Source organism: Cyprinodon tularosa, unplaced genomic scaffold, assembly GCF_016077235.1.
Source record: "Cyprinodon tularosa strain WSP-4 unplaced genomic scaffold, ASM1607723v1 ctg561, whole genome shotgun sequence".
Taxonomy (NCBI): Eukaryota; Metazoa; Chordata; class Actinopteri; order Cyprinodontiformes; family Cyprinodontidae; genus Cyprinodon; species Cyprinodon tularosa.
This window is the reverse complement of record NW_024039298.1, coordinates 442,464-514,552: the sequence shown is the minus strand read 5'-3', so window position 1 is coordinate 514,552 and position 72,089 is coordinate 442,464. Positions and strand designations below refer to the sequence as shown.

The following is a 72,089-nucleotide window of genomic DNA, read 5'->3' as shown; positions in this document are numbered from 1 at the left end:
ATTGGTACACTGTGGTCATAAGGACATAGGTCAGCATGCTAAATTGGTTTTAAGTGGCCCAAAGTGTGGCAATAAATATCCCCCAAATAGATGGTAGAAATAGATCAGGCTCAGTATAGCCTAATTATAGACTCTTACATTTTAGCTTGAATTGATTTATTTAATTAAAGTACGCTAGATTACTGTGTATGCAAATGTTATGTAAAAAAAATACACAAAATAATTTACTTCAAAAATTAGTTTTAATCAGAATCAGTTGGCTGTAATGGTTAATTTTTTTTTTTAGATTTCCACTTTTTTTTTTTTTTGTTATTGAATATATAAGAAAACAATAAAAATCTCAAATAACAAGTCAATAACAAATATTTCAATACAATAAGAAATATCACAACTCCTGCTTTTGAAAAATAAAATTAAATGCACAGGCTGGAACAAAGTATAAAATAAAATAAAATAAATAAAAATAAATAAAATAATAATAGTAGTTAAAGTAAATTAATCAGTGGGGACTACCAACTGAAATTCTTCAATTAACTCAAACAATTTAATTGCATTTAAATTCTGCATCTTTCTCAGACATCTTTTGAAAAGGGAAAGTTCATTTTTGAGAGCAGAGATTGAGAGGGAGCATTTTGCATAGCGACATTTATGGATATAATACTTTGTTACAATTATTAGAATATTGATTAAAAATTCCAAATTTTTTTTTCTTTAATGGATAAACCGAATTGAATGTTTTGCCAGGAAATAAAATCTAAATTTATTGTTTTAGTTTTTGGGAATATATACAAACTATGCTCTAATTTCTAGATACCGATCTGTTTTTACTATAATTTAATTTGACAAACCGGGTCTTCTCTACATTCTTTTTTCTGTTTGGTGCGATTGCAATAGCGGGTCTTGATCTGGACGGACCGGAGGGGAGCAAAAAATAGCTCAGCTCCGTATTTTGACGGTGAAGGACGGAGAAGACGTACGTGGGCGGTGACGAGCGGAGGATGTGGAACAGCTCTCATTGATTTACATGACAGACAAGTAATACAGATAGTAGGATGGACATTTTATTAGAAATAAATCATACACTGTTCAGAATACGAAACATGGGGCTGATAGTTACATTTGTGTGGGTTCCAGCACATATTGGGGTGGAAGGAAACGAGAGGGCAGATAAAATGGCAAAAAGGGCAATTAAACATTCTATTAGTTTTATAGTTAAAATAAGTAAATCAGAAGGAAAGAGTATTATTAAAGAGAAACTTATGGAAATTTGGCAAAAAAGGTGGGATGAAGATAAAACAGGAAGATGGTTTTATAAAATTCAGAAGATGGTAGGAGAAAGAAGAAATGGAAGAAGAAATAGAAAGGATGAAAGAGTGATAACAAGGTTAAGATTTGGTCATACAGGACTTAATCATACACTTTTTAAAATACTGTTAGGTTTTATTATTTATACATCATGTGCACTGTTAGTTTGTTAGTCAGATTAGACAGAGCAGAAGGCCTTCCTTCACATTGTGGATGTCGTGGTGTGTACGGAGGTCATCTAATCAAGACAGCCTTCGTGTCTCTAAGAGTACACAGAATATGGGCACATCTTGGAGCCGGTCTGATAGGAGAGCTGCTGTATCTGTAACCCTGAGACAGAGAGGCAACCTGCATGGAGTTCAAGACATGGATGGCGTGTCAGTTTCTGATACGGACAGCTAAGCATCCACATGATGCAACACATAGACTCACAAGGTATAAGAAGAAGGGGATGACCTTCATCGGGGCTCAAACTTTGCCGGACGCTTGCGGACGTGATTTTTGAGACCACAGCTGTGTATAGCTCTAAGCATTTTTCTCTGTCCTGTAACGACCTGATCTAGAATAAACTCTGTTACTTTTTTACTCCTGTTTTTATAGTCCTTTTTTATATGGTTTTAACGAGTTTGAGTTAAGAGTAGTAAATAACTTGCTCCCAGGAAAAGAACCGTGTGAGGAGGCCCCGGGGCGTTACAGCCTTTACTTTGAAGGGGACAAATCCTTCCCACTTTAACAAATTGGTGTTTCCGCCCGTGACCTGGAAGCAGGACAACAGAGCCACCGACGGAAAAAGCTCCACAGCCTGCGGCCGAAACAACTGATAAGGTGAGGAGATTCCTTATTACAAAATATCTCCAGTGTTTTTACTGTTAAAACACTTTGGCTGTGTTGGATTTTCTGAAGTGAGCTGAAGCTTTTTATGCAAAAGAGGACAGAGAAATTGCTCAGAGTGATTTTAGTTTTTGTTTTTGCGGTTTTTGTTTTGTTGTATTTGTTGGTTTTTATTTTTCTTTACATTGCGAACGTGTACACATAAAAAAAAAAAAAAAAAAAGAAAAAAAGGAGAGAGAGAGAGAAAGAAAGTCGTGCGTTCTGCTGTGGGTAGCGGTTGAAAGTCCGACTGAAGGCGACTGCGCAAACGTCTTCAAGAACTATACTATTCACTAGGATAAGTTGGTTGGAAAGCCCAACGGTTTCTGCATGCAGAAAGGGACGGTGATTTTATTCCCGGTCTGCCTGCAGACACGAAAGATGCACTTCTGAAAACAGACGCACAGACAGAAACCAGTCACATAGCCGGCTAGAGTTTGCCAGTATACCTCCCATAAGGACATTTACGAAAAACCGAGACTGGAAATAAGCGAGCGGGTCAGGTTGAAACGGACCTTTGAGGTGTTTTTCTCTCTCCTTCTCTTCTCTTATAAAAGGAAAAGAGAGAGACGATAAAATGCTATTCCTCATAAAACTAGAAGAGACTGATGCCCGGATTAGGTAACTTGTTTGTCTTATCCTCAAAGTTGGTGGAGTGAACTAGGCGGAACTATATCTAAATCTTTTCTTTTCTCTAAATTTCCTTTCTTTTTCCTTTTCACTGACGGACGCATTTTTTGACGGACACACTTCCTTGATGGACACAGTTGTTGACGGACGCGCTTCCTTAGCAGAAGAGCGGCTCACTGAAGGTTGTAGGGAAAAGGTTTAAAGCCCAGAGGGATCTCACGTAAGACGTCGAGGTCTGATTTTATACACTGTGTGAACGGAAGGTGTGAAAGATGGATGCATGTGGACTAGAAATTGAATCCAGAAACACCTTGTTAAAAGTGAGTCTGGATAAAGGGAGAAATATGATCATGGCGAGTTATCCATTGAAGGATGCAGAACACCACATTAGAAAATTTGATGAATGGGTTGAAAAAATGAGAGAAGATGGAGTGTTTGGGGAATTAGAGGGGCCCCCTCCAAACACTTCTCAACGTGGTTTTTATTTGGATACACTAAAAAATAGATTGTCACAAGCTCGTGAACAAATGGCTGGTGCTGGTGTGTTCGGACGAGACAAACACCAGAAGGAAGAAACAAAACTTTTGGATTTGATTAGACAAACCCAGTTCAATTTTAGTAACTATTTTTCTGACAAGGACCCTGAACAGGAACAGGTGGAGCAAAACGGGGCTCAGGAAGGTGAGCAGGCACTCGACACTTCAGAGGATGCCTGTTATGGAGTTGCGTGAAGGTCAGATAAATTGTGAAATAAGGCCTACAGAGGAGGCGGTAAATAAAGCATTTCAGCGAATGTCAACAATTGATAGCATGGGCACAGAACATGAAGGGCACAGTCTAGGGGCAGCTGACAGTCTAAGAGGGAGAGATGAGCAGAGGAAGCCACATACGGATAGCAATGAGGAAGATATGATACAAATGGAAAGGAAAGCTTAATATATAAGAGGTTGATATATTTACAATTTACGATGTCTTGAAATGAACATTTTAAAGGTAAGAAGATCAATTAGTACATTTTCAGTGCTGTAAACCCCCGCCCAACATTGAGCTCCAGAAGGTGGATCACACAGAGCAGCCCTTCACTTAGAGGCAGGAGAGAAAAGGAAAAGAAGACACAGAGAGACTGAGTGCACACAGGGCCGATCACAGCAGAGGCAGGGCCCAGGAGTCTAGAAGCAGTGTTTACCTTAAAGACATCTACCAATTACTACACTAGAATGGTATTGGAATCTGCATTTAGAGTGACTGATTCAGGAGCTTATATTTGAAAATGTTAGACCACACAAGCTGAGTTTGTCAAACTGTAGCAAAGTGAATATAAATTAGACACTGATCACTGAGGATACTCTAAGGTGGATTAAATGGATCTTTAATCAGTCAACTGTTCAGAATAGAGTGGGTTACATCAAATAGATAAATTAGGACGGTTGAGTTCAGTGGATAAAAGAGAAGCAGACAGCAGTAGATGAAATGGAGGGTGAGTTGGATAGAGAAGGGGAGAAATAGGCAAAGAAGATCGAAGTGCGGGTTCAGTAAGAATTAGAGAAAGGAAGTAAATGCAGCAATACTAGGGAGGCCGGGATCCCACTATTTGTTTAGTTATGGAGGTAGTTTTTGAGAAATTTCCAGCAGCAGTGATAGATATTTTGATTGAGGGCAGCAACTGTCCTTTTATGGTTAATACGGGGGCCAGATACAGCCCCATGAATCTTTATGTGCCCACCTGCCAAAAAACTACACAGGTAATGGGATTTTCAGGAGAAAAACAAAACATACCACTTTTTCAGAACCCCTTAGAGGTGTTCTCATATTTGAAAATTCACACATGTCATTTTTGGGGGACGCTTAGAATTAAAAATCATTGGGTGTGAAAACTTATTTTGGTGTCTAACGTGAGCAAACAAATCTTAGGTTTCCATAAATGTGCACATATAGTTTAACAAGGATCCTAAAATGAGGCTGAAAAGCACTGGTGCAGAGGTCTTAAGACCGGACTGGTGAAAAGATTATGATTTTTGTTTAAATTGGGAAAAAATCCTCTAAGAAGATAAATCTAAATTGATACTGATGGATTAAACAAACTTTATGTGGCCAATGTCTGTCTGTCTGTCCTAAATGTGGAATGCATGTGAGGTAGAATGTGTGTGGTGAAGTTGGGAATGATTAAGAATATTTTTTGATGTGACATTAACATGATTTGCATTTTTACAGGATTGAGAAGGTACGGAGCCCCCTAGGGGACATGGGGAATTTTTTTTCTTTTGCGTTCCCTCGCAATACTTTTGCGTTCCCTCGCAATACTTTTGCGTTCCCTCGCAATACTTTTGCGTTACCTCGCAATACTTTTGCGTTCCCTCGCAAAAACTTTTGCGTTCCCTCGCAAAACCTTTTGCGTTACCTCGCAATAGGGCTTGGTCGTCGTGACCATGTTGACGGCGCACTTTACGGCTTCCTTAGACTATTGCCTGTGTTCTCCCTCTCAGCCGTGTTTTATTTCGTTTAATTTCACCGTAACTTGATTTCAACCATGGTAAACCGTTGCTGTATTGTGGGCTGTAACAGCGCATCACATGATCGCCGAGGGAAAAACCTACAAAATGGGATAACTTTCCACCGCTGTTCTGCCTGGAGGCGCAAACACGGAGACCAAGTTTCACAGATAACAAAGAGTCGTCGGCTAGCTTGGATCGCGGCTATAAGACGACAGAACAGAACTTTCCACAGTATCCTGATGTCAATGCGAGTGTGTTCCCTGCATTTTCATTCTGGTAAGTTAAAGATGCACGGTTTTATTTTATAGCCTACAGTGTTTCCTTCCTTCATCCGTGGCACCACATACAAGCATGAACGCGCGCCCAGAGACTGTTGATATAGCATTTTCATCCTCGTTGGTTGATATAGCATTTTATCCTCTTTGGTAGAACACACTGCCAGTTCCTACAAGGACAGGGACATCCCTCTCCATTTTCAAAAAAAACCCTGAGGTTGACAGCTGTCATAGCACCACTTATAAATTTTGCTGATCCTAGCGCTTACCAGCCGTCTTGTAATGTAATGTAATCATATAATACAATTTAATAATGTGTATATTGAGGATCATTGATAACATTATGGTTCTATATGTGTTCAACACTGCTGCTGTGGATAATAATTTTAAATTGTGTCACCAGGAAAACCAGCAAATGAAATGTACACCTCGCATCCGGATTGGGCACCATCACTACACTTGGGCCACACTGAGATAAAGGCCACACAGACTGCACGCTATGAGAGACAGGAAAAGAGAAAACAGCAAAGGACTGACAGTACACCTGCGAGGATGAGACAGCTATTGATGACCTTGTTCCACCCGGTAAGCCTTACAGAGCCAGAAGATTCAACACCGTATGTTGCTTTTGTGGCTTTTTCAGCTGCATGATGCACATTTAGCTAAAAGATGTCCTTATTTTATCCATAGTGGAGACACCAGCACCAGCTGAGGATGGAGCTGAGCAGACACCGCTGACAGAATGTGACTTCTGTCAGCGCCGGCGTGCTGAAATCAACCGGCTGCTGGAGGAGAACAGGACCCTGAAACGTGAGCTTGGCCAGAGACTTCAAGCTTAACACTAGCTTTGTGACCATTCATTCAGTGAAAGGAATCTCAAATCTTCATCAAAACATTATTCAAAATATTAAAAAAAAATTTAAGAATAATTTGCTGAAATAGAAATCAGCATTTGTTTGATACTTAGTGTTAGAAAAAAAATGTGTCCTAACAGGTTTTCTGAACCATCTTCTAATCTAGTCTCCCCCAGCTGCTGGTAGAAACAAGATTTTTTTACCATCATTCAGAAACTGGATAGGTGTTACATCTGTATTTTGTTGAAAATCATTTATTGAACATTGTTATTAATAAAATTTTAAGGAATAGATTAAATAGTCAAAGATCCGCAAAATATAAAAAAATAAACAATAGTGCAGTGCTGTGGCCATTCAAGTTAACTCCTAGTTTGAATCAGAGTCTTTCAAAGTGAACTATTTAGAAAAATGAGTGCAGTATTGACTGCGGGTTATTAAATCTGACCTCATAAAACACTGTAACGGGTAACTTTGAGCTTAAATCATTCAGTCAGAGGTATTATGCAGGTTTAAATGTCCTGTGCTCATTTCATTTCTTTTTCTTTTAAGTGATATAACAATATAACAGCGTGGTTGTTATACTTTACTGTTGTATAACTGTGATTTATATGATATGTATACACATGCATGAGGGGTTGAGGTTAACGTTTGCTTTCCAGCATAGAATGAAATATAATGGTGTCCTTACCTGCATAATTTATGTCTATTTTTTTTCTCCTCAGGTCTTGCACTCTCAGCGCATTAATGAGACTCCCCTGAAGCCATGGGTCATCATTGCTGACGATGGGCAGGTTTGCTGTGCACACTGTACATGCATGGCTGGAATTGCAGAGGCATGTACACATGTTGGGGCTCTGCTGTTTAAGATTGAGGCAGCAGTCCGCATCCGTGGGAAAAAGACTGTGACAGATGTGCCAGCTTATTGGAAAATACCAGCAGGTATCAACAAAGTCAGCGGTGAAGTCGCCCACAAGATGGACTTCACTTCATCCAAAGTGCAGAGGATTGCTCTGGACAGAGTCATCGATGACAACATTCCCATGCCTGGCCTACGGACACGGGCCAGCAGACGCACTGCCCAAGCCACATTGGACGACTTATCGTCAATGTTCCCTGTTCTTCAGAACCATAGGTCAGTTTGTATGTCCACAGTGAAGCCCTACTTTCACAACTATGCTGCTCCTGTCCAGCCAGCTGTGATCCCAAAACCCCTGCAAGACCGTCTGCGCGACCCAAAGTTTGAAAATGCTCCACCAGCTGTCCTTCTCCAGCACTGTGAGACAGTGAAAGACATTGCAGCTGCATATTATTGCACGTCGTTATATTACAATACAATTATAGATTATATTATTGTATATCATGACATATTGCATCGCAGCCTTTATTTATACAATTTAAGAAATGCATGTTGTTAAAAGTAATTATATAAGACATTGCACTAACATTGTTTTTTAATGTGTACTATAGTACCGGTAATAATTTGCACTACTTCAAATGTTATTGATATCTGTTATTACTTAATTTGATCTACCTCCAATTTTTATGTTTGTAATTGATGTTTCATAAATACGTATTTTTTATTACTTTGGAATTTTTGTTATACATAGACATTTTTTATAAAAAGCATAGTATTTTGTATTATTACATTGTATTGTTATATTTGCATATTATTGCACGTTGTTATATTATACAATTATAGATTATATTATTGTATATCATGACATATTGCATCGCAGCCTTTATTTATACAATTTAAGTAATGCATATTATTATAAATACTTATATAAGAATTTGCACTAACAGTGTTTAACTGTTAATGTTTACTATAACTACAATTTGTATAATAATAATTTGCAATATCTCCACTTTCCATTTCTCCATTGATGTTTCATTAAGACCGACTTATTAATAGGATTGAACATTTTGTATAAATACATACTATGTTATTGTAAGTAATTGCACTGCATTTTCATCGCGTCCATTTTTTATTTGTAACCATTTACCTACAAGCATTCAAACTGCACTGCTCTGTTCTGCGCTGCACTGTGTTCTCAAGTTTCACTACTTGCAAATAAACACTGAAAAGGATCTGATCGTTTGAGACCTCTTGCTTTTGGGTATGGATGCAAAACACACCTATGGCTAAAAAACAACCCACTTGTTAAATGTTTGCTTAGAGTGTATTGTTGATACAAAGAAATTGTCAATTCCATATTGAGCATCAATCTTTTCTTTAATACAGTAATTCATAAACACCAGAATAAAGTGGTTGACTTTAAGGTGTGGAAGTCCAGTGTAGTATTTCACTTTGACGGTGTCTTCCTTCAGGAAATCTTCATCCATTTTTCTCTGGCCAAGCTCACGTTTCAGGGTCCTGTTCTCCTCCAGCAGCCGGTTGATTTCAGCACGCCGGCGGTGTCTGCTCAGCTCCATCCTCAGCTGGTGCTGGTGTCTCCACTATGGATAAAATAAGGACATCTTTTAGCTAAATGTGCATCATGCAGCTGAAAAAGCCACAAAAGCAACATACGGTGTTGAATCTTCTGGCTCTGTAAGGCTTACCGGGTGGAACAAGGTCATCAATAGCTGTCTCATCCTCGCAGGTGTACTGTCAGTCCTTTGCCGTTTTCTCTTTTCCTGTCTCTCATAGCGTGCAGTCTGTGTGGCCTTTATCTCAGTGTGGCCCAAGTGTAGTGATGGTGCCCAATCCGGATGCGAGGTGTACATTTCATTTGCTGGTTTTCCTGGTGACACAATTTAAAATTATTATCCACAGCAGCAGTGTTGAACACATATAGAACCATAATGTTATCAATGATCCTCAATATACACATTATTAAATTGTATTATATGATTACATTACATTACAAGACAGCTGGTAAGCGCTAGGATCAGCAAAATTTATAAGTGGTGCTATGACAGCTGTCAACCTCAGGGTTTTTTTTGAAAATGGAGAGGGATGTCCCTGTCCTTGTAGGAACTGGCAGTGTGTTCTACCAAAGAGGATAAAATGCTATATCAACCAACGAGGATGAAAATGCTATATCAACAGTCTCTGGGCGCGCGTTCATGCATGTATGTGGTGCCACGGATGAAGGAAGGAAACACTGTAGGCTATAAAATAAAACCGTGCATCTTTAACTTACCAGAATGAAAATGCAGGGAACACACTCGCATTGACATCAGGATACTGTGGAAAGTTCTGTTCTGTCGTCTTACAGCCGCGATCCAAGCTAGCCGACGACTCTTTGTTATCTGTGAAACTTGGTCTCCGTGTTTGCGCCTCCAGGCAGAACAGCGGTGGAAAGTTATCCCATTTTGTAGGTTTTTCCCTCGGCGATCATGTGATGCGCTGTTACAGCCCACAATACAGCAACGGTTTACCATGGTTGAAATCAAGTTACGGTGAAATTAAACGAAATAAAACACGGCTGAGAGGGAGAACACAGGCAATAGTCTAAGGAAGCCGTAAAGTGCGCCGTCAACATGGTCACGACGACCAAGCCCTATTGCGAGGTAACGCAAAACGTTTTGCGAGGGAACGCAAAAGTTTTTGCGAGGGAACGCAAAAGTATTGCGAGGTAACGCAAAAGTATTGCGAGGGAACGCAAAAGTATTGCGAGGGAACGCAAAAGAAAAAAAATTCCCCATGTCCCCTAGGGGGCTCCGTAAGAAGGAGCACTGGGGGCATAACAGAAGGGTAATCGTATCAAACATGTTGCTCAGGGGCTCCACCTATGAGAGGCCGTGACAAGACCAGAGCAGGTTGCTGTTGTAAGGTGTGAGGTAATTTTTGGGTGTGGAGTGCAGCTGATATACTGTAGATTAATAGATTATACAGTAGATTAGAAAAATAATTAAATATATAAGTAAATATCCAGACAGAAGCAGAATGGGTGTTTTTACTTTTTGGGAAACTAAAATCTCAGACAGGGGCATTACATGATTTTAATTTAAAGGTAGTTTCATTTTCAATCATTAGAATTGCATTAGAGATTGATTAGTTTCATTTTTCTCTCATTCGGATTTCATTAGAGATTGATTAGGGACAGGATAAATCACACTTCGAGCTGGAAGTGGACACAGCATATGGCCAAGATACCCGCAGGAGCTCAGCAGATTAGCGGGGTCAACTTTTATAAACAAGGCTGAAGAGTTAAGAACAATTTCGGTGTGACCTGACCCTGGGTTTTTTCAGCCTTCAGTTTTTATCTATAATTATTTTTATCTGTGTGTAATGCCGTTTGGAAACTGCCTAGGCACGAACTGATTAATTTGCATCTCTAATCATTACTAACACTAACACTTTTCACTGTTCATCTGGGCCTTACCTTCTTTGCATGACTTGTTAAATTCTGCTAACTTTACAAATTTCTGTGAATGAAGTGATTAACTATTGACTAATTGATGTACTTTTTGATTGCTTTTTCCTGGTAACAAACCAGAGGGGTCATTTACTTTTTCCCTGCTTGTAGAGAGTGACAGTGCGGCTGTCAGTAAGCAGGCATGATTATTCAGAGGCACATTTAAGGAGGATCAGGAGATCGTTTTGCTTAAACATGTTCCTTTTTTCTTTTTCAGGCTGTGTTTGTAACAATCCTTAAATGTTAACATTTTTTCTTCCAGGACAGGCTGACAAAAGTCTCATCCTTCATTGTGTTTTGTTTAAGATGTGCATTAACCCTTATTTTCCCAACAGCTGCAGAAGTTCTGGCATGTGAAATGGACAACTTGGCTGAGAGTGACTACAGCAAGAGAGAGAGAGGGGTTCAGATAGTTATAAATTTTTTGATAGAAGGATTTGAATAGGTTCGAACTGACTGGACTGACTTGGTTAGTAACTGGACTGGATCGGAACCATGGATCAGGACATGAGAGAGATGGTGTAAGTACGCAGCATGCCAGAGAGAGGGTGCAGAGATTTTGAGCTGCATGTTTTGTTCCTGGCTGAAGGCCATTCTGGTGAGCTCTGGGTTTGTTTTAATTCCTCTCTGGTTCTGATATGACCTATGAGGTATAGATTGATGTGGTGGTTTGAAGCTCACAGACTTTTGTTGGGGTGGAACATTAAGAGCAGTCATGCTGAAAGAGGCATTTAACGAATGACAAGATGAACCAACAACTATTTGGAGAAGTCAGAGGCACCACTGGGGTTTTTGTTGTCTTACATGTTTGTCGTTGTTTGGGTCTGTATGTTTGTTTGTTTTCTGTTTTCTGTTTGTTTACTAACATCTTAGCCTTTATGAAAAAAAAAAAAAAAAAGACGTGGCACGCATGTTAATTTTGTTTGAATAGTTTTGACTACACTACAGATGGAAATGTTTCAAAATGAACAATGAATCTTTTTTTTTGGAGAGACATTGGACACTTTCTTTCTTGAGTCACAGGATGGATTAACCTAAAAGGGGCACAGAGACTAACTTTGCTCCTAAACTTCAGAAGGAGGGATGGTTTGCAGCTGCTGAGATGCGAACATTAAGGAAATGACTGGATGCCCACTGCTTTGGACGAGAAAAGAACACTGGCAGTGATGGGTTGATGGAAGGTCATGGGATCATCGGACAAGATGGATGAAAAAAGATAAGTGAACTGACACACCAGATTTCTTATTCACAATGAAAAATTATGGGCAACTTATTTTAAACCGGTTTATTAATACAGATCTATGAATAATATTTTTGCTTTACGGGGATCAACAGGTAGATGTAATATCTTTCTGAACAACGCGGCAGTAGTTTGGGGATTATTAGTATTATTGCTTTATTTATTTATTTTCTTAAAGAGAAATATCAGAAGCAATGGCAACAACATAGAGTATAAATTATAGGAGTAACTTTACCGACAGATTTTAAATGGTCTGCTAAATTTTCTCTATATCATCAGGGGGTGGGGTATTCTTACATAGAGGAATAAAAAAGAGGATTTAGAGATGTTTTACTATGTGATAAATTAGACTGGGTTTTTTTTGATAAATGGTTTGGTCAGTTGTTAATTAGCATAATATTATTAAAGGGACAACAAGTTGAAACTTTAACTTTTGGGAATGGTAAAGTAGCATCAACAAAATGCAATTTGGGAGAAATTAGAACATTTTTAGGAGCAAATGTTTAAAGTAAATGATGGTTTCTTTTCAATATAAGCAATAACGATGAAGACTTATAGTGTTAATGAGCTTATGGCGATTCAATATCAGGCCCAGGGACTAAAACTTCACCATTTATTTTATCTTTTTATTTTATTTTATTTGTTTTGATTAATTTTATTTGTTTTTTTTGTTTTTTTACTGCGAGCAGAGTTATAAATAGCATTTGAGGGGCTATATACAATTTGGGGGATGGGTAACCATACTTTTAATGCATGAAGCAATAAGAACACCTGACTTTACTTCACTAGAGCTGCAATTAATACTTTAGAGGGGATGCACACTTTAGTGTTTAGTTTATTTGAGATAACACATATGAGAAGAGATTATGTTTCCTGCACATTTTTTGGATCTGGTCAAGGGTCCAGATATGACAACTATTGACTGGTTCTGGGGATGTTGGAACAGATTTTTTTTGTTTGTTTTTATTTTGTTCTTTGTTTTTGTTTTGTTTGTTTTTTTCCTCATCGGAGCACTGTTTTTTGGAGAATATTTTAAATGGACTATAGCTGGACACTTTGCATAGAGGGGGTGCAGTCGAATTCAACACCTTCAGGAACTGTGTACTGCTGAGTTTTGGGAACGCAGCAGCGAGTCAGAGTACAATCCTGTGCTCTGAGCAGATGAACAATTTAATATGACATTTCCTCTTGAAGGGAGGAACACCTTTGACGCACTGTTTCCTTCTACCTCTATGTGATACTGCTGATGACACAGGTAAAGGCTTATCCTTCAGGGGGTGTGGGGACACATGGCCCCAAGACTCTTATGGTTCAAAGCTGCTGTGGTAACAGAGGGAAACCTGATGGACTTGTCCGAACATCGAACATAAAACGGGCAAATGTGATTTCTGTGATAAATATGAAACCATAGAACATGTTATATTAGAATGTCATAAATTTGAAAAAGAGAGAAGATATATGAGAAGAGAGTTTGAAGACATTAAGGAGAAGGTTAATTTATTAGATATACTGAGGAAAAATTTAGGGAGTAAACACATACAAATAATTATTCGATTTCTAAAGAAAACGAAATTATTCCATAGAATTTAATTATAGTAAGTGTGTTTGTGAGTGAAGGAATGATATACAAAGCTGTGCACAAATATGTTTATATTTTTAAGTGTGAATGTGTGAATGTATGTTTAGAAGAAGTTAGGGTAGAATGTATCAGGATCAATATTTAAACCATCACGAACCACACTCCATACCAGTAAGTGGCGGTAATGCTACTAACAGTTTGTTGCCAACCGCCATGAAACTCGACAAGAAGAAGAAGAAGACAGACAAGTACTCCGTACGTGAGCGGGGCGGAGCGCTGACGGAGTATGTGGAATCTGGGGGTAAAGGAGGACAAATACACGTCCGGCTGGGTGCAGCGCCGGACGCCGGACAGTGCAATGAAAATCCGGACTGTCCGCCCTAAAGCCGGACATCTGGCCACCCTATCTGCAGTCGAGCAACTTTGCGGGATATACGAACTCGAGGAAGAGAAGACGGGTGCACAACGCCACGCTAGCGGTAAATATATGTTCGATTACTGGTAGCTATGCTAAAAGCAGCCTAGCTTAGCTAGGCAAGCTAAAGACAACCTAGCCTAGCTAGGTAAGCTAAAAGCAGCCTAGCCTAAAGCTTTACTAAAGTGTATTTTTTGTGATTAACAGGAAGCATTATGCCGTCTTAACAACTCGGAGACTAATTGCAGGCGCTATGAACCGGCAGGGGTAAGGTTTAAAGAATATGCTTTCATTCTGCGGTAAAAGGACATGGATACGGATGGATACCGACCATAGCTGTACTTTTTTTTTTTTCTCACAGACTACAGTCGCCTCACAATGAGGCGGTGACCTCCTATTTGCTCGGATTTGCACGATGTTGATAAAGACGACATTGTGTGTAAGTGACTTGTTTTAATGTTTTCTCCTTCCTTGTTACTGTGACTTGCGTTTGATTTTTTTTTTTTTTATTATTCATACTACTCTCATTTAATTGTTTTCCAGCTGCCTGTAAGACGTATTATGAGACGGTATGCAGGAGCTTCAGATACACGCTGCTAGCCAGCACGCTGCGTGCGGAGGCTGCCAGGCTATCTGCTCGGAGTCGGGCCAGAAGAAAGAGGGTAAGACTTTATTTGGTTACTATTTTTCGGGTGCATTGATAGATGTGTTGTGTCCATATGCAGTGCGCTGATTCATGTTTTTTTTTTCAGCTGCTGAAGGCGAGGCAGAGTGTGCTGGCAGATGAGGAAGTGGAACTCTGGAAGTCCGCCACCGTCGACCTCATGTCCGACGAAGAAGAAGGCGTCGTTGGCGGTGTCTCTGGATGGATTGTACGGTCGTCGCCATTTCGTAGGCCGGATCTCACTGAACTCTGTGTTAAGCTGCAGTCCCGGTTAGAAGCGATGTCGAAGTACAAGGCCACGCACAGTAGGCGTCTGCACATCGGACCTGCCTCGGAGGGAATGCTGCCTGTTACCTCCAACCCCGAGGAAGCAAACGGACCGTTCACGGAGTTGTAATTTTTAGATACGCATGTGTTTGGATACGCGTTGTATATAGTTGTGTGTGTTTTAATAAAGCTCTTTCTTTGCATAAACAGCTTCCTGGCAAATCTTAATTTCCTGTATAAATTCATTCATGTCCTTGATGGTAGCATAATAATTGTGTAGTAGTGTAGGATAACATAAATACACAGCATATGAATGAATAAATATATGAATGAATAAATATATGAATATATATATATATATATATATGAATGAATAAATATATATATATGCCAACCAATCACGAGCGACTTCACTTGTTTAAAAAGAAGTGGTTCCGTCCAATACTCAGTAAGAAAATTAAAGCCTGGCGTGGCCACGTGTGGTTTTGCTGCCAATCACGAGCGATTTCATTTGTTTGAGAATAGTGGTTTCAGCCAATACTGAGAAGGTTATTCAAGCCAGACCTGGCCAGCCGCGCGGGTTTGCTGCATTCATATGCTAATTAGGGCCATTAGTACAGCTGATCGCTCTCCACCTACGTCACGGTCCGTTTCCGACAATTTGTGGCACGACAAACGCGGACAAGCACGGGTTGCAAATTGTCGGAAACTGACGAAAATCAGGCAGATCTGTGGGAGTTTACGGGGGTTTACGGGGACGTAAATCTCACTTTTCATGCAGTGATAATAACAGTAACAGTGATGATTTGGGTCACTGTGACGGGGTTCTTTGGCCTCCAAGAATCCAGGCTCAGTCAGTTTACCGGTGTTGGTGATTTATTGTGCTCAAAAACTCAAAACAGGGTGCAAAAGAAACTGAACATGTACAAGATACTCCGGGCCTCAGCCTCCCTCCAGTTACCAGCAATGTAACAAAGAAACAGAAAACAAAAATGGCAGCTTTTCTTCCCACAGCCCTCATTAAATAGTTTAAGCCCCTCACCTCAGGCTCTCTTATTTCTGATTTCTTCTCATAAATCAGTTTTGTCCATATATTACCTCCACAAACAATTGATGTACAAAAACAAATAATTTTTACAACTTAATTCTTTTACACAGATTCATTGACTTATTCAATTACACCAAACTGGGTTTGAACCCAGCAAAGACGCAGCCAGACTGAAGATGACAAGTCCCCGTAGCATAAACACGTACACACACACACAACCCCCCCCCCCACACACACACACACACACACGGCTAACCCCACTGAAATATTAAGTGGCCATTAAATTCACCTAGCAATAGTACATGATTGACAGATTCTCTGCAAATGTGGGACTGTCTGATCACAGCCCCAAGACAGAGACTGGGAGTCCGTCTGTGGAAATCCACAAATGCATGACAGTAGATAGGGAAATGTAGTTTATATAATTTGTTTTGCTTATAGGTACACACTCTAGAGAGTAAAACTGACATTTATGAGTTAATTTCTAAAAATATATTTTACGTTTCTCTCTTCTTATCAGGGAGGGCGGTGCCCCAGCGCCCCCTATGGGCCGGCCGCCACTGGGGTGCGACACAATAAAGCAACAGCATATCATCCAGAGAGTCAGGGGGCGTTAGAGCGTTTCCACCAGACTCTGAAGTCTCTCCTGCGCGCTTACTGTACAGAACTGGCAGGTGACTGGGAGGACGGATTGCCTTGGCTGATGTTCGCCGCCAGGGAGGTAACCCAGGAAAGCACCGGGTTTAGTCCAAATGAACTGGTTTTTGCACACACCGTTAAGGGTCCGTTGGCTGTGGTGGCGGACGGGCTGAAGGAGCCTGTTCCACCCAAAAACTTGGTGGATTATGTTAATGGTTTTAGAAGACGTTTGTATTGGGCACGGGAACTTGTTAAAGAGAAGTTGACTGTGGTGCAGAAAAAAATGAAAAGCCTGTTTGATCGGGGTGCTGAGGTTTGCACATTTCTGCCGGGTGATCAAGTGTTCGCTTTGTGTCCAATTATGACTTCTCCTTTTCAGGCGAAATTCACTGGTCCATTTACAGTTCTGGAACGGGTTTCCGATCAGAATTATTTAATATCTATGCCGAGCGGAGAAAGAAAACCCAGTTGTGTCATGTCAACACATTAAACAACATGTCTTTTCTCCCACACTGTTTACATTTGATCAATCCTTCACTTTATGGAATGGAAATGTTATCAAAGCTGTACATAACGTAATTTAGTTTTGTATACACTCTGAGTATACAAAATGACACTAAGTCATTTTTACCCTTTTTTCACATAAAGTATTTTACAATAAATTCTTTGTTCAAATTTATTTGAATATTATTACAATTTTATTTGGAAAAAAATGGAATTGATTTTATCCTGGACAAAACAAATTTCCAATATCATTGTAAACTATCATACGCTTCTGTAATATCACATTTACACTAACATTAACAAAATTCTTCCAGTTCTGCTCATCAAGCATTATTTACAGCAATATGATCCACTTAAGTATTACATTTTATATTCTAATACATGCACAGTAAAACATAAAGCAATAATTAATGACTTCATGTCCCAATGGTTGGTCCTGTGATGAACTGGTGAGCTGTCCAGGTGGGCCTCCTCTTCTGGCCTGATGACGGCTGCAGGAAGACACCAGTTCCTGCTGTAACCTTGAAGTTTCATTGGATTGATGGATGAAGAACGGAGACCCTTTGACTCTGGAATAGGCTTCCTCCTTATCCCATTGAGGTTCATTATGCCTGAACCTCCATCACTCTGTTGACATCATCTGCTTCATCTGTGTCCTGTGGAATTTAGACAATAAAAATTTTTTGTCAGACTAAATTCTCTTTAGTCTCTCTTGTATTTCTCTCAATCTCCTCAATAAAGATTTAAACATTATCTTTCAAACAGCAGCAGTGAATCAGCTCCTGTGGACATTAAACAATCAAGAAATATGTTGATGTTGCTCCTCTGACTGACGGTTAAAATTTAGAAAGTTTCTGAAGGACATTTTTTTCCTTACTCAGCCCACTTTACAGCAGCATAATTTTTAGCTTCTCTTCAAGTCAGATATCAGGTTTAACATCCATACATTAAAATTATTGCTTCAAGGAAATCAAGCATTATTATTCTCTTTGCTAATGATGAAAATGTGGCTTTAACCAACAGTGTAACCTTAAATGTATGAATAAAATTGAAATATAAGTCTCCAATTTCTGTTTCAAGCATTTTAAATAAATTTTACACATTAAATATAAACATGCTTACCTTCTTCGCTTGTTTGTTGGATAATCTAAACCAGCTGAAAGAATAAAAATAACGTGAACAAACATGTAGCAGAGACCAGCAGGTCTGCGGCTCATAGAATCAGCTCATAGAAAAATTTGTCTCACCTCTGAAAGATGCAGACTGCACTGCAGAGCATTATGATCCCCAGGATCTTCAATATAACACAGAGACTGACTCCTGGCACCGGATAAAAGAAATGCTTAATAGATGTAGGATTTTTTTATGCAAAGAATAAAAATGAAACATTGAGAGAAAAACTGAGACTCACTTGTAATATTTTTTAGCTTAAAATATTTTACATTTGAATGATTAAACAACTCAACCTTTGAACTGTTTTTCAAAATTTAACAGGAAAGGCCCTTGGATTAGATTTTTTAAATTTTCTGTGCCTATAAATGTGGTTTCATTAAAAACCAAGAGTTACAATGTACCTTCAGTATTAAGTAGAATCACTGCTGATCTCTGATTCCCCAGATCATTTGTAGCCTCACAGTAATACTCTCCTCCCTCAGTAACAGCGAAGCTGTAAACCTGCCCCACAGATACATTAATGGCTCCATGTTTGCTGTTCCTGAACCAGGTGAAGCTGGCAGGAGGCTTGGCTCTGCTGGAGCAGCTCAGCTCCACCCAGCTACCTGCTGACACCAAACCTGATAAACTGATGGATGCTGAGGTGTCTTTAGGAGCATCTGAGGAAAATGGGACACACATGAACTTTATTGATCAGAAACAGCTGAACCATGACGTGCTGACAGGATCACTAACATGAAACACTGAGAGTCACTTCTGTCTCTGCTGTCTTGCTTCCTCCATTCACAGGATATCTGGCAGAACAGCTGATGTTGTATCCATCATGTGTGTCTGACAGAGTGATGGTCTCCTGGATTTTAGTTGTAAAGGTTCCATCTGCGTTTTTCTCTGTTTGTCTCTCAGAGTCTTGTTGGAGATTCCAGGTGAGTTCAGGAGGTGAGTGTGGACAGGGAGTCACAGCTGAGCAGCTTATAGTGACAGACTGATGCTCCTTCAGATCACCAACAGGGATATTAATGCTGGGACTCCAAGGAGAATCTGGGGTTTCAAATTAGACATTAAAAAAAACAAAGAAAAATATATCAGTTTTTTTTATATGTGTCAGCAGATCTATGCAAGGATCTTTAATAAAGCAGATTCTGGATGCAGTGCTCCATGTTTTTGGAGGTTTAAATCAGACACACATTTCACAAAAATAAATATTAAGAACATATGAATTATTTAGAATCATTTATCATTTATGAAGCATTAATAAAAAAAAAACAAATATTCAACTCATTATCTTAATTTGTAAAGTCTGTCATTCTCACGGAATAATGCTTAGTGTAGTACAGAAAGCAGAAGATTAGGAAAGAAAATATTTGTTTTATCCAATTTCTTTAATGTTGACTTAAACTACGCAAAACTAGTTATTTAGCACTTTTCCATACCTTCATCACAAAATGCTGTGATGCAAAAAGCCAAAACCATAATTCCATTCTATCAATTATTAAACAGCATTATAATAATTAAATTCCGAATTGACTGTGTATGATGTGATCATTAATAGATAAAGTTTTAATTTTTAAAACATGGAAACCAGCTAATGTTTCTACTATTACAGCTACTGTAAGATACACAGCACAAGCAAAGAAAAAATATTATTCCAAACCGAAATACATAAATAAATTTAGAACAAAAACAGTAAATTACTTAATTTTACTAAACATTAACATCATACTTAAATATTGAAGCTCTCTTACCTTTAACTGTTATACTGAGAGGATCATCACAAGCTGTTGATTTGAACGGCTCGTTCTCAATCCTGAAGAAGTATTTGTCTGTATAACTGGTCTTTACATCAGGAAACAGAGTGGTGCAGTTTTTCTCTCTCAGGTTTCCAGTAATATTCAGTGAATAGGTGTTAACTGAACCACTGCTATTGAAAATAACTCCCTTTTGATCAGAGCCATAACTGACACCACCTTTCATCCAAACTCCATAGATAGTTCTGCTGCTGTTATAGCTGGTATCCTCTGTATCATAGATACATGGGATTTCCAAACAAGATCCACTCAGAGCTTCAATCTTCTTTGGTGTAGTGATTCTGAGGGCTGGTTTTATACCACCACAATCAGCCAAAGTAGCTGTAAAAACAGACAAATGATGAAGATGATGTGGAGCAAAATCTGCCTGCAGAGAATCTTTATGATCCACAAACTCCAGTTCAGCTGCAGCTTATTGTGGATCCTTTAAATAACATCAGGATCTAACATTTCAGACTAGAAATGATTCACTTGAGGTCTCTAATGAAATGAAGTGAACAAACAGCTCACCTGGAAAGAAGACACTCAGTAACATGTTGACTGTCAGCAGGTTCTCAGAAAGAGCTGCCATCAGATTCAGATGATTCTTCTTCATTGGTCAAACAAGAAAAAAAAAAAATTTGCTGACTTTAAATGCTACGTCTGAATATAGAGGTTCATCTTATAGCAAAGCAGCTTTGAAGGTACTGTAGACATTAAAACGTATTTACTAAAGAGAATACTTGGTTAAATGATTAGTTAGAAATGTAAACTTACCAAAAATATCTGCAGTTTAGTCAAAAACAGTTTAGGTTTAGAACCAGTTGATCTATTTAGATCAGCCGATCAGCAGCAGATTAAACAGCCACCTTCTTTATGACCAGATGTGTTACTTAAAGGAGTCTCCATCCTCTTCTTCTGATTTGACAAATGAAGTCATCTAATAGAGTGCTCAAACAAAAAGTTATCTAAGTGATAGTTTCTTATTTACATTTAGTTATAAGAATCAATGAGTTTGATCACAAAAAACAGTAAAAAACTAGCAATACATCGAAAATACACCCAGCTGCCATTTTTCGTTTAAAACTCAGCGCTGTTTTTTACCATAGAAATAACTCAGCTTCTTCTTTTCACTTCAGCTTTTTTTCTGCACTTTGTGCAGCTATCAGTTCGTATCTGAACATTTCTTCATGAAACTCTGGTACATAGATGGCAAATCATGAAGAGTTAATACTGTGTTTTAGAGTTTATTTAAAATAAGATTTTTGTGTTTTATCAACTCAAACATGTATTGAATCTAATCTATCTAATTTCACTAAATTTGATGCTCATTCTTGTAACGTGTGTAACACTGAAAGCTCCAACTACACCAGGAAAATGTTCTATTGTTTAATCTGCTCTTTGGATTTGATCTCTTTAGAAACTACTTTATGCTGTGACAGAATCAGTCTGATATAAATCAAACCCAGCCTGGTGGAAAATTCAGTTCAGAGTCAGCTGACATATTCAAATTCACTGTATGCCCTCTCAGAAATGCTTTCTTGATTAAGGTAAGTACACACTAACCACAGCGATTAAAATGATTTATATATTTTTTTCCAATTAAAAGATACATTCAGGAGTGAATTGATGGTCAATGATGCTAATGGCACAAATTAGGCAAATAGAGTGAAGTGAAACAGCAATAAGCCAAGTGCACATGCCGATAGAGCAAAGAGGAAGTTTGCTCTTTGCTCTATTCTGCTCTATTCTTATGTTCACATTTAAAAATATGAACTTTCTGTCAATACCTACTGTGTTAGATGGTCAATGACTGGGTAAGGTAGTGATGTTGCGTGCAGAAGCACAACACAGACAAAGCTTTGTTCCATCAAAAGCTCATTAAAGATTGATCCATCCCCAATATTGATCCATTTTGTATACAGTGTATACAAAATACAATTTTGTTTTGTAAATTTTTCAGACGGTAAATGAGAAGCAGCTTATCAGTGAAATGAACATTTCCATTCCATAAAGTGCAGCAGTGATAGAATGTAAATAGTGTGGGAGAATAAAAAGAAAAAACATTGTGCAAAAAAGCACATTGATACGAAAGTTCAGAGCAATATTTTATATCATATACATAAGATGTAATCCATCAACGTGCTTCTATCTCAGTTCTTGTAACTCATTCTGGTCCTACTTCTACTGAAGAAAAGTATTCACTAGATGTATTCACATCCTCTTTGCAAAATCTACCATCATCTGTCCTTCCACATTTCTGTTCTAAATACCAAAAATGCTCATCATGACCTCATCTCTAGTGAGGTGTGAATGCATCTCAGGCTGAGTCACACTAAACACAGAGCAGAACATTAGTGCAGAGCATTACTCACACACTCTGGCATATATCGTCCTGATGTGTGTTCGGGGTTCGGTATTTGGGCTCCACAAAACAAATACCTTGCAAAAAAGAAAATAATTGTTCAATCAAAATAAAAACCATTAAATGTCCAGATTTTGCACTGTGAAAGAGAGACACCTAAACTATTATGGCTCCAAAGATAGAAACAATTTTAACAACTACAACATAATTGTTTGACAGATATTATTTGAAACACAGAAGAAAATCATATTTTGCACCTGATTTATAATTTCTGTTTTTTTAAATCCCTTTCAAACAAATATAGGTTTTTTTTTTATATAAAACAGATATTCACATACAAAGATGGTAAACATGCTTCTAGTCTGAATAAGAAACAGCTCTGGTGGTTTGTTACCATCTCTAAGAGAAGTCAGAACACAACAAACAAACTTCTTTTTATTATTTTAAAACTTCCTCTGAGGTTTAAGGAAACATGACACAACCTCTAAAGTATAGATGCTGCCAATTGAGCTTAGTTTTTAAAAGGCTGAAACATATCAGTAAACAACAAGTAAACGTTTTAAATTAGGCTAAAGCTTATCAACAGGGAAAGGAACTATCTCGAAGCATTGTTTTAATGTCATTCAAACTGTGATTCATGAAATCTTGTTTACTTGATGAAGATTTTAGCTCTGAACATGCAAGAGTGTGACCCCCCCCCCCCCCCCCCCCCCCCCCCCCCCCCTGGCACATTTACCAGAGACCTGCAGAAATAACACAATCCTGTCCATGACACAATGGTTGGTCCTGTGATTAACTGGTGACCTGTAGGCTGTAGCTGGGCCTTCTCTTCTGGCCTGTTGATGGCTGCAGAAAGGCACCCGTTCCTGCTGTGACTTTAAACTTCATTGGATTGATGGGGGGAAAAAATGAGATCCTTTAACTATGTATCAGAGGTCCTCCTTGTCCTCCAGCCTGTAGATGAAAACTTATTTCAGTGATGCTCTCAGAACATTTTCTCAACTGGGTCTGATGTGGAGTTGGACATTTGGCCCTAAAACACCTGCAAGACATTTGAGATCTGTCTGAATATATCTGCTGTTATTCAGGAGAAAACAGAAAGACTCGGACTGAGAAAGTCAAGAATGAGCCGAATCAGACAAGAGACGATGGACCAGAACAAGGACCAGCCGAAGACAAACTAAATATAAAGAATTAGTTCAGATGTCCATCTAAAGGTTTAATTATAAGCTCACTATTATTAGCTACATCGAGTTTGATTTTTTAACTTTTGAAACTAGGAAGAGAAAACAAGGCAGATGAACAAAATGAGTCCAACTGCAACTGTGACTGGGAGAGGAGATCATTTTGCTAAATCCAGGAGAACAGTAACAACATAAAGATAATTTAAGAGTGACAAGTTGTGTGGAGGTTTTTAGAGGACCCAAATGCAGAGACAGAAGCTGAGGTGGTTCGTAGCTGATTTAATATCCGATGGTGGCAATTGAAGCATAAATCCAAATATGACACATCACTGAACACAGGAACCAGAAGAAAGAGGAGCATGTAGGTCATGGGAGGAATGAATGAAGAGAATCCAGCAAACAGTAACTGAGGAGAAGAAGTATATATGCCAAACAGAATAAAGAATTGAGTAATCAACTGATGGGGAGCAGGTGTGGACATGATCTACAGTAGAAGGGAGCTAGGCGAACAAGACTGACACAAGGGGGAAACAGAGGGTAAGCAATAAATACATAAGAACTCAAATACGACCATAAAACAACAACTGACACAAAATGGAAATTAAACCAATGAAAACCCAAAAAGAAAACATAAACAGAACCAAACAGTGCAGAACCATGACAAAGGCTCTATAAACAAAATAATACTTTAAGAGTCTATTAAAAAATGATAAGTATATTTATTTTACCTTCAATGTTAAAATGGATCACTGATGATCTCTCATTCCACAGATCATTTGTAACCTCACAATAATACTCTTCTCCCTCAGTAACATTGAATCTGTAAACCTGCCCCACAGATACATTAATGGCTCCTTCTGTGCTGTTTCTGAGGCCCCGTCCACACGAAGTCAAAACGAACACGAAACGCTGATGTTTTCCAAAACGTTTGCGTAAAATAAATGTGAGCGTCCACACGAATGCATGAAAACGCTGCAAAATGTATGCAAGGCCTGTAAGTGGCGCTGTGGTGCCAAAGCAAAAATAAGCGACGAAATGTTGGGCATGGCACTAATATTTATACATGGTTGCCCTGCGGGTCCATTTTCGTGGTTAAGTCAAATTCAGGTGCTGAACTATGTCGTCGATATTGCTCTGTTCTTCCTGGAGATATTCCAGAAGAAGAAGATTCTGTTGTAAGCCTGACAGCAGGGTGAGTAGCATTAGCAGCAACGGCGCCATTGTTGTTGTGATGTGTCGCGCATGCGTGTTTAGAGGCGACGCTATGACGCATGCGTGTAAAAAAAAAATATGCGGTTAGGGCTTTAAGATGGAAACGCGAAAACGGCGTTTCGAAATCTTCCCACTCTGAAGGCTGAATAAAAAAAAGATCGTTTACAGACCCCCGAAACGCCGGCTTCGTGTGGATGAGAGGCTGGTTTGGTGAAAAATTTGTGCGTTTAGGCCAGGGTTCGTCTTCGTGTGGACGGGGCCTGAACCAGGTGAAGCTGGCAGAAGGCTTGGCTCTGCTAGAGCAGCTCAGCTCCACCCAGCTACCTGTTGACACCAAACCTGATGGACTGATGGATGCTGAGGTGTCTTTAGGAGCATCTGAGGAAAATGGGACACACATTAACGTTATTGATCAGAAACAACTGAACCATGAATGTATGTCTCTGTGTGTCTCTGTGAAGATTCTCAGTCATTTAGGTCAAGATTGAAAAGTTCAGTTTAGGTAAGTGGACTTGAAGTTTTTTAGATGACTCTTCGCCCTTCATCCAAGAGGCTTCAGTTCTAAGGGATGATGGGGACTACTGAGATTAATATACTGTAGGTGGAACAAAGAGTTAGGGGAAAACAAAATGTGGCCTTGATTCCCCCCTCTTGTCAAAGTGATGTCAGTCACATGCCTCCTTGAATTGTGAGTCAGATGAGGCCACATGAGGGGTGAATCTTGTAGGTATTGTTCCTGAACGTGCTCTGTAAATTGGCGACAGGTTATGTCTAAGAGCACCTCCTGTTGTGGAGAGATTTTTTTTTCCAGGTTAAAAAAGATGGCTTCCTCAACCCCTCTTTCAAACCACCTGTCTTCCTTGGCCAGAATATGGACATTGTTGTCCTCAATGAGTGTCCTTTGGCCTTCATGAGTAGGTAAACGGCTGAGTCATGACCTGAGGAGGCAGCACTCCTGTTTTGAGCTATGTACCTGTGTAGCGGTTGCTTGTTCTCCCCAGTGTACAGGTCTGTGCTCTGTCACTACACTGAAAGGCATAAACCACATAGTCGGTCAGTCTTTTTTCTCAGAGTGTTGCTGGTTTTGAAGTGTGAATGACAATGTTCCTTCTTACGTTTTCTTACCTCACAGCAGGCCTCTTCTTCCTGTCTTCCATGATGTAAAGTGGAATGTCAATCAAGGCTGTAATCTTTCATCAAGTTCATCTTCCGGGGTGAACTTGATGCTTCTGTTCACTGCATTGATGTGGACTGTGAATGTGCTTATATCCATGATCTTTATTTTGACCTATGTGTCATTTACGTATCTGAACCAGTGACTGGGTTTTGTTCCCATGTATGAGTCTAGAGCTCTGCTTTCCAGTTCTTGTTTGTTTGCCACTATGGGAGACACAGGAAAGCTGTGAGAATGCACAATGAACTCTCCTAAGTCTCTCAATGATTAAAAAACTTACATTAAGCTAGAAGACTTTTTGATTACCAGACATGTTAATAAAAATAGCATAAACTGCCATGTTATGGTGTTTTGGGGTATGTTTTATTTGAATGACAGGTCCATCAAATGGCAGTGGCAGATGTCATTAGAGAGCTCCAAATAAATCACTGAGTAATGAACCTTTGGGTGAAGCAATGGAGCAGTAGGCCATCAGATCAGTGAAGCAGAAGCACAGCCAGAAGATCCAGGATCTTTTCTGTGATCCCAGCAACACCAGGAGGATGTGGAAAGGCATTCAGATGATCACTGACTACAACACACTATCCCTCCGGTAGATGCAGCAAACACTGACTTCCTAAATAAACTGAAAAACTTCTTTGGAAGGTTTGAGGCACTAAACAGCACTCCAGCAGTGAAAGCCGTTCCACACCAGGGGGAGGAGACACTAAACCTGGACGTAGCTGAACTGAGGAAAACTAAGGAGAGTCAACCCAAGGAAGGACCCATGGCCTGATAACATACCTGGGCAGGTGTATAAGGAGTGTGCAGATCAGCTAGCTGGTGTCCTCACAGACATTTTTAACACCTTGCTGGACCAATCCATGGTGCCAGCATGCTTCAAGTCTGCCACCATTATTCCAGTCCCAAAGAAGCCTCAGGTCAACTCACTTAATGATTATCAGCCTGTCGCACTGACTCCAATCGTGAAGAATTGCTTCGACACACTGGTTAAAGAACACGTCATCTCCAGTCTGCCGCCAACATTCGACCCATTCCAGTTCGCCTACCGATGAAACATGGACACCATCTCTGCTGCTCTCCACCTGTTAGACTTCCTCACCAACTGACCTCAGTCAGTCCGCGTCTGACATAACACCTCTGATGTCATCATCCTAAGCACAGGCTCCTCTCAGGGCTGTTTCCTGAGACCTCTGCTGTTCACCCTGATGACACATGACTGTGTCCCCAGGTTCACCACCAATCACATTGTGTAGTTTGCAGACGACACAACGGTGGTGGGCCTCATCAGAGACGACAATGACCTGGACTACAGAGAGAAGGTGGAGCAGTTGTTGGGCTGCTGCAAAGATAACTGATTCTGAACATGAAAATTAAGGAGATCATCTTGGACTTCAGGAACAACCAGCCTAACCACGCTCCACTGGTCAGCTGTAGAGGTGGTCATCAGCACCAAATTCCTGGGGGTGCACATCACAGACACCCTCAAGTGGAATGTAAACACCACCTCACTGGTCAAAAGAGCACAGAAGAGCATGTACGTCCTGCAGAGGATGAGGAGAGCCCACCTGCCCCCACCCATCCTCACCACCTTCTACAGAAGCACCATATAGAGCGTTCTGACCAGCTGTCTCACTGTGTGGTGTGGAGGCTGCAGAGCCTCAGACTGGAAGAAGGTGAGGAGAGTGGTCAAAAAAGCAGAGAGGATCATCGGGGCTCCTCTTCCCTCCATTAAAAAAATTTCGTCCCAGCGCTGCATGTCCCGCGCCCGTAACATCATAAATGACCCCTCACACCCCCACCATGGACTGTTCTCCCTGCTGCCCTCTGGTAAGAGACTTTGAAGTATCTGATGCAGGTCCAGCAGATCCCAGAACAGTGTCTTCCCCACTGCCATTAGACTGCTAAATGTTATATAAAATGGGTTATTAAAAAAGAGCTGAATGTTGGAACTGTAACAGTCGTATTTTTACATTATCACTGCTGCTTACCTTTATCAAGGCTGCACTTTAAAAAATTGAAAAAGTCTAGAGAGCTGTACAAAGCAAAATTTCTTTTTGTATACATTTGTGTACAAAATGACAAATAAAATCTGTCTAAGTCTCTTAAAATGCTGTGTGCTATATTAATAAATCTACATTGAATTTCCAACAAAGGCCCATCAGCACTTCCATTTTCAACACATCCTGATTCCTGTTTTTTACGTATTGTACTGGATGCATGTAGGAACCATTGGATTTCTGACCATGGATCATTGCTTAGTTTTTAAAGAGGATTTTTTTTACATCTTATTCACTACGAGTTTCCTTGTAAAGAGCAAGTTGAATATGAAGACACCTAAACTGTAAGGCCTTTAAAGGAATAGTACACCCAAAACATGATTAGCCTTCATTTTCTACTCACCCCCATGCTGAACAAAACTCTGGAGTACTTTTTTGATATCTCAAATGCATCTGGAGATCTGGGAGGCTTCTTGCTGTCTGCTGACATTCAAATAATGGAGGTCTATGGCGCCCGAGACAGAAAGGTCCACAAAAGTCCACAAAAACTTGTCAATATTCCTCCATACTGCTCGTCCAATGTAATCCAAGTGTCCTGAGTGGGTAGCATCCAGAATTTACTCGAAACGAAGTCATTTAGAACGTTTTAGAGCCTAAACAGTAGTGTATAGGATTTCCTAATAGCGCCCCCATGCGCGCTCACGATTCTACGGAAGCCGGCAGACCAAACCAGCGCATTCAGCTCGGCAAAGAACTCATGCTCTTCCTCAACACTGAAGTCCTCAGACATTTTTCTTTCGTTGTTTCTTTCTTTGCACAGGTAAACAGCACATTTCTTCTTCTACGCTTGCATTATCGGCAGACCAGACGCTGAATGCGCACTTTCTTCCGGTTTGGTCTGCCGGCTTCCGTAGAATCGTGAGCGCGCATGGGGGCGCTATTAGGAAATCCTATACACTACTGTTTATGCTCTAAAAACATTCTAAATGACTTCGTTTCGAGTAAATTCTGGATGCTACCCACTCAGGACACTTGGATTACATTGGACGAGCAGTATGGAGGAATATTGACACGTTTTTGTGGACTTTTATGGACCTTTCTGTCTCGGGCGCCATGGACCTCCATTATTTGAATGTCAGCAGACAGCAAGAAGCCTCCCAGATCTCCAGATGCATTTGAGATATCAAAAAAGTACTCCAGAGTGTTGTTCAGCATGGAGGTGAGTAGAAAATGAAGGCTAATCATGTTTTGGGTGTACTATTCCTTTAAGTTCAGAGACAGTTTTTAAGAACAGTATCAGTTAACTCTTTCTGGAACTCAGTGATGATTCCCCTTTCTTGGCAAACCAATGTGAATATCAAACATGGTTATAGATTATACATTGGTAAGAAACTTCTAAACAGGTTGGTTACTGTCTCTATAAGAAGCCCGAAGAACACAACCTGAAAATAATTTTTGTACTAACAACCAATCAGCACAGATAAATAATTTCTGCCATCTAGCAGTCGCTTTGCAGAACTATAATTAACTGTAGTATCTTAGGATACAAAAATACCTTTTCTGTGGTTTAAAGCATATTTCCAAGTTAGAGATCCAGTCCCAGAATGTTCATGAAGTTAATGAATGAAGCCACCCATAGACATATATTCAAAATACTTAATTTATTGGTTTACATAGTGCAGTTGGTATTAATGGGTTGATGAGGCATAATGAAGCATTCTGACACATACCAAACCATACTGATACTGAGCCAAAACTGTGTCACTGAATACTGACACCATCTGGATCTTTAAAATCCCTACAGGCAGTCTATTTAACAGACAACTTAGTCCCTTAGTAATGGGGAGTCGTTGAGGTCCTCTTAGCCTGCCATAAGACCAAAAACCTTAACGACTACCCGCTACTGAGGGGCGGACCTGTTCTTCCTGTTCAATTTCCATGTTTTCTAAGCCAAAACAAGGCTTTTTTGAGCATCTCTATAAAGCTTGGAGCTCAACGCTGACATTTTAAATTGAAAAAGCTTCCTGAATGGGAAGCGATATGTCTTCAAACTTTGAAAACAAAGTCCAGTGGTTTGACTTTGAAGTTTTTTGGAATGACCATGACCTGGATGACTGAGAATCTTCACCACCAGAGAGAGAGAGGATAATAAAAAGGCAGTCAAAATAAAGTTTTTTCCAGAGACATTCATCCATTTTTTTTTCTGAAAACCTTTAACACCTTCAAAGGAGTCTCTTTACATTCCGGAGGTTCGCACTAGAACCAGTAGTTGGGGTACCGCTGTTTTTAGGCACATGGAAGCCCTTGCTCCATGTGCTTCATTGCTTTCTTGCCGCTGCTTAAGAACATCAGTGGACCATTTACAGGTTGCTTTAGTGCCAGATGCCAAAATTTCACTATTTCATCCATCCTGCAGTCTTTTGCGACATTTTGTTGTTCTGTTTGTTATTAAGATTGTGTTTCATTCAGCAGTTTGGTTTATTTGTTTGGCTTATCTTTAGTAAAAACAAAACATCTCCATCCCTTATATTTCATAGTTCAAACAAAACGTTTATTACAGCAAATATTAGCCCAGTTCAAACATTGTTAATCAAGTCACACATAATGACTTTCCTTAATGGCGGCCTGGTCATGCTCTGCTTTCATAGCTTTTGTGTACTATAGGTGATCAGCTCATCTACTCTGACTGACATGTTAAGAGTACTAAAGACAGCTTTTGCAATCACCTTTAGAAAAACGCTCCCTTGTTTTTTACAGGGTTGCAGTAATACAGCAGCAGAGTACAATCAAGCTTTTTCTTCCCGTCAGTCAAACCCTACATTAGGGAACGCTTCTGGAAACAGTTTCTGCTGGGTGGTTCAGAAATTGGTCATGCCTTGTCACCCTAAATTAACACATGTACAGTCAAAGATAAAATCGAAGCAATAAGAAATGCCTTTTGTAAGGCATTGGTTGAGCTTGTGATGTTCTGGGACAGGACCAAATTGGACTTCTTTTCTAGCCCGTTCACAGCTGTAGACAGACCCCAGTTACAGCTATGACCCTGAACGTACAGTTGTTGGTTTAATAGCAATAAGAAATCCTTTGTTTATTGTCTCGATGTCCTTCTTGTCTCTTCAAGGGTCGTGATACCTGAACTTTTATTGCTTCATACACATCTTCTGCTCCCTGTAGTCCTGTGGAAATTAGAAAATAAAGTAATGTGTTGTTGCTGTAGTAAATTATTTTTACTTCCAGTGAAACAGTTTTGGATAAGGGAGTTGTTTTGTTTTATGATGCAAATTTTTTCCCTTTAGTCAGACTGCAATTTAGTTTAGTTTTACCTTTTTATGGGGCATATATACATTATTCTGCCTTCCAAATTGAACTATTTGCATATTTGAAAAAATATTGTCCTTTGCATTATGGAATTTTCCTTTGTTATGAAATATTTGTGCATGGTAAAGTTATGGAGTACATAATTGGGAGTTCTCAGCACTCATCACTAAACACATAACTTGTCAAAAATGCTTACAAACACATAGAAATTATCATTAGTAGTACTGTGGCACTAACTTTAACTGTTAGGCTTTCTACTCCAGTGCAACTTTAAGAGACTTTTCCAGACTTGATTGATTTGACTGACAGTATTTCTTCTTTATATCTTGCATTGTTAGCTAAATTTAGGACATTTATTCCTATGCCCAACATGGTTACCTCCACTATTGATGCAGTCTTTTTGTTTGTTTTTTTTCATCATGCCAACTTGCTTTTTTATATTTTGTCCCATGGTGCCATCTACTTGAACCTATCTGTAATACATACTTTGCAGTTGCTGGCTGTTTTCCAAGGGCTCTCATATTCTTTGCAGGTTAAAAATTCTGTTTCAATGATTTATAAATATATTTATTTTGTCTCTTACTCCGAATTCTGCCTCCTAATGCTGTATACAGTATCATTGCCTGGATCTGAAAAGCAATGGAAATCCAAATATCTGTCAGGGGATACAATTGAATTCAACCGTATGTTCTGTCTGTACTTTTGATATATTTATCTGCTAATAAAGACACAATAAAGACACAATAATTGTAAACTTTGTTTGATAACTATAAATGTCAGCTCAGACTGAAAATATGTTTACTTAGAACCATTTAACTGTAAATATAGATTTACTTTTTTCATGCATTCTGGTTTGTTTGAGAATCCGAACCAACTGAAGGAATGTCACCAATTTGAATTGTGCTTGAAAAAAACAAACAATAATGCAATCATAACGGCCATCAGAGGGTTGTTTTAATAAAACTGGCTTAGTTTGTAAACCAAGCTTAGTTAACCAAGTGTAACCCGGGTGTAAATCCCAGTGATTTTTCATTTGCAAGTTTAGATAATTGAGAAAGATTGCAGTGATCATTCTGTGTATATTTCTTTTCACTTCAATCCCCTCATTGCTACACAGCCAATTGCTGTTGAGTATCAGGGTCACATGTGCAACAGCCTATCAGTTAGGTATATTAGTTGGAGTGGGGAAGTTTGAAAGACTATGGCATGTTGGGAGAAGCAGAGCTGCAGGAGCTAACTACTTAGCCGAGATGACATGGAAAAAAAACTGTTTGTGTTACATACAAACTATGGAATTGGTGAGTGTTTCTCTTGTGTGGCTTAATATTAGCTCATTATGTCTTTGTTTGTTGTCTAGCTGCTAAATTGCTGATTATACAAACAGATGTCCAGACTAGCTTTGAAGAATCCTATGTGGACAATGAGGTGCCTTAAATATTTATTGAGCACTTGTTTGTATTAGTTGTTTTTACATTTCATGTTGACTAATTTATATAGTGCATATTTATTGGATTTTTCATGAATGTAATTTATATGGAACTTTATATTTATTGAATATGCATATTGATTGAAAATTGTTTGGAATTATTTGTAGTGCAAAGAGTACCACTAACTGAATTTGTGTGCACACTAGAATGTTTTGATTATATATATATATTGAGAAAATGGTCCTGTTTTATTATTCAGGCCAGGTGTTGATGGCGAGCTGAAGGTCCAGGCCTAGAGCCCAAGAAAGATTGCACTTTGGGTGCACAAAGACTTTGGATCTCCTGCCAGGCTGGTAGGAGGCTCCTTGCAGCCAACGAACAATTTTGTTTCCACTTTGCTCTGACTTTTGTCAGTCCACAACCTGCACTGTACCAAGCACTTTAAAGAGGAATTTGCTTGGGACCTTTAATCAACCCCAGCTTGGGGTGAATGGACTGAAGGGATGTGGTTTCATTAATTGTGGAATTGATTAATTTTGTTTTTCTTTTTCCTCTTTATTGTTTTGTTTTCTTTCTTTTTCTGCGCATTTTATATGGCCATTCGGATTATTCAATGATGTTGTAAATATGTATAAAATTTTCCTCACTATAAATACAAAGCACTCGCAACTGCAAACTTCTAGTCTCTGTCTGCTGTTTCATGAGTCGTACCTATATTCTGAGAACTAGCCTATTGAACTTATTTGTTATGAGCCATTTGCATTAATTTAAAATATAATATACTGTTTTTTACAGATATGCTACATTAATTTATGGCGAGCTAGCCAGGAGCAGTTTGTACAGAGCTGAAGTATTGCAGTTTGCTATTTTGATGCTATTATGGACATCTTGGTGAAATATGGGGTTAAAATACCCAATGCCTTGTTGATTAAATATGCAACAAACACAGAAACTGATAATGAAGTTGCTGATTTTCTGACAGGTTACGGGTTAATGGAAAAGTCTGAAATTATAACTGATTCTGACTCAGATTTTTATAATTGCATAATTTTTGAGTTTGCGTCAGGGAGTGCATTAGAGGGGTTGCGTGAAATCTTGCCGTACATTTATCTTTGCCAAACTAAAAAAATTACTTATGAAATTGAAGAACTGTCAGTGGTTTGTTCTGAGTTAGAAACCAAGATAAAAACTCAAACTTACCTGAATGAAATGAAACACATGGCTAAGCTTACAGGTCAGAATTACACAGATGTCCTCAAGAGCGTGGTGTCTTTACTGGGCCAATCCATTACTGAACTCTGTCCAGCACCCTCTTTTTTGAAGACACCTTCAGATGAAGAGGATTCGGCCATAGCTGCTTCTCGCACATCACAGATGGCAACCAAAGGTGCTATTCCTATTAAACCAGTAGATGTCACTGCAGAAGACGTGGAGCTACCACACGTCCAACCTGATCCCACAGCACGCTACACATCACAACCTTCTGGACCCTTGCCACCTAAGTCTTTCTTAGATATCAACCCACCTGGAGTGCAAAGGTATGTGGTTGAGCATATCATGAAAAGTGATGACAATGCAATGCACATGTCTTCATTAAAACTTAGATCATTTTCTGGTCGAACTCCAAGACCACAATACGAAATGGATTATGAAGCTTGGCGGTCTGGTGTTGACCTTCTGTTAAAGGATCCTGCTGTTTCAGAACTACACCGTTCTAGAAAGATATTTGACAGTCTTTTACCACCAGCTGCAGACATGGTTAAACATCTTCAACCAGATGCACCTCCTGAAAGTTACCTCAAAATCCTTGACTCTGCCTATGGAACAGTCCAAGATGGTGATGAACTGTATGCAAAATTTATGGAGCAGTTTCAAGATGCAGGTGAAAAGCCATCAGTTTATTTACAACGCCTGCAAGTGACTTTAAACAATGCTGTAAGGAGAGGCGGAGTATTGCCTGCTGATTTTGAAAAGCATCTGCTGAATCAGTTCTGTCGTGGTTGCTGGGATAACATCTTAATCTCTGAGCTCCAGCTTAAGCAGCGCAAGTCAAAACCACCATCTTTTGCAGAACTTTTGTTGTTGTTAAGAACAGAAGAAGACAGAGAAGCTGCTAAAGCTCAGCGTATGAAACAGCACCTGGGTTCCAGTAGACCAAGAGCTAGTGTGAATTTACATCATGCTTATGCATCAGTTGAAGAAAAGAGTGCTTATGATAATTTGACTGTCATCACCAAACAACTTGCCAAGCAGTTAGCTGATGTACAACAACAGTTGGTTGCTCTTACATCTGCTCAGTCCGGCCAGAAACAGTCTGTTTTTCCAAAAACTACGCATGTTTCTAAGTTCAGTCAGCCCCCACAGATAAGTAAATGTGCATCTCAACCTTCTCACAAAAATGCTAATTTACCACCCAAGCCAGGTTACTGCTACAACTGTGGGGAAGATGGACATATAAAGACTAAGTGTGACAATCCTCCTAATCCTACACTGGTTGCTGCTAAGAAGAAACAGTTAATTGAAAAGCAGAAGAAGTGGCAGAAAAGGAACTCTCATAGTGCCCCATCTTTAAACTGAGACAGGTTCTCGTTGAGGGGCAAACGGGAACTGTAGAGGACCAACAAAGTCCCAACAAGCAGACACCGATAAGATGCACCAATCTGTCTCATGTAACTCATGAGGCTACAGAATTGCCACGAGGGTTAATTGGCTCAAAATGCACTGGTCAAGTAACAATAGCTGGTCAGCAAGTTCAATGCCTGTTAGATACAGGATCACAAGTTACCACAATACTAGTTTCGTTTTACAATCAGTACTTTTCCCATAAACCTGTGAGACCATTAAATGAGCTGTTACAAGTAGAGGGAGCTGCAGGCCAAGCTGTCCCATACTTGGGTTACATAGAAATGAAAGTCATTTTTCCTAAAGAGTTTATTGGAACAGATTTGGATGTTTGTACTCTGGCGCTTGTGGTTCCAGATGTTAAAAGTGGAACTCAGTCCCAAGTACTGATTGGAATGAACACTCTTGATTCATTATATGACAAACATCTGAAAGATGAAAGTGTTAGCTTTAGACCAGCCAAGCATGGCTACAAAGCAGTTCTTCAGCTGCTTCAGTTGCGTCACCAGCAGAATCAAGAGCCCAGTGTGTGTGATGTAGCACTTGATAGTGAGTCACCTGTTGTTTTCCCAGCAGGCCATACCATGGTTCTAGAGGGCTATGCCTGTACCAGCTCAATGCCAGTTAGCGATTGGGCATTAGTTGAGCAGCCATCCACTTCCTTGCCAGGAGGATTGTGTGTAAAAAATTGTCTGGTGTCACTGTCAAATCAAACACTGCATAAGATCCCAGTGGTTATCACAAATGAGTCAAAACAGAGCATAATATTGTCACCGCCTGCTATTATTGCAGAAGTCACAGTATCACCACAGCTTCTGGCTGAGGTTTCCTGCTGTAATGCACAGGTCAGGAACACTGACAAAGTTGATCTCCAGTTTGAATTTGGAGATTCTCCGTTTCCTCCTGATTGGAAAGAACGCATTATTGCTAAACTCAAAGAAATACCAGAAGTGTTTTCCCATCATGACCTCGACTTTGGATGTACTGATCGGGTGAAGCATCACATCCATCTTCATGATGAGACTCCATTTAAACATCGTGCTCGCCCTATCCATCCAAATGATATTGAAGCTGTTCGCAATCATTTGCGAGATCTTCTAGAGACGGGGGTAATAAGAGAATCAGAGTCACCATTCTCTTCACCGATTGTAGTTGTTCGGAAGAAGGATGGAAGTGTTCGGCTTTGTATAGATTATAGAAAGTTGAACCTACAAACTGTAAAGGATGCTTATGCATTACCCAATTTGGAGGAGTCATTTTCAGCTCTCACTGGTTCACGTTGGTTCAGTGTTCTTGATCTGAAGTCAGGATACTATCAGATAGAAATGGAAGAAGGTAATAAGCCCAAAACTGCATTTGTGACTCCACTCGGGTTTTGGGAATTCAACAGAATGCCCCAAGGTGTGACTAATGCACCCAGTACTTTCCAGCGTCTTATGGAGAAGTGCATGGGAGATTTGCATTTAAAAGAAGTTTTGGTTTTCTTGGATGATTTGATTATCTTCTCTGACACCCTAGAAGAACATGAGAGTAGGTTGATAAGAGTGTTGCATCGACTTAGAGATTATGGTCTTAAATTATCACCACAGAAATGTAAGTTTTTCCAAACTTCTGTGCGTTATTTAGGCCACATAGTTTCTGAATATGGGGTTGAAACAGATCCAGAAAAGATTAGTGCCTTAAAATCCTGGCCAGTTCCTCAGACTTTAAAAGAACTGCGATCATTTCTTGGTTTTGCAGGGTATTACCGCAGGTTCATTAATGGCTATGCTGCTATTGCTAAACCTTTAAATGACCTGACGAAAGGGTACCCTCCTGCCCGTAAACGTGGCAGCAAAGCAGCCATCACAATGAAAAGCCATGATGTAAAGCAGCCTTTTAAAGAAAGGTGGACTGCACAATGTCATTCTGCTTTTAATACATTGATTGACAGATTGACGACAGCCCCAGTACTCGGTTTTGCCAACCCAAGTCAACCTTACATTCTGCATACAGACGCCAGCACTATTGGGCTTGGAGCTGCTCTTTATCAAGAGCAAGAGGGGAAGCTACGAGTTATAGCATATGCTAGCCGTGGGTTGTCTGCTAGTGAAGCTAGGTATCCAGCCCATAAATTGGAATTTTTAGCCTTAAAATGGAGCATTATTGAAAAATTCCATGACTATCTCTACGGCTCCAGCTTCACTGTTGTTACCGATAACAATCCACTAACGTATATCCTGACCTCTGCTAAACTTGATGCTGCTAGTCATCGATGGCTTGCTGCATTGTCCACATATGACTTTAAATTGCAGTACCGTGCAGGCAGCCAAAACAGAGATGCTGATGCCCTCTCCAGGAGACCACACCCCCAGACACCTGATCCACAGAGAGAATGGGCTATGGTGCAACAGTTCATCACTGCACATATGAAACAGGAGAGAAAATCCCTCCAACTGCCAGGGCTGAGCTTCCTGACCTTCCTCTGGTGATGAGAGAATGGAAGCGCCTTGAACTAAAAGATGGCATTCTCTATAGAAGAAGGCAGGATGTTGAGGTCCTATCATTTCAGCTTGTGTTGCCAGCGGAATGTCGCTCTGTTGTCCTTTCAAGCCTTCATGATGATATGGGACACATGGGGATTGAAAGAACACTTAACCTTGTAAGATCTAGATTTTTCTGGCCACGCATGTCTGTAGATGTTGAAACCAAGATTAAAACCTGCAATCGCTGCGTTCGCCGGAAAGCTTTGCCAGAACGAGCTGCACCATTGGTGAACATTCAGACCAATCGGCCACTGGAGCTTCTGTGCATGGATTATCTATCAATTGAACCTGATAAAAGCAATACTAAAAACATTCTTGTCCTCACAGACCATTTCACCAAGTATGCTATGGCTTTTCCGACAGCCAATCAAAAGGCAAAAACCATTGCAAAATGTCTGTGGGAGAATTTTGTTGTGCATTATGGATTTCCAGAGCGCCTGCACACAGACCAAGGGCCTGATTTTGAGTCTCATATCATTAAAGAGCTCTGCAACATTGCTGGCATTAAAAAGTCACACACCACGCCATACCATCCCCGTGGGAACCCGGTTGAGAGGTTCAATAGAACCTTGCTCAGCATGTTGGGTACACTGGAGCCAGAGCAGAAGACTAGGTGGAAAGAGTATGTCAAGCCACTTGTTCATGCTTATAATTGCACTCGAAATGAGGTTACAGGTTTTACTCCATATGAGTTGATGTTTGGTCGCTGTCCAAGACTCCCTGTTGACATAGCCTTCAACTTACCTGTCAGAGATTTATCATCTCAATCACACTCTCAATATGTGCAGAATTTGCATTCTCGGCTGAAGGAAAGTTTTCAGCTAGCTTCCAAAAATGCAGAAAAGATGGCAAGAAGAAACAAGATCTATTTTGACCAAAGAGTGAAACCAGCCAGTCTTGAAGAAGGTGACCGAGTATTGGTCAGAAATGTGAGGCTCAGAGGCAAGCATAAACTGGAGGATAAGTGGGAGACGAACATCTATGTGGTGATTGGTCGTGTGGGTGATCTCCCTGTGTATATTGTAAGACCAGAAACTGATCCCGCTGGAGGGACCCGAACTCTGCACCGTGACCTTCTTCTCCCTTGTGGATTTCTTCCTCCTCAGGTCAAAGTTGAACAGCCAGTTTCCACACCTGCTCGTAGGCCTCAGACCCGCAGTCTTCCGGAACCAGTGGAAGAACTGGAGGGGAGCCCAGATGAGGAAGAGGAGAGGAGTGCACCTAGGTTTTCAGTTTTGCCAACTGTGAAGGTCAGTGATGAGGGTACAATCCCTAACCAGCCCATGAACAGAGTTCTAATGTATGAAACGGAAAGACAGAATCCCTTACCTGATGTGGAAAAGTCATCTCTACTGTCTGATGCTATGGATCCATTTCCAGCACTGGAAGAAGTTCCTTTGGAAGATCAAACAGACCCAGGAATTTCACTTGAGCCTGAACAGCTTCCTGAGGTGAGCCCATCTGAAGAAAATTTGGAGTTCCATGGCCCAGTAGAGACATTACCAAATTCCACTGAAGCACCTACAGTTGTTTCTCAGGCCAGTGATAGTGTAGAAACTGAACAGCCAGTTCGTCGCTCTAGTCGACAGCCAAAACCAATCAAGCGCCTTCAGTATGCTGCTTTAGGCAACCCATTAATCTCTGTAGTGCAAACCCTTTTGCATAGCTTAGCTACTGCTTATGGTGAAATGTTCACTGAGCCTGTCTCAGATGCTCCTGTATGTTCTAGTGTCCAGATAATATAGCATGCACCGGTGTTGCATGGATTTAAGGGGGGAGGGTGTAACCCGGGTGTAAATCCCAGTGATTTTTCATTTGCAAGTTTAGATAATTGAGAAAGATTGCAGTGATCATTCTGTGTATATTTCTTTTCACTTCAATCCCCTCATTGCTACACAGCCAATTGCTGTTGAGTATCAGGGTCACATGTGCAACAGCCTATCAGTTAGGTATATTAGTTGGAGTGGGGAAGTTTGAAAGACTATGGCATGTTGGGACTGCAACTGCAACTGCAAACTTCTAGTCTCTGTCTGCTGTTTCATGAGTCGTACCTATATTCTGAGAACTAGCCTATTGAACTTATTTGCTAGCTCGCCATAAATTAATGTAGCATATCTGTAAAAACTGTCTTTGTTTTTATTATGCTAAATGGCTGATTAAACAAAAAGTTCCAGACTAGTTTGAAGAAGTCCTATTGGGACAAGAAGAGACCTTTAAAATTTGATTGGCACTTTTTTTGTATTAGTAGGTTTTTACATTTATTTACACTAATTTATAAAAGATGGGCCCTATTTAAAAGGGGATTACAATAAGATGTAAATATGAAAAACTTTATATTTAATCAATTCCACAATTGATTGAAAATTGTTTAATGGGATTATTTTAAGGTGCAAAAGTACCATCTTAAAATGCTTGGCACACTGAATGTTGTGGAATATAAAAGTTTAGAGCAAAGTGGAACCCTAATTTTGTTCTTGGCCAAGGTGTTGCTGGCAGTGAAGTCCAAGGCCTTTTTAGCCCCAAAGTTGCAACTTTGGGTCACACTGGACTTGTGCATCTACACTGCCTGGGATAATAAAAGGACCATTTGCTCTAAAACAATTCTAGTGTGCCACAATTTAGCTGGTACTTTTGCGTCCAATAACCTAACAACTGTACCATAGCACTATTAAAAGATAAATTGCTTATTTAATTCAAAAAACCAGCTTATGAATATAAATTGGTTTTACATTAATTGTAAAAAATAATATAATATGTGTTAAAATTTTTCCCTTCATTGTTTAGGATTCTTCAAGCTTTTGTCTGGCATTTTATAATCAGCAATTCGTGATAAATTCAAAGATGTTGTAATATGTATAATATTAGCCTCACAAGAGAAATACCAAAAGTTTTTATGCAACTGCAAACTTTTTTCCAGTCTCTGGCTGTGTTACTCTGAGTCTACTTATCCAAACTGCCTATTTTTAAACTTCCCTAGCTCCCATAATATTAATGTAGGCATGTTCCTGTGACAATAAACAGTATTATTTTTACAAATGAATGAAAGTGGACATTAACAGAAGATCACGGCAATTTTCAATTATCTACGACTCAAAAGAAAAAACAGAGGAAATTAAGGTTCAAAATTGCAAGTATTTTGTTGTCATATGGGTTTAAAATACTTGCTCCTCTAGTTAACAAAATGCATTGATATAATACCGCTTGGACCCAAAGAAATGTCGCAGAAATGATAGTGTAAACCAATCCTTTGGGTAAGCAAATGCCTACACAATATGGAACATATAAACCACAGATACAAAATATCTAAAAGTTCCTTTTTAATGACCACCGTTTACTTTAATTTCTTGAGTTTCCATTTTAAACTCTAAGCTTATGTGGTTTATTTTTAAGAGTTCTATGCTTTCAATTCCCTCTATTCACATAGTGTTGTTTCCATTTCCAGCCTTTTCCTAGAAGCCCTGGCCAACTGCTCCCAAAGCTCATTAGTCAGCTTTGTTCGGCCCAAAACCTACCTTGCAGTTCCCAGTGTGGTTCTCGTCTGTCCTGCCTTTTCCTACTCCCATGGTCGGATGTCTCCATAGCTTTGGTGCACAAGTGGATTTTGGTTCTGTGGGCTCTAGGCCTGGGAAACCTTTCAGTCGCATCAACTCCATTGGCCTAAAATAACTAATAACAGAGACCTATTTTCTCTAATTACTTTTCTATACAATCAAAACATTCTAGTGTTAGCACACAAATTCAGTTAGTGACTTTCACTCTATTTGCGACACCCAAAAAAAATCAATCAAATCAATTTTCAATCCATATGCATATTCCCCTTTCTTTACTATAACAGTTTTTATATAAATTAGTTTCTAAAAATCCAATAAATATGCACTTTAATGTTAAATTACGCTGAACCTGTGGGGAAAATGTATAAACTAGTGAAATACAAAGCGAAGTCGCCTCGAGGAAAATTTCTTGGATCATGTGTCCAAGTAAGCAGAATTAGTATTAAAGCTAGTTCTGTGACGAGTTTATAAGAAATCCACTTTAAGCTGGTAGGGACCAACAAAAGATATAATCCACTCTAAAATTGACTGACACACAAGATTATAACTTTACCCCATCTTCATGTTTGTAAAAGTTCTAAACACAAAACAGTTTTTAATTACCATGTCATCTCGCTAAGTATAGCTCCTTTCAGCTCTGCTCTCCCAACATCCATAGTCTTTCAAACTTCCCCACTCAACTATATACCTAACTGAAAGGTGTTGCACATTGGGCCCGAATCAACAGCAATTTGGGTGTTACAAAAGAGGGGTGAAGTGAAAAGAAATATAACGAATGTCCTGCAATCTTTCTCAATTACTAAAATTGCAAAAGAAAAACACGGATTTTTCACCCGGGTTTTCACAAGTTGGATAGTATTTGTTTTTTTAATTTTTTAAAAAGCGCCCTCATCAACCATACACAGGATACCGGAAGGGCCTGCTCTGGCAAAGGGGGGCCGAAGGCGAAAGGTATTAAAGGGACAAAGGCCAACCGTGATTTAAGAAAGCCCCAAATGAACAAAAAACCACGTACAAAAAAACAAAAGTTTTCCTTTTTTTAAAAAGCACCCCGGTTTTTTGGCTTTTTTGTTAATTTTCTTTGGCAGCAGTTTTTTTGGTTTTTTTTTTCTAGTTTTAAATTTTTAACTAATTTTTTTTTTTTTTAATTTTTAAATTTTTTTTACCCACCCCCCGGGCCCAGCCAAAACCTCGTTCAACCCCGCCCCCCAACGCTCATTTTCCCGTCTTTGTTCGGGCTCCCCTATATACTCTCCTGTGATTCCCCAGGTGGTTCCTCGTCTCTCCTCGCCTTTCCCTTACTCCACATGGTCGTTTTCCCTGATGTCTCCATAGCTTTGGTTAAGTTTTACATTTTAAGCTGGATTTTTGGATTCCTGCCTCTGTCACCTGTGTTCATTTATTAAAACTGCAAAAATTCTCCTCTGCCTCCATGCCTCTGCATTTGGGTCCTCAAACCTCAACTCAACCTGACACAGTTATTAAAGTAACAAAATTACTCTTTTCTTTTCTCTGACATTTGTCTGTATGAACATTACTGATTTTACAAGAAAATGATTCATTTTCTTGACTTTTTCATGCTCTATCTAATCACCAGACACCAAAAAAAATCAATCAAAGTCAATTTTCTAATTTACCCTGTCAGCAATGACCTTCCCTCCCCTTTCCTGGTTTTACTGATTGCAACAGTATATCCCTTTATAATTAGTTTCTAAACTCATTGCTTTCTACCAATGAAAAGTGGTGCATGTTCACATTTTGCAATTGTTAACTCTGTATTTGACTGCATGGTAAGCTTCTCTGTGCGGGAACACTGATTATTGAAACTAGTGAAATTAAGTAAGCGAGTCGTCCTCTTGGAGGAACCCTGTAATTGTGGCTTGATATGTAGTGCCTAAGTTAAGTCAGAATTAGGTATTAAAGTCTAGCTTCTCTGAGCGAGTTTAATGAAGCACTCCCTGGTTTCAAGCTGGTAGGGACCAACAAATAAGAGGGTAAAACTCACCACTCTAAAATGATGACTGTACTGCACAGCATTATAATTCCCACGATCTTCACTGTTGTGTAGACACTGATTCCTTAAATTTGACAAAAACAAATGTTTTTAATGACAAAGTGACATATCAGAATAAAAAAAAACCATATATAAAATGCACTTTACATCAAACAGATCTAGTGATGTGTTTTTAAAGAAACTTTACAAGACCTAAAAAGCAACAACACATTATCTCTGAATCCTAGACCAAATGTTTACCTGTGCTAAACTGCTGTGCAGATCTTTGGGTAATGGTTCACCAGCTGGCATGTTTTTAATTCATTTTAATTTTTAGAATAATAATGGTATCCCCTGAGACATTAACTTAGCTACCTGAAGGATTATAGGGTATTAGGGATGCTTTCAATGGATATCCAGTTCTTGCTCTACTAGAAGCATGGGCAATGCACAGTCATCAAATTGGGCATGCTTTTATCCACATGCCAGTTTGTGGGTCTCTAAAACATAACAAGTAGAGCCTCTATTTTACAGACTGAGTCAGGGTTCTGTTGTTAATGTGGAAAGACCAGCAACAGAGCTGGTCTCCTTGGATCCACCAGATCCACCAGAGACACTCACAGTTCAGCAAGTAGCACTACCTGTTCCAGGGAATATGGCCTGCTGTCTGTGGTACTTCTGTATGTCCTGGACCCAGTATCGAAACCTGCTTTCCTGCATCAGGGGAAGGATGCCTCTCCAGGACATCAACAGGGGGCTCTCTTTCCATTGCAGAGCCTTATTTTTCTGTCTTCATTCAGGAAATCCATTAACACCCAATAGAAATAAAGCCTAATTGTGCTGTCTAAATCATTTAGAAAAAACCCTACTTCCACTTTTCTCCTTCCCTCTACATCACATCCAGTCCAGCCACAAATTGCTTAATGCTATCCAGATTGACAGAAGTTCATATATTTGATTTCAAGTTAAATTCCAATTTACTCAATTGGGGTATTTACCACAGAGTTTCAATCTCGCAATTTGCACTATTTGCATTGCTTCAAAAAACATCACTTGTAGCAATAACCACTAATTTTCCTCTGATCGTGCTTTTACCTAGAGATAACATCACTTTTTTTTCCAGCTTCTGTATTGTCATTACATTGTCACAAGTACAGAGCATCTAAATTAACTCATGCAATTAATCCATCCGCTTGTGGAGCAGTGGGCTGCCATTGTGCGGCACCCAGGGAGCAGTGTGTGGTTAAGGGTCGTTGCTCAGGGACCCTGAGTGGCAGTCTGTGAGAGTGGGTATCACGGTCTTGGTTCTGTTTAAGTTTCCTTTTGAGTTTTCAATTTAACTTTGATCCCTCTTTTTCTTCGTTTTCTAGTTTAATTGGCTTTAATTCCTATTTTGTGGTGTTTTCTGGATGTATTTGAGTTATTGGGTATTTCTTGATTGCCCTCTATTGTCTTCTACTGTTGGTCTCCTTTTCCCTAGCTCCTTTCTAGAAGCCTCTGTTCCCACCTGCTCCCAATCAGCTCATTAGTCCTGTCTTTGTTCGTTCCCCCGTATATACTCTCCCTGTGCAGTTCCTCAGTGCTGGTTCCCCGCCTTTTCCTGCTTCCTCATGTTTGTTTTCCCTGATGTCTCCAAGGTTCTGTTTTTCTTCTGTATTTTTATGTTGGAATTTTTAATACTTGTCTCGGTTGCCTGTGAGTACTTAATTAAATCTGCAAAACTAATTTCTGCCATTTCACCTCTGCATTTAGGTCCTAAAAACCTCTACCCAACCCTGACAGTGGGGCTCAAGCTCAGAACCTCAGGATTCCGAGCTAGCTATATGCCCTAATCACTCCTCTTGTTTGTTTCACATCATTTTTGTTTGTTACAAACATAGCACAAGGGCTATTTCTTTGATTTTTGAAGATGTGTGTGTCACTTAAGGTTCTGTAAATCTGAGGTTATGGTTCTTTACAGCAATCTGCCACTAGTTGTATGCCAGTCTCTGCTTTAGAAAAATTAGCTGAGGAAACTTGGTATACCTTTCAGGTAGGACTAACAAAGCCAAAAAGTAAAGCTTGTGAATTATTGGTCTATCTGCATCTCAGTCCTCACCCAAAGTTATGAGAGTTGATTTGTGACCAAAAGCAAAAGATGCAACCCATCAAAGAATTTTCCTTTGAAGCTAGTATGGAATCAGATTCAGAGAATGCATAAGGAGGTCCATCATCTGAAGGGAGCTGAACAATAGCTTCTGATCAGCACGGTCATTTAGAGAGGACTTTTTTAGGCATCTTCTGCCAGGAGATCTTGGAATCAAGACCCATAATGCCTTGGATTGATTATAAAAAATAAGCTAGATAGGGATGCTTGGCAAAGCCCGTTATAAGTTGTGCTAGTGGATATAATTTCCTCCTAAACCCAGTTTTAGATTAGCAGAAAATAAAAGACGAACAGATGGAAGAAGGAAATCTTTTGTAAGTTTATATATATATATTGAATTGTTATCTCTAATGCAGTCTAGTTTGGCTTTAGATGCTGTATTTGAAGTGGAGTACTTGTGTTGCATGTGATGAAACCAAAACAGCAGAAGATTGCCCTAAGAAATCAGTGCAACATGTTGCTCACTACTGTCTCTTTAATGCACCATGTTTAGTCTCCATGAAACCAATCTGATGCTTGATGGAGATTTTCTTTACTTCTCTGAATTCTACTGAAGGGATAAACTTAGAAATGTAAATCAACCACAGGATATACACTATATTGCCAAAAGTATTTGCTCACCCATCCAAATTATTGGAATCAGGTGTTCCAATCACTTCCATGGCCACAGGTGTATAAATTCAAGCACCTAGGCATGCAGACTGTTTTTACAAACATTTGTGAAAGAATGGGTCGCTCTCAGGAGCTCAGTGAATTCCAGCGTGGAACTGTGATAGGATGCCACCTGTGCAACAAATCCAGTCGTGAAATTTCCTCGCTCCTAAATATTCCACAGTCAACTGTCAGCTGTATTATAAGAAAATGGAAGTGTTTGGGAACGACAGCAACTCAGCCACGAAGTGGTAGGCCACGTAAACTGACGGAGCGGGGTCAGCGGATGCTGACGCGCATAGTGCGAAGAGGTCGCCAACTTTCTGCAGAGTCAATCACTACAGACCTCCAAACTTCATGTGGCCTTCAGATTAGCTCAAGAACAGTGCGCAGAGAGCTTCATGGAATGGGTTTCCATGGTCGAGCAGCTGCATCCAAGCCATACATCACCAAGTGCAATGCAAAGCGTCGGATGCGGTGGTGTAAAGCACGCCGCCACTGGACTCTAGAGCAGTGGAGACGCGTTCTCTGGAGTGACGAATCGCGCTTCTCCATCTGGCAATCTGATGGACGGGTCTGGGTTTGGCGGTTGCCAGGAGAACGGTACTTGTCTGACTGCATTGTGCCAAGTGTAAAGTTTGGTGGAGGGGGGATTATGGTGTGGGGTTGTTTTTCAGGAGCTGGGCTTGGCCCCTTAGTTCCAGTGAAAGGAACTCTGAATGCTTCAGCATACCAAGACATTTTGGACAATTCCATGCTCCCAACTTTGTGGGAACAGTTTGGAGCTGGCCCCTTCCTCTTCCAACATGACTGTGCACCAGTGCACAAAGCAAGGTCCATAAAGACATGGATGACAGAGTCTGGTGTGGATGAACTTGACTGGCCTGCACAGAGTCCTGACCTCAACCCGATAGAACACCTTTGGGATGAATTAGAGCGGAGACTGAGAGCCAGGCCTTCTCGTCCAACATCAGTGTGCGACCTCACAAATGCGCTTCTGGAAGAATGGTCAAAAATTCCCATAAACACACTCCTAAACCTTGTGGACAGCCTTCCCAGAAGAGTTGAAGCTGTTCTAGCTGCAAAGGGTGGACCGACGTCATATTGAACCCTATGGATTAGGAACGGGATGTCACTTAAGCTCATATGTGAGTCAAGGCAGGTGAGCAAATACTTTTGGCAATATAGTGTATGTTTCATAGAAGACACAAGGCTTTGTTACTTGGTTAGCTATGGCTGTTGATACATACTTCCTACTCACTTAATACTCGTCTTTTTTATTTCTTTATATTTTGATAAAACACTTAACAACAAACACAAAGAGACATACAAGAAAAACTGATTCAGAAAATCAGATAAAGAGGTTTTTTTTACCTTGCTTGTTCAAATGACTCCACGATGACATCTGATTACCAAATATATTCACAGCCACACAGTAATAGCTTTCGATATCTGTCATGTTGGTCATCCGGAGTCTGTAAACCTGCCCCACAGATACATTAATGGGTCCATTTTTGCCATTTCTTAACCAAGTGAAGCTGGCAGGAGGCTTGGCTCTGCTGGAGCAGCTCAGCTCCACCCTGCTACCTGCTGACACCAAACCTGATGGACTGATGGATGCTGAGGTGTCTTTAGGAGCATCTGAGGAAAATGGGACACACATTAACTTTATTGATCAGAAACAGCTGAACCATGACGTGCTGACAGGATCACTAACATGAAACACTGAGAGTCACTTCTGTCTCTGCTGTCTTGCTTCCTCTATTCACAGGATATCTGGCAGAACAGCTGATGTTGTATCCATCATGTGTGTCTGACAGAGTGATGGTCTCCTGGATTTTAGTTGTAAAAGTTCCATCTGTGTTTTTTTCTGTTTGTCTCTCAGAATCTTGTTGGAGATTCCAGGTGAGTTCAGGAGGTGAGTGTGGACAGGGAGTCAAAGCTGAGCAGCTTATAGTGACAGGCTGATGCTCCTTCAGATCACCAACAGGGATATTAATGCTGGGACTCCAAGGAGAATCTGAGGTTTTAAATGGAGCACACAAAGGATAAGGTATTAAAGTGTCTTGCAAACACACACAGACCGTCTGAAAATCTTTTAATATTTGGGAAATAGAGGTAAAATGAAGCATATTTTTAAATTTGTATATATTCCAAATCTGTAGACTGGGATTAGATTGGGTTTAGATCCTCATAGGTGCTGCAGCGTTCAAAAGTGCAGCTTGAAGTTAAATAAGGAAATGACAAGTTGGCTACCTGCAACACTGTTGATGTGATTATAATATTTAAAGGACGACGCATGTCCAACAATATTAAACAACACATAACGCGGTGCATCAGGGTTGTGAGGTAGGTTCCCAGAGGGAATTTGTTCCTCCTCTTATTCTGTATTGCAGTTTCTGCAGGGTGAGCTTAGCCTTTTTTATACTTTCTTCCTCTTACTTTACATCTTAACAGATACGTGCAATTTAAAGTATTCCATATCTTCTCTTTGACCTATCGCTGTGTTCCTTGGTCTTTATAGTGCTATGGATCACTTACGTTCTATAACAAACCTTACAAAAACAGGTTTTTATGTAAGTGTTGCAATAGCATGTATTTCAAATATAAGGATAAAAAGAACTGGATATAAATGCACTTCACATCTTACATAATATCAAATACTTTGCAGGGATTTCCTTTTATTTCACATTTATGCACTATTTTGTGTTAGTATGTGAACATAAATCCGAATTATTAACACTGAAGTCCCTGATTGTACAGTGACACAGTGATGAGGGATTTTAAAAGCATATTCATGTAAATAAAACTGCTATTTAATCAATTAAAAAAGCTGATAACTGATAATTAAAAAGTCTATACTAATTTATTTCTTCTAAAACTAATTTAGACTGCATTTTTTCAACAGAGGCAGGAAATGTATTTATTGAGGAATTATATTCAAAAGTGATTTTCTCTTTAATCAACTTTTTTAAATAGATGGGAATTAATGCTGACTGGGCATAAATTGGGAAGTAAAACTGTTTGATGGTGCTTGTCTTACCTTCAACTGTTATATAAAGATGATCTTTACAACCTGTCGCCTTGAATGGCCCATTTTCAATTCTGAAGAAGTATTTGTCTGCATGTTTTTTCCTTACATCAGGAAACAGAGTGGTGCAGTTTTCTTCATGCAGGTTTCCAGTTATTTTCAGGGGGTAGGTGTTAGCTGAGTTACTGCTATTAAAAATAATACGGTTTGGATTGACAGCAAAATCTAAGTCATGTCTCATCCAAACGCCAGAGATGGGTTTGCTGTGGTCAAGCTGTGCATCTTTTAAAGAAAATTTACATGGTATTTGCAAACAAGATCCACTGAGAGCTTCATTCTTCTTTGGTGCAGTTATCTGGATGCCTGGCTGTCTTAAACCACAATGACGACTCCACTGATTAAAATCGAAAGCACCTGCAAATATAGAGTAATAAAAACCATTTTGTGGATTGAATTTCTTCTAAAGTTAAAGGAAATTAATAAACAGCTCACCTGAAGGTACAAAGACAACCAATAACACAGTGATGGTCAGCACCTTCTCACACAGAGCTGCCATTGGATTCAGACAGTCCAACTGCATGAAAACAGTTGCTGGGAGTTTTTGGTGTTGTTAAACCTGAGTTGAAAGAAGACATTCATAAAAGGTTTCAGTTAATGGGCCATATATAGAAAGAGTAGCTTTTTTCAACCTTCTTAAAAGCAAAATTGTAATATATATAATTAATACTTTGTTTTAGCAGAACTTAGAAAATAAATACAAATGAGATGAAGAATTGTTTTTGTAAGTTAAATGTAAAGATCGATGTTGTTCACTTACCATATAATCTGACGCTAATGAAGTTTTTTACCAAATAATTTGCTGATTTTAGAGGATTAGAAGCAGTTCAAGCAGCTTTGGCTGTGAGGAAGGAAATGTAATGAGAAACTCTCTTGTTAGAGAAGTTCTCATGTTAAATGTTTTGTGAAAGAGGAAGCAATTTCAGGGATAGCATTATATATTTCATAGTTGTTATCACTTAGCTAAGGATGGTCTAAGTATGTCTTTTTGGTGCTGTACTAGAAGACAGAAAATTAATAAATTAAAAATGTAGAAAGTATTTTTGGTACATTTCTCAGTGTTGATTTATGTGGTTATTTCTTACTTCTGTGAAAAAGCCTTCATGCAAATAATACAAGACTCCGTGTGACGGTGATGAAGAAATGTCTTGCGTTATAGCAGAGCAGTGATGTAACATGGGATTCCACAGAACCGGCAAACAAAATTCCCCTTTTAACTTCTCAGCTCTGCTCAATATTTGTGAGTATTTTAAATCAGTATTGCTGCTTCTCTGTGCAAAATAGATCTATTTTTCCTATGATGTAGACTTCTTTATGGTTTCCGTACTTTCAAATTGAGAATATTTTAAAAATGTCTTGATTCATGTGTTCTAAATAACTGAGGGAATCATCTCCAAAAAATAGCTGTTTCCTTAAATTATGAGCAAAATGTTATTTATTAACCATGATTTTGAAAATAATTTTTCAAGAAATTTGTGTTAGGCATTTTCAGTATCCAATCATAAGCATTTGTTTTGCTTCGTATAGCAGTCAAATACAGGAGAAAACAATGCGATGTTGCAAGATTTCTTACATAAGCAGTGTTAACATTCTAAGAAAATACTACTTCCTCAATAATAACTCAGATATTCTGTTAAAAGTATGTCATTATTTCTAAAGCCTAAATAACTGTTACAGAAACATACAAACACAGAGCTGTTTAATATATGCAGTCCACATTACTTTAGTGAGTAATGTTATATAGATCATCTGATCCTCTGCTTTTCTGTTTAAATGACTTAATCCCAATAACATCAACCTGCAAAAATTAGAGCTACACTCTTGTTAAAGGATATTTCATGTTTAGGTAGCCAGCCACTGACATCTCTCATATTCATTTACAGTGAAACATATGTTAGTGACTGTCAAGTGCTTTTCAATAGAGATATCAATTCAATGCAGTTTATTTATATAGCGCCACTTCACAACACGTAATCTCAAGGCACTTTACAGTTCAACCAGATCATACAGTCAAATTGATTCAAAGTTTTCTATCTAAGGAAAACCAGTTGATTGCATCGACTCCTTGACTCGAATGTAATCCCTCACACTAAGCATGCTTGTAGCAACAGTGGAGAAGAAAAACTCCCTTTTAACAGGAAGAGACCTCCAGCAGAACCAGGCTTAGTGTGAGCGGCCATCTTCCAAGGCTAACTGGGATTCAAGGAGAAGCAAGCATACAAAAAGCAGCTGTAAAAGGCGGCTCCTTCCAGGAAACACACAGCCACGCAGACGAGCTCCGAGCCAACTCCCATGTCACAGGATGAAGAGAGCACATCCAGCCAGTCACAGTCAGAAAAACAGGACTACACTGGAAAACAGGCAGATCTCCAACATCTATAAACTCCATAGATAGCCCGTTGCTGTAATATTCGGTGATATGTGTATTATAGATACATGGGATTTCCAAACAAGATCCACTCGGAATTTCAATGGACTTTTGCATAATGATGGAATGGAAAATAGGATCCACAAACTCTTATTCAGCTAAAGAATGTCACATGTGGAGATTTTAAACATAAATATCTTTGGAAACAAACACTAATTGTCCCGGTCTTGGTTCTGTTAGGTTTTCTTTTGAGTATTCAGTTTTACTTTGCTCCATGTTTTCTAGTTTTATTGGTTTAATTCCTATTTTGTTGTATTTTCTGGATATATTTAAATTCTTAGGTTTTTATTTGTTGCCCTCTGTTGCACTCTTGTGTTGGTCTCCTTTTTCCCTAGCTCCTCCCAAGACTGCTCACTTCACAGTTGTTCCCAATCTGCTCGTTAGTACTCTCTTTGTTCAGTTATCCATAAATACTCTCCTTGTGCAGTTCCTCAGTGCTGGTTCCTTGTTGTACCTCGTCTTTCCTTGTCTTACCCTGGCTCCTCGTGATTGTTTTCCCCTGATGTCTCCATGGTTCTGGTTTGTGTTACATTTTAAGTTGGATTTTGGATTCCTGCCTCTGTTAGCTGTTATCACAAATTAAAACTGCAAGAAGTCACCTCTCCCTCTTTGCCTCTGCATTTGGGTCCTCAAACCTCAACCAAACCCTGACACTAATACCAAGCTGGCCAGTGACTTGTTTAACTTTATGGAGAATAGACCACACAACACTGACCTCTTCCAGTTGTAGCTGCACATTACCAGTCAGCTGGCTAAAAGAAAGCTACAATAAAACTCTCTATACGGGAGCTAACATCCCTTTTGGAAATGCTCATTTAAGCTACTGTTGGTGTGAATACAGGTAGCAGTCACCTGACAAGATAGCCTTACTAACAAACTAATATCAGCTTGATGTACTCGTGTAACTCAATAAAAAGAGCAGAACAGGAAAAAAGTATTATATTCTGTCCAATGAGCATAAGCAAACAATCCCTACATTTAGTATGTTTCAAAAGCTATGGTCTCAGTTACATCTATGTATCAGATTTAAAATATATAGCAATACAATTATGAGTAATGTTATTATTACTTCAATAACTGATATTCAGTGGAAAGAACATTTACTTTTTTGAACAAAGGTATTTGGATCATAACTGTCACGATTTAACTAAAGATCTGACCCAAATGCAGAAGACCAAACAGAGAGACCAGGGACAGGTTTAACAGGTTTTATTTAGAGCAAGAAGAGAGGAGTACAGTGCTGCTCTGAACACTGTCGAACCGGGACTGAAAAGAGAAGGGGAAGTTTCTGCGGTTAGTTCGGGCTCAGTGGGAAATTTGTGTTTTCTTGATTGAAGAAGGGAATTAAGGTTGCAGACTCACGTTTCCATAAAAAGGTGTCTCTTATAGAATCCAGTCGCTGTAGGTTGTTCCAGTGAATGACTTTTTCGTTAGAGGGCGGACAGGGTTTACCCAGATTGCGGTTGTTCCTTGGTGAACGGAGAAGCTGACTGCCACTTAGTTTTCCTGCGGGTACTTGAATGGGTTATTGTGGAGATTAATCCCCTGCTCAGAGAGAAGCCCAAAACAATCCTTGGGGGAAAAGTTAAACCAAACCACAAACTTGAATCCTCAGCTCAGTTTGGTGCTCAGAGAATCCTTCCAGGAGGAAGAAGGTCCAAAACATCCAGTTTGCAGGATGACTTCCTGCTGAGAGGCAAAGACTAAAACAGCAAGGTTAAAACTCAGTTTGACTCAGCTAAACTCAGCTTGGGTAGAGTACCCAAAACTGGCAAAACAAAAACTCAGGTTAGACTCTGATAAACTAAGCATGGCCAGAGTACCCCAAACTGGCAAACACTCTGGCGTCGAGGAAGTGGCAGTCAGCAGCTTAAGAGTCCTCAGGTAATGAGGCAACGAGCTGCAGGTGTGCAGGGAGGACCGATGAGGACGGGGCACCACCTGGTGTAGGAGAAAAGGAAAGACAAAAACAGACCACACAAACTGGATTCCTGACAATAACATATATCCTACTTTTGTTTGTTTCAGTATGCTAGCTTATTTATAGCAGGCAATGCCTACCAGAAATGATAAGTGTAAAGCCAAGAAAAGTAAAGGAAGAAAAAAACAAGCAGTTCACCAGGAAAAAAGAGGACACTCAGAGAGCTGCCTCCTGACTCTGATAGCCCACCATCTTACTCTAGAAACAAGTTCAAGTAAAAATAAATGTATTCATGTTTGTAATAAAGCTTTTAGCAGTATTGAGTTGTGTTTTTGTCGCAACTTTATATCTATAACTTTTAATCTCTTTATATTTATATATTTACATTTAGATTTTAATAAACCTAGATGATGAAATATGTGACATATCTTTATCGCCAAGCCATATTTTACGTCAGTAGAAAAAATAAACCTCTTGTTTAAGATGTTCGAATAGCTAACCAAATAGCATGTGATGGAACAGAGTGATAGAAGATAAACATCCACTCTCCATCACAAGAAAATAGGATGAAAAAAAGAACAGCTCAATGCAAAGAAGTCTAAACCGAGGGCGCTTACCGTATGAAAAAAGGAAGTAACTATTTGAACTTTTATATATTTCCATAATTAACTACAACTAACACATATCTCACAACTGCATTTTACAGTGCCTTGCAAATATTTATTCTTAATGTTCTGAGCTGATAGTTGATTACTCTGAGGGAAAAAATCCTTTGCAAGACTTTTTAGTCTTAAAGGGATAGTTCGGTATTTTTGACATGAATCTGTATGGCATCCCCATCACCAGCGGCATGCAATCACACTGACTTACCCCTGGCAGCGTCCTGTGAGCAGAGTTATCGTCCAGTTTTGGTCAAGCCGAAAGTAGTCCGACAGGTTTTTAGAGCCAGCGAAATAAAACGTTTCTCTTCCCAAAACATTATGTGTTCAAAAGAGCGATATTTTTGCATCCCAAAAACATTGTAGTGGAAAAAGTCCCACGTCGTTATCAATTGGTCCTATTTTCTCTCTGTTCGTATCAGTGCGCGCCGTCATTCAGACAGCGAGCCCAACAACAGCCATGTCTCTCAAATATCACTCTTTTGAACACATAATGTTTTGGGAAGAGAAACGTTTTATTTCGCTGGGTCTAGCAAACCTGCCGGACTACTTTCGGCTTGACCAAAACTGGACGATAACTCTGCTCACAGGACGCTGCCAGGGGTAAGTCAGTGTGATTGCATGCCGCTGGTGATGGGGATGCCATACAGATTCATGTCAAAAATACCGAACTATCGCTTTAAGTTTGCCTTCTTTAAGACAACTCTGAGAATATTTTTGACTTTTTGACATTGTAGGAGTAAATAATGGCGCAGAATCTGAAGGCAGCTCAAAAAAGCTTGTGTGGAACCCTCATATTATCCTAGTAGAGAAATTAGACTTAGACAGGCTTTATTGTCATTTTGTAAACACAGTGTATACAAAAATAAATTTATTTCAGTACAGCTCACAAGACATTTCCATTTTTAAAGTGCAGCAGTGATTAAATGTAAACATGGTGATCAAATGTAAACATAAGACTAGTATATGATTTACAGTTTCCAAAATTCAGAGCTTTTTTTTCCAAGATAGTGCACAGCCGCCTCTTCTTAAGGAGACTTAGGTCTTTTAACATCTGCATGTTGCAGATATCTTACCTTTCAGACATCTTTAGTGTCATCTTTTTAGCGGCGGTTTGCTGCGTTCAGAAAGCAGATATCAACAAACTCAACAAGCTTATCAGTAGAGCTAGCTCTGTCGTGGGGGTGGAACTGCAGTCTTTTACAGATCTCTGAGCTGCTAATGTTTCGGAAACTACACATTCAAAAAGAATTGCCCCACTCTCAGAATACCAAACTAAACTTTTAAATGTCACAGGTTGAGACCAGCAAGGTTTTCACAGAACCAGCCTTGCTTCCTGTGGTTTTTAACTCCTCTTTTTAACTCCTCCCTCTCAAAATAGGATATTCACATCTTCCACATTTAATATTGTTATTTTATGCTATTGCTTTTATTTTTGATTCAACTATATTAAAATGTTATTCTTATTTTTTTGACAGTCTAGTACTGCAATTTCCCGTAGGCTTCAAAAGGTAAAAGTCTATTTAACATCTACAGGCTATAGGAATAATTCACATTACCATTCATCACCTTTTTGACCGTCAGGGTTACGGAGTGCTTATCTTCAGCTGTCTTTTGATGAAAGGTAGGGTAAAACCTCAACAGCTCCCCAGTCTATTGCAGGGCAGAAGGGTACAAACACAGGCACACACACATCCACAAAAACAAATTCGTCTCATTATCTTTGCAGGGCCTTTCTATTGACTACTATTAATTTCTACAGCCTAACCCTGACCCTTACCCTAACCATACGGCTTCATACCGAACCCTTACTTAAACCTAAACTCAATTCACACATTATTCCTAAACGTGACCCCTGACCCAACAACAGCAATTCCCTGTGTGGGGTCTAGGCATAGGGTCCCAGAATTGACATATCCCCTAAAAAATGGGCCCCACAATGTATTAAAAACCAGAGCACACACACACGCAAACACTATAAGGGCAATTTGAGTCAACAATCAACCAACAGTTTTTAGACCGTGGGATGAAGCAGGGGTACCCGGAGAGAACCCATGTATTTATGGGAAGAATGCTCAAACTGTCATGAAGCGAGACAGATAGACCCAATATTCAAGGAGAGACAGTCAATTGGAAAGTTCAAAACGTTTATTAAATTAAAACAAACAAAACTAAAGTGGTGCTGCTAGGAACTGTGGATCACGGATGCTGCAGGAGGGGGGGCGGGTCACTGCCCAATCACAGACACTCTGTAGGGCAGGGACTGGTTCCAGAAATGGCCGTGTGGCTGCAGGTTTTCTTTCCAACCAAGCAATAGCACACCAGAGCACTCCATTCATCTCATTAAGTCATCATGTTGACTAACTCAAGACTGGACTCACTTGATGAGATGACTGGAGTCTGGTGTGCTATTGCTTGGTTGGAAAGAAAACCTGCAGCCACACGGCCCTTTCTGGAACCAGTTTGACACCCCTGCTGTAGGGGAAACACAGGTAAGTGACCACAATCATCTGACAAAAGATGATGAGTTCAGTGAGTCACTTGCCTGGTTTAGCAGTTCAGTCCATCACCCTTAAAGGGGGCACGATCCAGCCGATGGGCTAATAGCTGACCCAGCGCGCGCCACCCAGAGTGTCCCTGGTGCTGCAGCTCCAGAGGATTGCCAGGAAGTCGATCCAGGCCAGGGATACAGATCAGGCAGGAACGGACAGAACAGGATCCAGATCAGGCAGGAACAGACAGGTGGCAGGATCCAGGCTTCCAGCCATCCTAGTGCTCTAGGCAGGTTCAGAGTCTGACAGAGTCCAGAAGCGTGACCAGGTGGTCACGCATAGGGGCAGACAGGATCAGGTGCAGACGGGCAGGCTCAGTGGAACAGGGTAGCTGAGACAGGACGTGGAACCAGAACTTGATGCAGGACCTTTAAACTGGTCTTCACCTTGGAGCCAGGCTTACGGGGATAAAAACTGATCCACCCCGCGTATAAAGTCAAAAACCTATAGGACTCAGCAAGGGAGGAACAGTGGACGATTAGGAGATGAGACACAAAACCCTCTTTCCACTGGCCGCCAGGATCCAGGACATGAACCTTGGAATGAACAGAACTACACAAACTAACAGAAAACAAATAATGATCTGTCCCTGAATGCTCAGGCTGAACAGAATATAAACCAAAGGAAACAGGTGAGAGGAATAAATGATAACTGCAGCAGAGAGGGAAAGCAACAGGTAAAAGAAATAACCAATTAAGGAAGAGCAAACAGGCCAGATCATGACACAAACTCCTTGCAGGAAGACCCTTTGTTTGGATTTAAATGGAGAACCATGCTGCCTCAAGGCAACAGTTCTACAAACTGCTTCACCCTGTAGCCCAAATTCAAATACAGGTTTTTGTGAAATTGTTATTCATTGAAGAGGTAGAAAGCACTACTCAGTAGAAGAGAGAAAGATCGATCTTTGTCTTTGTAAATTTATTTAAAAGGCACATAGCATTGAAAGGCAAAACAATAATGGAGATTAAAAATCGTTTATAGGTCAAAAGGTTAACATAATCACAGATGAAAATTGTGCACCACACAGGCTAGACTATTTATACAAACCCACATATGAAAATAAAAAAGCTAGTAGATTCTATTTATAAGGTACCGTACACCGATGAATGCAACGTTTCACGTTGAATACAAAAGTAAAACCACATCTGAATTCCAAAAATTAACAAATAAATGAACAGTTTAACTGATACAAATAACTCAAAACAAAAAGACAATGTTAGAAAAGTGATGTTGAAAATGCCATCACAAGGATATGCCTCTGTACATGATTCTATATTTTCTGTCTATTGTTGTACTGAAGTTGTTCTCACTGATGTTCACTAATGTCCTAGTGTGTGAACAACCTGTTTGCTTTGTTTAAGAAATTATTTTCTTATATAATACTTAAAATGCTATATTTTAAAATCAAAAAATTGAACAAAAAAGAAGGTAAGTGGATGTTTGACTTAAAATCTTCAGTTCTCTTGTGGTTTAAGTTACCTGAATCTCTACCACTCTGTTAACATCCTCATTTTCTTCTGTTTCCTGTAGATAAAAAACATGATACAATCATGATGTTGCACCACAGTGAAATAAAAAATAAAAATAAAAAATTTCCTGTTTCATGTAGATGAAGTGAGAAACTATCGGCATCTTTTTTTAACTGCAGCCGCAAGTCAGCTGCTTTGCTGCTTTTATAACTCTGCTTTTAACTGCTGTCTTTTCTAGGTAATGTGAACCTTGCTCAACGGCCTTGTAAATAACAAATATTTTCCATCTGCCTTAGATTTTATGGGTCAATGTCTTTCTTTAAATTTTGCAAAAAAAAACTAAATACTGAAAAATCTGTTTTGCATTTGCTAAGGTCATGTGTTTTCACGAGCCACTTTTAGCTCACAACATGAAAAGTAGCTGACAACAAACTTTTTTTTTTTCATTGACAGCCCATTATCCGTAAAACACGTCTCAGTGCACCTGTTCCCACAAACCACTCAGTTCAGGATCGGTTTTGCTCTCCAGTTCCCAGTTTCTCTAAAAGTCTGGAAGAAGGGTTATTTTCGGCCAATAAATGCATGACTGCTGTTTTGACTTTGTTACAGATGACTGGGTTTCTATAACAGTAAAAACAGTGCTTGTATAATCTCCAGCTCTATATGAATCAGGTTGTCATCAAATACTAAACATTTTAAAATATATTTTATTTGGGGGTTGCTTGAAAACAAGGAAAATATATATTTTCTTTGACTTATAAATAATTTCAAAAGATGAATTAAGTGAATGTAGCTTCATTTTACACTTATTCAAATTATGATATAATGTTCTTGGAATTTTTGTTCATCTGTTAAAATAGGTAACTGCTAATTACTGTAGATTTTGATCTTTTCTCTCTGAACATAAAAAATAAAATGCTTTTACACAATCCTTATCTGAAACATACCAAAGTTGTTTTGTGATTACATTCAGGTTACCTGAGTTTTTTTGGTTTTTTTTTACCAAAATTCGCTCTGAATACCGACAACCAGAACTAAACGTAGATAAGCAGTTTTTAGACTTAGACTTAGACTTCCTTTATTGTCATTGCACAAAAAACATAAGGTGACTCTTGACAACGAAAAGTCGATTACTTGGGTACCAGTGTAACAGTGCTAAGACCCTATTCCTGCACAATAAATATGTTTTCTATGAGTAAGAGCTAGCTATAAACAGGGTAAGAGTATATATACACTCACCGGCCACTTTATTAGGTACCCCATGCTAGTAACAGGTTGGACCCCCTTTTGCCTTCAGAACTGCCTCAATTCTTCGTGGCATAGATTCAACAAGGTGCTGGAAGCATTCCTCAGGGAGTTTGGTCCATATTGACATGATGGCATCACACAGTTGCCGCAGATTTGTCGGCTGCACATCCATGATGCGAATCTCCCGTTCCACCACATCCCAAAGATGCTCTATTGGATTGAGATCTGGTGACTGTGGAGGCCATTTGAGTACAGTGAACTCATTGTCATGTTCAAGAAACCAGTCTGAGATGATTCCAGCTTTATGACATGGCGCATTATTCTGCTGAAAGTAGCCATCAGAAGTTGGGTACATTGTGGTCATAAAGGGATGGACATGGTCAGCAACAATACTCAGGTAGACTGTGGCGTTGCAACAATGCTCAATTGGTACCAAGGGGCCCAAAGAGTGCCAAGAAAATATTTCCCACACCATGACACCACCACCAGCCTGAACCGTTGATACAAGGCAGGATGGATCCATGCTTTCATGTTGTAGACACTAAATTCTGACCCTACCATCCGAATGTTGCAGCAGAAATCAAGACACATCAGACCAGGCAACGTTTTTCCAATCTTCTATTGTCCAATTTCAAATTGTAGCCTCAGTTTCCTGTTCTTAGCTGAAAGGAGTGGCACCCGGTGTGGTCTTCTGCTGCTGTAGCCCATCTGCCTCAAAATTCGACGTACTGTGCATTCAGAGATGCTCTTCTGCCCACCTTGGTTGTAACGGGTGGTTATTTGAGTCACTGTTGCCCTTCTATCAGCTCGAACCAGTCTGGCCATTCTCCTCTGACCTCTGGCATCAACAAGGCATTTCCGCCCACAGAACTGCTGCTCACTGGATGTTTTTTTTCTTTTTCGAACCATTCTCTGTAAACCCTAGAGATGGTTGTGCGTGAAAATCCCAGCAGATCAGCAGTTTCTGAAATACTCAGACCAGCCCTTCTGGCACCGACAATCATGCCACGTTCAAAGTCACTCAAATCACCTTTCTTTCCCATACTGATGCTCGGTTTGAACTGCAGGAGATTGTCTTGACCATGTCTACATGCCTAAATGCACTGAGTTGCCGCCATGTGATTGGCTGCTTAGAAAGTGTTAACGAGCAGTTGGACAGGTGTACCTAATAAAGTGGCCGGTGAGTGTATACATATGTACAGGTGCTGGTCATAAAATTAGAATATCATGAAAAAGTAGATTGATTTCAGTAATTCCATTTAAAAAGTGAAACTTGTATATTATATTCATACATTACATACAAACTCATATATTTCAGATGTTTATTTTGTTTAATTTTGATGATTACAAATGACAACAAATGAAAATCTCAAATTCATCATATCAGAAAATTAGAATATTACTGAAGACCAATAAAAACAAAGGATTTATAGAAATGTTGGCCAACTGAAAAGTATGAACATGAAAAGTATGAGCATGTACAGCACTCAGTATTTAGTTGGGCCTCCTTTGGCCTGTATTACTGCAGCAATGCGGCGTGGCATGGAGTCGATCAGTCTGTGGCACTGCTCAGGTGTTATGATAGCCCAGGTTGCTCTAATAGTGGCTTTTAGCTCTTCTGAATTGTTGGGTCTGGTGTATTGCATCTTCTTCTTCACAATACCCCATAGATTTTCTATGGGGTTAAGGTCAGGAGAGTTTGCTGGCCAATTAAGAACAGGGATACCATGGTCCTTCAACCAGGTACTGGTAGCTTTGGCACTGTGTGCAGGTGCCAAGTCCTGTTGGAAAATGAAATCTGCATCTCCAAAAAGTTGGTCAGCTGCAGGAAGCATGAAGTGCTCTAAAACTTCCTGGTATGTGGCTGCGTTGACCCTGGACCTCAGAAAACACAATGGACCAACACCAGCAGATGACATGGCACCCCAAACCATCACTGACTGTGGAAACTTTACACTGGACTTCAAGCAACGTGGATGAAGTGCCTCTCTTCTTTTCCTCCAGACTCTGGGACCTTGATTTCCAAAGGAAATGCAAAATTTACTTTCATCAGAGAACATGACTTTGGACCACTCACCAGCAGTCCAGTCCTGTTTCTCTTTAGCCCAGGCAAGACGCTTCTGACGCTGTCTGTGGTTCAAGAGTGGCTTGACACAAGGAATGCGACAGCAGAAACCCATGTCTTTCATACGTCTGTGTGTGGTAGTTCTTGAAGCACTCCCTCCAGCTGCAGTCCACTCTTTGTGAATCTCCCCCACATTTTTGAAGGGGTTTTGTTTCACAATCCTCTCCAGGGTGCGGTTATCTCTCTTGCTTGTACACTTTTTTCGACCACATCTTTTCCTTCCCTTCGCCTCTCTATTAATGTGCTTGGACACTGAGCTCTGTGAACAGCCAGCCTCTTTAGCGATGACCTTTTGTGTCTTGCCCTCCTTGTGCAAGGTGTCGATGGTCGTCTTTTGGACAACTGTCAAGTCAGCAGTCTTCCCCATGATTGTGTAGCCTATAGAACTAGACTGAAAGACCATTTAAAGGCTTTTGCAGGTGGTTTGAGTTAATTAGCTGATTAGAGTGTGGCACCAGGGGCCATCAATTTTGAACCTTTTCACAATATTCTAATTTTCTGATATGATGAATTTGAGATTTTCATTTGTTGTCATTTGTAATCATCAAAATTAAACAAAATAAACATCTGAAATATATGAGTTTGTATGTAATGTATGAATATAATATACAAGTTTCACTTTTTAAATGGAATTACTGAAATCAATCTACTTTTTCATGATATTCTAATTTTATGACCAGCACCTGTATTGCACTGAGTTATTGAAGAAGTAACATCAATAAATACATATTGAACTGAGTTATTGAATATTGCACTGAAGAGTTATTGAAAATAAAACATTAAATTGAAGACAAAACTAAACTAAGGTGCATGTATTGTCCATGTCCATGGGGGGAGGAGTGTTATGTGGCGTTAAGCAGTCTATTGGCCAGGGGGAAGAAACTGTTCACTAGTCTGGTCGTTCTGCAGAAGATGCTGCTGAACCTTCTGCCGGACGCCAGGGGGGAAAACAGTCCGTGGTTGGGGTGGGTGGGGTCGGAGAGGATCTGGTGAGCCCGGGATAGGCAGCGCCTGTCCGTGATGTTCTTGATGCAGGGGAGTGGCGCCCCCATGATCTTCTCCCTTGTTCTCACCACCCTCTTTAGAGACTTCCAGTAAGAGGCCCTGCAGCTCACAGACCAGATGGAGATGTAGCTGGTCAGCAGGCTCTCGATGGTCCCTCTGTAGAAGGTCTGAAGGATGGGGGGCGCTGCTGGCCCTTCTTCACCAGTGAGGAGATGTGGGGTGACCAGCTGAGGTTGTCAGTGAGGTGCACCCCCAGGAACTTGCCACTGCTGAGGACCTTAACAGCTGAGTCATGATGAGGAGGGGTGTGTGGGTGGGTCTGGATTTCCTGAAATCGAGGATAATCTCTTTGGTCTTTTTGATGTTCAGGATCAGGTTTTTCCCTCTGCACCAGTCCACCAGATGCCGCACCTCCTCCCTGTAGGCCGCCTCGTTGTTGTCCCAGATGAGGCCCACAACTGTGGTGTTATCTGCGTACTTCAGGATGTGGTTGGACCTGAGGCGTGGACGGCAGTCGTGGGTCATCAGGGTGAACAGTAGGGGGCTCAGGACACAGCCCTGGGGGATGCCGGTGTTCAGGGTGATGACGTCGGAGGTGTTGTTCCCCACTCTGACAGCCTGGGTTCTGTCAGTGAGGAAGTCCAGCAGCCAGTTGCAGAGGGGGGTGTTTATTCCTAAGGGGCCCAATTTGCCTACCAGGTCCTGGGGATGATCGTGTTGAATACTGAGCTGAAGTCCAGGAACAGCATCCGCACGTGGGTGTCCTTCTTCTCCAGGTGCTCCAGGCTCAGGTGGACAACAGTGGAGACTGCATCCTCCGCACCGCGCTTGGACTGGTATGCAAACTGGAACGGGTCGTGTGATGGGGGAGTGTGGAGATAATGTGGTCCTTAACAAATCTTTCGAAGCACTTCATGATGGAGGATGTGAGTGCGACGGGGCAGAAGTCGTTAAGGCACATGATGGTGGTTGTCTTTGGGACCGAGTCTTACGGGTGTACACTGTTCCTACACTGTGATGCTGTGTTTTAGGTATGGGAATGTTTTAACTGCCGAAAGTAGCATAAGGTTTGCAATGCTAACCGGAGCCGAAGTAGCCGCAGCCGAGCAGAGTGCCACCATCTTGTTTTCAGTTCCTATGTTCCACTAATCTGGAATAAACTCACAGAAAATTTTTAAAGAGCTGCTTTGAATCAAGATTGAACCCAAACTTGTTTAAAATGCTCTTTGTGTTATCTAACATGTTTAGTCAAGTTTTCAGTACAATTTTCCTTTCATGTTTTCTTAATAATTTAATTATGCTTTCATACACTCATCATATTTTAATCATTCATTTTCTTTGTCTTAAATAATTCATATTACATTTTCTCCATTGTAGTGGACTTTTCTTTTTCCTTTTTTTTTATTTAATGGATAGTTTTTTGCTACCCATGTGTCTGATAGAAATAAACTGGTCTTGCTTAAAAATTATGACTAAATACGCATTTTAAAAGTTGTTAAAATAGTTCGATTTATTTGACGTTAACGCTGTGCTGCCACGGTTCCTTTTAATCATAACCACTGAAGCATTACTGAAATCTCACTGCACCTTGCGCTCAGAAATAAAAGCTGTATCAACAAATGTAACTTTTTATTAAGTTTTTTTTACTCTTTTTTTTAAGTGATTATAAATAATATTTCAGCATAAATTTCTCTGATATTGGTTAATCAAAGATCAACTAGAAAATTAATTAGCTTTAGAGTATTTAGTATTCAAAAGATTAAAATGAATTTAGCAAACTTACCTTTTGTGGTTTGCTGCGAAATATTGATCTGTACCAACTGAAGAAAAAGAAGGATGGAAAGACTTTAAAAATCCTAAAAACGAATAAATTCTTAAAATTTTGTGTGTCTTACCACTTAAAGATGACGGCAATGATGCAAAGGATTGTAATTCCCAGGATCTTCACTGTAATGCAGTAACTAAACCCAGTCACCTGATAATCTGTAATTAGACAGTCAAGACTGAGATCAAGATTTTTGCAGTTAAGATGAATGACATTCTCTTGATCCAGTCTCTACAGTGATGATAAACTGTTCATCTGTTCAGAGGTCTCTGGTTTGTATCTGACATGTAGTTAAGGACTCACCTCCAATTTTGATTTATTTCATTGGGATTTTTTTATATAGGCAAATACAACAGTGGTGGTTTAATTGTGAATTAGAAAAAAAATGACGGGTAAAATTTTTAAAAATGAAAAGGGTTGTGCTGAAAAACACCAGAACACTGTCATTCACTGATTAGGTTAGTCATTAGTCAGAGCAGACAAATTTTATTAACATATTACTTACATTAAATCTGTTAGACCACAGCAGAAAGCTAATATTTGGTAGCATTAGCTTAACCTATTATTTGTTAATTAGTTTATGTGTACTTAAGTCTCTTATGGTGCTATGGATGGGACCAAGGTTAAGTCTATGTTCAATTGTTCATGTGGCTTGACTTGGCAGTAGCCGTTAGCTTGAAGGAGCAGAAGCTTTTGTGTAATGCCCCTGTCCTACCTTGACGATTTTGTCAACGTATGCTTGATGTCACTGAATTTTCTAAAGCACTGGCATACGCTGAACTTTCTTTGTGTTTTTTCAGTTTTGGGCAAATAAGTACAGTATTCATAACAAGTCCAGAAGATATGCCAAACTACAGCCTAATTTATGCATAACGCACGTCAGCGTAAGGCCATGAAATGATGCACAAGCCAGGGTCCTGAGGGGAGCAGCAAAGCACCCAGAGGTGCCTGGTCTGCATAAAAAGATTTATTTGATCACGGTACTAACCTCGCTATTGTTTACCGCCCGCCAAAAAAAATGAAATACAAAGAAAAAAAGAAAGAAAGAGTGTCATGTCTGCTAGGAAGTTTGTTGGACGTGGGCGTGAACGCAGGGAGGATATATCACCCTCACCTTCTCCCTCACCTAATGATAGGGATTAAGTCTGTAGGAGAACTAACGGTTCCCTCCTTTGAACCCCCTTTTATATCAAACACTGCAAATACGCATTTATAGCTGTAGCTGTACATTAGAAATGTGTGCAGCGGTCGTCTGGAACACGACAAATACATTAAAATGTGTTGGAGATAAGATCTTGATACAGTAGTAGCCATTCAAAATTTTCCGACTTTCCTTGATGGATCCTCAGCTGGTCCTTGGCTGGTCCCCTACAATTCATTTAATAAACATCAATCTTTGCACTAAAATATTCTTTCAATCATGATTTGTGGACATTAAAGGCAAAAGAGAAGCATAATCTCCTGGTCAGAACCTGTAATTAAATGAAATGGTGCCGTCAGAGTAAAAAAATATGCATGTCCAGAAGAAGGGGGAGGGGTTCACTCCAGTGGCTGGAAGTTGGCTGTCAATCGGCTGGCATTTGACTGGGAAGGCCTATTTTGAATGGCTGCAACTGTAATACCCCATTTACACTACCCTTGAAAAACCGGGCTGAGACCGGTCCGAGTTCACTAACTGAGATAACTTATCGTGTGTGAATGGAAAACAAACTGAACTGAACCGAGCTAGACACAACCGAACCGAGATAACTGCAGACCAGTTCCAGTGGTGGGCTTGGCGCAGTTTTTCCCTGGCTCGGTTTTCTGATAACAAGAGCGCATGAGCAGAACGCGTCATCTCCGTTTGGCTGCACATCCCGATTCACACTCCATTCCAGTTGTTGGCGGTAATGCCCCTCCAGAAGTTGCTTCCCAACCAACACAAAACAGAAGAACAACTATAACTATAAATTTACTTTCTCAAGTAAATCCACGAAAGGTTGCCGTCTTTGCCTGACCCTCCGCAAACTCCGAAGTACAGCAATAATAATCAAGCATAACTTTCTAAATGTGACAGGCGCCGTCATTTTGATTTGCTTGATTCCCTCCTTCTTCGTCTTCTTCTTCTTGTGTTTTATGGGGATTGGCAAGCAACTTTTGGTGCATTACCGCCACCAACTGCTTGATTTCCTCCTTCAATACTGGCAGTAATACCGCAGATCGTCACTAGGAGGCGAGGCGTCGAGGAACCAAGCTTGGCCTGGATAACTGATTCGAGGTCGGACCGGTCTCGGCATGGATCGGTTTTTCAAGGGTAGTGTAAATGGGGTATAAGTTACGAATAAGTTATGTACAAGCTACTCATAGGTCTTGGAAAAAACTAGACACCAGGACTTATGAGTAACTTACATTGGATGTATGTCATTGATCAGATAACTTGAGACAGGGGCTTAAATCACAGAAAGCTGAAGTTTCAATACTGGCTGGCATGAAATGCTTGCACTAATTTTGCCTGAATTGAGAAAGGATTAAATCAATCATTGAAGTAATTTAACTAATTTCTTTCACTAAAAGGATTTGTTCATTGGTAACATTCTTTTAATAGACAAAACACGTTTGTTTTGCCCCCTTTTATTCATATAGTATGACAGATAAATTAATTGCGACCTTTAGTTTATTCAAAAAGAGCTGGAACTCACTTTTTATTTATAATACGCTCACTTTGAGATGATACTTAAATAGAAGCAAACTCATTTGCAGAGAAAAGAGCCCACCCAAATCAGCCCACCCAAATCAAGTAGAATTGATATTACCGTAATTGAAAAAGTTTGACATAAAAGATTCTTATCTACTTATTGGTGTGCATTTTTAAAAGAATGCTTTCTAGGTCAAAACAAGGCTTTGTTTTTCGTCCACTCTATAAAGCCTCAAACTCAACGTTATTTCTGACATTTCTGACAGATTAAAAAAGCTTCCTGGTGTGACAATGACCTGGATGACTGAGAATCTTAACTGGCATTTTTAAATGAAAAAGATGCTTTTTTTCAAAGCATTGAAAAGCTTGTTTTACCTCGACCCCTTAAATGGCTCCATGTAGAAGTTTGATTCCCCATGATATTTGCAGCCACACAGTAATAAGATTCCATGTCAGTCATGCTGGTCATCTGGAGAATATAGTCCGGCCCAAGAGATACTTTTCTGGGTCCTCCTGCGCTGTTCCTGAACCAGGTGAAGCTGGCAGGAGGCTTGGCTCTGCTGGAGCAGCTCAGCTTCACCCAGCTACCTGCTGACACCAAACCTGATGGACTGATGGATGCTGAGGTGTCTCTAGGAGCATCTGAAAAAAGATTGACACACATTAACCTTATGGATCAGAAACAGTTAAACTATGAAGTGCTGACACATTCTCAAAATGTTTGTTAGTTAATGATTTGAGCTGTGATAATCAAAGTTATCTATGTTGTCTTATGGAGACCTGGCTGCAACAAGAGGATTAATGTAGCAACAATGAGCCAACTCCCTCCAGCTATTTAAATGCTCATATGCCCAGACATTTTGCATGAAGAGGAGTAGCAACATTCTTTCAGTCAGACTTAATGATTTGCACAAGGCCTAAATTGATTTACATTGGCACAAGGCCTAGCTACAATTCTTTTGAACATTTATCCATTAGTTTTCCACCCTCAAAATTGTAAGCAAAACTCTTCTATTTGTAACTTTGCATTCTCCACAAGGTCATCTGTGTTATTTTTTTATCTCCTCTGGAATATTGCAAAAATTAGAAAGATCCTGCCAAGAGGTTATGCTGAGAAACTAGTCCATGCATTTGTTACTTCAAGGTGTTTGGAGCTGGAGAAGTACCACCTTCCTCCAGCAGAGTCCGCCGTGGATCCTCCTGAGCCGAGCCTTCGACGCACCTGAGGCTCGTTCCATCATCAGAGGATCCACAGTATAAAAGCTGTCTTCAGACCTTGCCTCGACGCCGCAGTGTTGAATCTAGTTGGTTAGCACCTGAGCCAAAGAACCATCTGAGAATCTTTTATTGCCCTCTGAGTCCTGCTAGGATTCTAATCCTTTTGTGTCTCTGTTTCCAGGAAACCAGTTTTTCTCTGTGAGCTCTGGATGAGCTTAGACTGCCGAGCCTGCCCTCTGAGCCAAACCCGAAGACTCCTCTCTGGATTTCCCATGCAGCTCTGGATTAAGAGCCGGAAACCCAAAGCCAAGGTCTGCGCCCTCATCAGAAGTAAGACGCTGAAGCAGTTATTGGACTCTGCTGAAGCAAACCTTCTCTGGACCCAACAGCTCCTCTCTCAGAGCTCAAACCGGAACCCTCAAGGTATTAACCTGAACATCACAAACCCAAACCCAATTGCTCTCAAAGCTAACCGCTCTGTTATCTACACAGACTCCAGTGAACCAGTCCCCAGGCCTGAACCAGTTCCAGACAATATTCCATGTGCTTTTGAACAATAAACATTGTTTACACTTTTACTCCTGTTTCCGTCTCCGTGGTGTTCTGCATAACTGGGTCTCTTCAGTGAACCCATCATGACACAAGGCTAGACTATTCTAATTTTTTTACTATCAGGAAGTCCACAAACTGTAGTTAAAAGCCTTCAGCTGATCCAAAATGCTGCATCCAGCGTTCTGATGAAAATTAAAAAGAGAGATCATATTTCTGCTATCTAAGCTTCCCTTCACTGGTTTCCTGTAAAATCCACAATATAATTTAAAATCCCCCTTTTTGTGTTTAAAGCCCTAAATAGCCAAGCTCCATCTCATATAAGGGATCTTATCGCTCCTTTTGTTCCTAACAGAGCACTTTACTCTTGATCTGCAGATTTACTACTGGTTCTTGAATTTCTACAAGTAGAATGGCAGGCAAATCTTAGTTACCGGTAGTTTGAATCAACTACCAGTTTTAGTCCATGAGGCAGACACCCAGGCTTCTTTTGAGGTCAGGATTAAAGGTTCATTTTTGATAAACCTTAAAATATTTGTGATGTCTGCTCACTGGGTAAGCAAAACAAGGCAAGTTTATTTGAATAGTGCAGTTCAATACCAGGACAATTTAATGTGCTTTATATGGATTAACAAATAAAATAGAAGGAAAATAATATAAAAACAGAATAAAAGCCAATGAAGATAAAAGCATGATAAAAGCATGTAATGAAACAAACAAACATTTTGACCACAACCCTAAACTAATAACATCTCAGTTAACAGTTTAACCTCAACAGTCAAAGGCAGTTCTAAACAAATAGGTTTTTAGCTTTGACTTAAAATAACTGAGGCTGGATGGCCAGATCCTGTGTGTGAGAATTCGTTCTGGTCAGATGTTTCTCCTTAGCTCTACCAATATATCCCGTGTTGTTTTCTATCTATAAGCTGCTATAAATGTAGACTACTGGAGGACATAGGGACCACTTTTTATTATGCTGGTTTATTCAATCACCATTCTCTGATTCAGCAGTATTTGTTAGTGTTAAGGAAAGCTCTGTGTTTACAAACAAACAAAAAAAAAATCTGTTCTGACTCACAACAGGCAAGTATTATTAGGGTTTCGACAGACTCACACATCAAGAGTATTGCATTCACAAAAGAAAAAAATTCTTCATTCATAATTACAAGATCAGTATCTCATTATTACGAGATCTTTTCTCGTAATTACGAGAAAGGAGAAATGAGCACAATTATTCAACCAGGCAGGCAGCTTCTGGTCATTTGACACGACCCATTCGGAGAACAGAAGCAGTGTGTAGGTCTGTGCTGTTCAGAGCTGTGACTCTGTGGAACAAACTGCCTCATAACATCTTGACTGCTACTACGAAAGGTGCATTTAAAACTTAAAAAAAAAATACTTTGTTGAAAGCCTTAAAGGAAAATTCCGTTTTTTAACACTTTTAGCCCATTTTCTGTAGTGTCCAGGATGAAATCGAATGATCGACACCCAAATTTTGACAATTGGTCCTGTCTCTGCTATTTGGCTCATGCAGAATCCCCCCCTGGCTGCTTCAGAATGGCTTCCATAGTGCATGTCCGATAATGTCCTTAAAACAACCTTAAACGTTCTTTTTTTAAAATATGCTACTCACCGGGTCGTCAGCGCTGTTCAATGACGTTCCAAAAAAAAGTTTCGTAAAGAAAAATCGTTCCTGTAGTGTTTTATTTAGCATTTTGTAAATCCCATTGAGTTCTGTTGGAATAGTCAATATCCCTCCGCCAACGGAAACGGAAATGGGGCCTGTTTACGCTTAGTTGTAGTCTTTTCGCAAGGCCCAAGTGTTTCTGCTTCACTCTGTGTACTCCGACGTCGAGGTGCTAACGTCTCTGTTAAACACTTTAAAAAACTCTGAAAATGGAATACGAAAGGTGGATTCTTGAGGAGGACATATTGGACTTTGAGTTTGACGGTAGAGGATACCGTCGCCAACTAGTGGTCTGGAGTGTGCAACGCTTCAGATTCGAACGGGAAGCGGAAGTTTATAAGCGGTTGTGATGTATCGGAAAAAATAGTTCTGGGATTTACAAAGTGCTAAATAAAACAAGACAGGAACGGTTTTTCTTCACAAAACTTTTTTTGGAACGTCATTGAACAGCGCTGACGACCCGGTGAGTAGCATATTTTAAAAAAAGAACGTTTAAGGTTGTTTTAAGGACATTATCAGACATGCACTATGGAAGCCATTCTGAAGCAGCCAGGGGGGGATTCTGCATGAGCCAAATAGCAGAGACAGGACCAATTGTCAAAATTTTGGTGTCGATCATTCGATTTCATCCTGGACACTACAGAAAATGGGCTAAAAGTGTTAAAAACCGGAATTTTCCTTTAATATATGAATATTTGTGTAACATATTGTACTGTAATGTGATATAATTTGAAATGCATAGTTGTTCTTATGATGTGATCATTTGAAATATTTTGTGTATCTGTATAATTTTAAAAGGACCCCAGGAATAATAGCTGTCAAATTACTTACAGCTAATAGGGATCCAAATAAATAAACAAATAAACAAATATCTCGTAATTATCAGATAATATCTCGTAATTATGGCTCAAGAAAGCATAATTGGGACCTGGTCGTTTTAAACGATTCTGAAGCTGTCATGATCTCGGCGCTGATGGTTCTTTCCCTTTCCTCCTTGCTCCCCTGTCTAATTGGTCCTGCAGCTGATTAACCATGATCATTTCCACCTGGTTATTCAGCTATTTATGTTGCGTGCTTGCCTTCCGTCAGCGCCAGGTTATTTGAGCAATTTGGTGAGATTAACTAGCAATCTGTATCTTGTTCTGTTTTCCTGATTGTGACCTGTTTCTGCCCTATGGATATGGAGAGATTTTTCTGCCATAAACGCTTTGAACTTTCCTACTGCCTGTCTCACCTCGAATTAGAGATCCAACATTCTGAGGTCATTACAGAAGCCTCAGCTCTCCTTGCAGATTTAGGATTTTGAGAAGGTATCGATGGACAGTTCTATATGACACCGCCAGCTTAAATGCTTTTAAGACACATTCATT

General features: G+C 39.8%; 1 protein-coding gene, 3 long non-coding RNA genes and 1 pseudogene across 4 annotated transcripts; 3 read left to right on the top strand and 2 right to left on the bottom strand.

The window, feature by feature from the left end:
• The first annotated feature begins 1,901 nt into the window (after positions 1–1,901).
• On the top strand, positions 1,902–3,329 carry LOC119796940. Its single transcript, XR_005282531.1, has 2 exons — positions 1,902–2,130; positions 2,943–3,329. It is a non-coding gene; the product is annotated as an uncharacterized LOC119796940 (long non-coding RNA).
• Positions 3,330–3,572: 243 nt separating this feature from the next.
• On the top strand, positions 3,573–11,157 carry LOC119796943. The gene is made up of 2 exons (XR_005282534.1): positions 3,573–5,026; positions 10,103–11,157. It is a non-coding gene; the product is annotated as an uncharacterized LOC119796943 (long non-coding RNA).
• On the top strand, positions 5,509–7,827 carry LOC119796942. The gene is made up of 4 exons (XR_005282533.1): positions 5,509–5,573; positions 5,976–6,157; positions 6,263–6,382; positions 7,149–7,827. It is a non-coding gene; the product is annotated as an uncharacterized LOC119796942 (long non-coding RNA).
• A 6,155-nt stretch (positions 11,158–17,312) lies between the features above and the next one.
• On the bottom strand, positions 17,313–50,215 carry LOC119796930 (sialic acid-binding Ig-like lectin 14). The gene is made up of 11 exons (XM_038305708.1): positions 50,120–50,215; positions 49,795–49,918; positions 49,315–49,716; positions 47,989–48,291; positions 47,755–47,912; positions 24,381–24,480; positions 19,055–19,357; positions 18,721–18,978; positions 18,394–18,472; positions 18,269–18,302; positions 17,313–17,802 (listed from the first exon to the last, which is right to left on the bottom strand). Exons 2-11 carry the CDS (start codon positions 49,880–49,882, stop codon positions 17,752–17,754), a joined length of 1,776 nt encoding a protein of 591 aa, XP_038161636.1. The 5' UTR covers positions 49,883–49,918; positions 50,120–50,215; the 3' UTR covers positions 17,313–17,751.
• A 12,388-nt stretch (positions 50,216–62,603) lies between these two features.
• LOC119796922 overlaps positions 62,604–72,089 on the bottom strand; it is a 13,798-nt pseudogene continuing 4,312 nt past the window's right edge.

Coding starts and splice junctions, on each gene's coding strand:
- LOC119796930 (XM_038305708.1), bottom strand. CDS start 49,882: ATGCAGTTGGACTGTCTGAATCCAATGGCAGCTCTGTGTGAGAAGGTG. Junction 24,481..47,754: donor TTAATGTATCTGTGGGGCAG/GTTTACAGACTC, acceptor TCTGTGGGGCAG/GTTTACAGATTCAATGTTAC. Junction 18,303..18,393: donor GCAGTCTGCATCTTTCAGAG/GTGAGACAAATT, acceptor TTATTCTTTCAG/CTGGTTTAGATTATCCAACA.